Source organism: Ipomoea nil, unplaced genomic scaffold, assembly GCF_001879475.1.
Source record: "Ipomoea nil cultivar Tokyo-kokei standard unplaced genomic scaffold, Asagao_1.1 scaffold1303, whole genome shotgun sequence".
Classification (NCBI taxonomy): Eukaryota; Viridiplantae; Streptophyta; class Magnoliopsida; order Solanales; family Convolvulaceae; genus Ipomoea; species Ipomoea nil.
The window spans coordinates 271,654-340,000 of record NW_017617731.1 but is presented as its reverse complement, the minus strand read 5'-3'; the positions used below and the strand labels follow the sequence as shown (position 1 = coordinate 340,000).

The 68,347-nt window shown below is 38.6% G+C and overlaps 3 protein-coding genes and 1 long non-coding RNA gene across 6 annotated transcripts; 1 reads left to right on the top strand and 3 right to left on the bottom strand.

Moving 5' to 3' along the window:
* Positions 1-24,412: 24,412 nt before the first annotated feature.
* LOC109185020 (UDP-sulfoquinovose synthase, chloroplastic) lies at positions 24,413-27,926 on the bottom strand. Its single transcript, XM_019335019.1, has 3 exons — positions 27,701-27,926; positions 25,896-26,950; positions 24,413-25,078 (listed from the first exon to the last, which is right to left on the bottom strand). The coding sequence occupies exons 2-3, from the start codon at positions 26,916-26,918 to the stop codon at positions 24,677-24,679; spliced, it is 1,425 nt and encodes a 474-aa protein (XP_019190564.1). The 5' UTR covers positions 26,919-26,950; positions 27,701-27,926; the 3' UTR covers positions 24,413-24,676.
* Positions 27,927-32,594: 4,668 nt separating this feature from the next.
* Positions 32,595-34,414, bottom strand: LOC109185021 (LOB domain-containing protein 22-like). The gene is made up of 2 exons (XM_019335020.1): positions 33,639-34,414; positions 32,595-32,822 (listed from the first exon to the last, which is right to left on the bottom strand). The coding sequence occupies exons 1-2, from the start codon at positions 34,268-34,270 to the stop codon at positions 32,726-32,728; spliced, it is 729 nt and encodes a 242-aa protein (XP_019190565.1). The 5' UTR covers positions 34,271-34,414; the 3' UTR covers positions 32,595-32,725.
* Positions 34,415-40,580: 6,166 nt separating this feature from the next.
* Positions 40,581-56,205, top strand: LOC109184988. Of its 3 annotated transcripts, XR_002054914.1 has the most exons (4): positions 40,581-40,727; positions 55,260-55,347; positions 55,564-55,638; positions 55,748-56,205. It is a non-coding gene; the product is annotated as an uncharacterized LOC109184988 (long non-coding RNA). The 3 variants fall into 3 exon arrangements; XR_002054912.1 differs by lacking the exon at positions 55,564-55,638; XR_002054913.1 differs by lacking the exons at positions 40,581-40,727; positions 55,564-55,638 and adding an exon at positions 40,833-40,895.
* Positions 56,206-59,914: 3,709 nt separating this feature from the next.
* LOC109184987 (cytochrome P450 711A1-like) lies at positions 59,915-64,726 on the bottom strand. The gene is made up of 5 exons (XM_019334984.1): positions 64,452-64,726; positions 64,214-64,366; positions 61,830-62,577; positions 61,651-61,746; positions 59,915-60,344 (listed from the first exon to the last, which is right to left on the bottom strand). Exons 1-5 carry the CDS (start codon positions 64,667-64,669, stop codon positions 60,015-60,017), a joined length of 1,545 nt encoding a protein of 514 aa, XP_019190529.1. The 5' UTR covers positions 64,670-64,726; the 3' UTR covers positions 59,915-60,014.
* Between the last annotated feature and the right edge of the window lie 3,621 nt (positions 64,727-68,347).

Below are 68,347 nucleotides of genomic sequence, written 5' to 3'. Positions count from 1 at the left end.
TAAATTATAAATCTAAAGTTTTTAAATCATGTGGTTGAGTTAAAAGTGTGTTTGTTAAAGTTAGATGTAAATCAGTGGGGTATATATATATATATATATATATATATATATATATATATATATATATATATTATATATATATATATATATATATATATATATATATATATATATATATATATATATATATAGGGTCCGGATCAGGTGAGGACCTAATCTTAGGTGAGGACGTGAGGACTAATCTAGACCATTAAATCAGAATGATGTATGATTGAGATTAAAAGAAACAAATCACACGGATTAAGAAAACAAATCCCTTTAAAATATTAAAATATATAAATTTAGGGTAAATCAGTCTTATTAAAAGATGTGCATTCCTATACAAAATGTTGTGCATTCCTATACTGTGTGTTGTGCATCAATAACTTCATTGTTGTGCATTCAAACCCCGCCAAAAAATCACACTGAACATCCAATGTTCTACGATGCATTGAACTATGTGCTATAATGCACAACTCCCTAGCCTATAGTGCACAACTTACAACACTAGGTTGCACAATCAGCACACACGAATGCACAATCGTACTACCCAGGCATTTATACATATACACGACAATCCAAATATAGACAATATTATACTCAAAAGAACAAGGGAAAAAAAATAAAAAATACTGATTAGTTTGCATGGGCGAACACTCAATCAATGATGAAGAAATCGCGGCTCCAAATTGCAACGGTGATGATCCAAGAAAATAGGAAACCAATTTGGCCAAGGATTATACATGCGTTCACACTTAAAAAAAATAGAAAAAGACACTATTATCCCACTTTAACAAAAAAGATCAATCCATGTCATCTCAAGAACTCAAATCTGGACCATCCAAATAAAAAAAATAAACGCACAAGATTAGTCCTCACGTCCTCACCTAAGATTAGGTCCTCACCTGATTCGGATTATATATATATATATATATATATATATATATATATATATATATATATATATATATATATATATATATATATATATATTCTCAACTGTTCATCAAAGTTATCATACTCATGATTGCGAGTTTTAGTAAAAACACATATAGCTAGTCAATTTTATAATTATTCAAAAAAATTTAGTTAGTTTTCAAAACTTATAATAACAATCCACCAGTTTTCTCCTTATTTTCTAATAAATATTAACCGTTGATCTACTCAAATAGATAAATCATTTTAAATCTTACTTTTTACGTGGGAGTTACGTATAAACATATACACGCGTGTTTGTTAAATTAATTGGTGTATTTTATCTAAAAAATATATAACAAAAATTAAGTTTTAATAAGAGAGGGTTAAAGAGTGTCTCTTTTTTTTTTGTATTAAAAATGGCTATTAGTGAAAAAATAAATAAATAAAAGTCTATAACTTTTCTAGAAACCATAGAAAATAGCATTATTTCAAAATAATAGTATATTCTAAACTTCTATCTATAAAACATAACTAATAATTTATTTAAAGAAATGTTACCATGCTTTGTAAAAGTCAATGATTGTGTTGTAAAGTTTACTTTGTAATGGGTACAAAGTTACAAGGAATAAGTGTAACTAGATTTTGATGAGCCAAGCTGTAATATAGGAGTAGATTATATTTGAGACATCAAAACTTTAAATTTTATAGATTAAAATTTTAAATTTTAGTCGCTGCAAATAATAATAATAATAATAATAATAATAATAATAATAATAATAATAATAATAATAATAATCACTAGGCGTTAAAATCAAAGGGAATTTATCCTATCAATCAAGGATTTTGTGCTTACATCATGGTGAAGTCATTAGACATCAAGGGTTAATAACAGTATAAGTCTACCAAGCAACAAGACTATTCAACAGGTTCTCAATAGCTAATAAGGATTGAGACTACCAAGAGTTTGTATTAGTAAAAGCATAAGCAGCAAGGGTTTAAGCAACATAACTTCTATTGAGCAACAAGGCTTCTCAAGGACTAAGCAGCAAGGCTTTTATGATAAGCAGCGCAAATTATGCCGCGGAATCGTGTTCACCGAGAATGGTGAACACAAGTCAAAACGACGTCGTTTTTAGGCAAAAAAAAAAAAAAATCGCGGATGTGGAGTTAACGGCGCGTTACTGATCAAATTATGAATTTTCTGTTATGAGATTATGAATTTTCATAAAATTCATAATCTCATAACAGAAAATTCATAATCGCATAACAGAAAATTCATAATCTCACAACTGAAAATTCATAATCTCATAACAGAAAATTCATAATCTTATAACAGAAAATTCATAATCTCATGGTTCCAAAGTGAATGTGTAGGCATGGTTCCAAAGTGAATGTGCAGGCATGGATTCATAATTTATGAATGTCCGTGATTCCGGACGGGAATATGTAGGCATGGTTCCAAAATGAATGTGCATGCATGAATTCATAATTTATGAATGTCCGGAACTCCGAAATTATGAATGTAATGAAAATTCATAATCTCATAACAGAAAATTCATAATCGCATAACAGAAAATTCATAATCTCATAACAGAAAATTCATAATCTCATGGTTCCAAAGTGAATGTGTAGGCATGATTCCAAAGTGAATGTGCAGGCATGGATTCATAATTTATGAATGTCCGTGATTTCGGACGGGAATATATAGGCATGGTTCCAAAGTGAATGTGCAGGCATGAATTCATAATTTATGAATGTCCGAAATTATGAATGTAATGAAAATTCATAATCTCATAACAGAAAATTCATAATCGCATAACAGAAAATTCATAATCTCATAACTGAAAATTCATAATCTCATAACAGAAAATTCATAATCTTATAACAGTAAATTCATAATCTCATGGTTCCAAAGTGAATGTGTAGGCATGGTTCCAAAGTGAATGTGTAGCCATGGATTCATAATTTATGAATGTCCGTGATTTCGGACGGGAATGTGTAGGCATGGTTCCAAAGGGAATGTGCAAGCATAAATTCATAATTTATAAATGTCCGAAATCTTTGTTCACCTCAAATTAAAGTGAAACCGCAAAATGTGAAAATAAAGAAGGAAAGTCACGCAATTAATTAAAAAAAAAAAAAAAAAAAAAAAAAGAAGATAACGGTGTACTAACACCGTTAGAATCGTGTTCACCAAGAATGGTGAACACGGTTCCATGGCATAACCTCTGATAAGCAGCATACCTTTTTTACCAACATTCTATGCTTATTGTTTTTAATTTGGATCGTTGGCACACTATATATCCGAGATGTATACATGCATTATATTTTTAGGAAAAATCCTTGAAAGTTAAAAAAACAAAAAAAAAACAAAAAAAAAAAAGATTTTATGGACGAGTTGCAATCAACCATTTTGCGTTTTATTCACATGTCAAATATAAGTATATTATTTTAATGGCAAGAGGGCAATTTGAATTTTTTTTGAAAGTTACTGGCTCTATTACATTGTAGTATCTGTTCATATACTTTCTCAACCTACTGAAACACAAAGAACCAATAACGCCTCCACTGAGGCTTGAACTCATAATCTTCCAAATGGAAGTCCAACCCGGATACCATTAGATTTGAAATTACAAGTATAAATAGAAGGAATGGATGTATAAGAGACATAAGATATATTACTAAGACATCAAGCATTCAAACAAAGCTCACAACCGCAATTCATCAGAATCGAAGAGACTCAAAGGAGTCAAAGCTCAAAAGATTTATTCAGTGTTCTAAGTCTCTTTAGTTGAAGTTCTTTTCAACCTATGCGTTGAAAAAAGTTAATCTCTACAAATGGTAAATAGAGGAGTAGAAAGGGGTTGTCCTATGAAAACCTAACCAAATCAATGTTGACTTTGTGATCAAAGTACTTGATTTGTTTTATTCATTGTAATTGTGTTCGGAGAACGGATTATAGTGAATTATCTCATGAATGATAGGAGACGAGTAGAGTAAAAGGATTACATCACTTTCGAACCACTATAACTAACTTGTCTCATTTATTTATCTCGCACTTTAAAATTTACCATATATACTCTCTTAAAAATATTTTCTTGAAAATTCATTTTTTTCTGCTATGAAACTCTTTGCTCACAAACCTTTTTGGTTATATAGTTAAGTGGTCAATATCACCAATAATTTCTATAAGTGTTAAAAACTTAACTTGCTAGTCTTAAAAAAATTATTAAAAAAAAAAAAAAAAAAAGCTCTTATCATTTAAAAAAATTCTATTAAACTCCTCCCCTCCCCTCTAGACTTTTTTCTCTTTCGACTAGGACCACCAAGTAGTAACAGAGCAGCTGTCTAAACTGAGTCAACTTCTCTTGATTGCTAGATAGATCTCAAAGAAATTTTCAAGAAATAATATTTTTAAAATATTTTCCAAAAAATATTCTTTCAAAATGAATAGAGATATGATTCTTGCTCAAAACCTATTATTATCTTTGGACAAATTTGATGAATGGCGCATTTGTATGCAGCCACACTTGTCAACTTTGCATGATGAGATCGATATGCGAGGTGATCGCTAATTGTCCAATCAAAATCCTTAAAGTAAATGCAACCTCTCTACTATCAACTAATGCACCACCATATATACCAAAGCCTAAAACAAAAAGAACTCTAGACTAGGAAAAAGAATAATCTGGACAACATTACAAAGGATATACTTTTCAAAGACATAGACGAATCCATTTCCCCAAGAGTTAAAAAATGCAACACAACCAAAGAAATATGAGATGAAGTCATGAAAATCTAAGAGGTTGATGAACAATAGAATGATAACAAGCTCACTATTGCCATAAAAACGTTAATGATTTTAAAATATTATCAAATGAAACCATTGTAGTTATGGAGGCCAAATCTATCAAAATTATTGGAGAAATCAACAATTTAGGAAAGGAGATGAGCCAAAAAGAGATATGTTTCAAGGTTCTTCGTGGACTACCTTTAAGTTAGGACATGAAGGTAATAACAATGAGAGACCATGAAGATCTCAAAACATTACAAACTGATAAGCTCTTTAGTGATCTAAAAGTTTAAAAGTTTAAAAGTTTGAAATGAAAACCAGAGATGATGAAGAACAAGAATAAATGACCATAGGTCTTTTGGTAAAGCAACCTTAACATTAAAGTCAATAGAAAATAACTCAAATTTTTTTAACTGACGAACAATTTGCTATGTTTGCAAGGAAGTTCAAGAAGTTCATGAGGAAAACAATTGACGAGATGTAGTAAGCGGTGGATGGAAGAAGGTTGGGAATGAAGATTCCTGGGAATGTCGTTCTCAAAGGATGGACAATTAGAATTGAATATTGTGTGGTCAAACACAAGCACACATTTGCAATAGAAAGTTAGGAGAGTTCATTGTGCAAGGTGTAGAATGTAAGGTAAAGTAAATGAAAGCAAGTAAAGCAATGAAGTAAACAAAGATGATGTGGGGTGAATTGGATTTCCCTATCCCTTGAGTATGTGAAATGAATCAACTTAGGAGTGTGGTGAATGAGTCTATGTGAGATGACTTCCAATGTTGTTCACCTCTCGGTCTACTAGGTCTATCATAGGTATAGAAACACCTTTAAGTGACTATGCTCCTTATGAACATTTCATCAAACATGTTGTCTACATCTCATTCCAATCTTAGTTCTCTCGAAACTTTAAGAGGGGAATTGCAAGGGGGAAAAGTCTAGGATTAAGCCTCAATCTCTTGCAAGCATAATCCTACTCAAACCTTAATGCATGTGGTGCGCACTTCACACACAAGAGTCCATTCAAATTCCTCTTACAACAAGACATCAACACATAGCCACAACTACCTTGATCAATCCATACACAACATAAGGAAATAGGATCCAATTCACATAGAGATTCTAGCCAAGCATCATTGATCTAGATTGAGATACAAAAGCAATTGAGCAATCAATGGAGGATATTAGAAGAATTGAATACAATAAAGTTACCTACTCAATAGCAAATGCAATCAATCATCATTGAAGAAGACAATCCAAGATTACAAGAGAAGTTGTCAATTCCTCTTACAATTCTTGAAGATCCTCTTGGAGAATTGAAGATAGCTTGATCTTGGAGATGATCTAACCTAGAGAGAGAAATATCTAATCTACTTGGAAAGATGATTGTCAATCCCACCAACAAGTCACATTTAAAGTGCTGAAATTTGGCTTTAGTGCCATTTTCGTGGATATTTTCGTGGCACTTTCTGGTCCCGATCCACGACCTTACCACGATCGTGGATCGAGACACAGTCCGAATTAGCCTTTTTGATCTTCATGAAAGTTGTATCTCTTTAAGTTTCCGTTCCATTGCCACTTGAATCACCTCATCTGGACACTCCTAACTCTAGATATGCTCCAAATACCGAACTGTTGTCGGAATGCCTTGAAAATGGCAATGTTTTGCTATTCTCCACAGATGCAACCACAATTAGTCCTTGATCCTATCTTTTATCAAAATATGTTATTATAAGCATGTAATAGGCTCCAATGACTCTAATTATAGAACAATATGTCTCCCAAATACCCCACAAAAGGTAGCATCTTTGGCACTTATCAACAACTTCAAGAACAATAACACACCCTAAAAACAATAAGGAACATCTTCCAAGTGAACTAAAAAAGAAACAATTGAGGAAGCAGCAGATTTGTGCTACAATTGTAGAAAACTAGGACATTACAAAGTTACTATCCATATCTATTAGTAAGCAAACACCAAAGTAAAGACCTTCAATGCAGAAATCTTCACAAGAGAAAGAATGTACAAGATAAATCAAAGAAAAGCCTTAGCAACTTAAGATAAAGAAGCAAAAGTCATTGACAAATCATATGAGTCATCATCGAGTGAAAAGATCTAATTTTGTAACAATGACATAGCACTCTACTACATGGTGAGTAGAATAGTATAGAAAAATGCATAATGGTAAATCAACCTGAGTAGGAAGGGGTAAATTTTAACTCTTTATGTTCTAACAATTATTTTTTAAATCCTAATTAATCAGTGCTTAAGCTGCGGAATGATTGTCAAATTATTATTGCTACTCACTCTCAACTCAATGAGCAAAATAACGTTTTAATTTCAAAGAGATACAAAATGATACAAACCATTAAAAGATTGCAAACTTCACTTTTTGAGACAAAGACTTATAGCTTGAAGTAATTTGCCTCAAGGATGAGTGTAGAGCAAGAGATGTCAAAGAACATAATTTGTGTGAAACTATTGCTACATTTACACATTTATCCAAGATAATGGATCAAATGGTAAATATACAAAAGCCAACATGAGATAATGCCGATTTGGGCTATGATTCATCAAGTTCTTAATCACTAGATAATATGATGAAATCTACTACTACTTTAATTGATAAAGTTCTAGTAGTAAGATTTGTAAAAGTTAAGGATAGCGCAATGAAACCAAGGCTTAGTTACAACAATAAATTGGAACTAGTGACACAAACCCAATATCAAATGTTCAGAACAACAAAGGTCCTATACAGAAAGGGTTTGGACAGTACAAGTTCAAGCAGAAAAAGTTAAGATCCGAACAGTAAAGGTTTATACCTAAGCTAACCTCAGCAACAAGGTTTGGCCAAGCAATCGAGTGTCAGCCTTTCACAGACCAAGATTGGTTACTTAATTCTAAACTATGGATCAAGTTCAGGTTTACAACCTTTCATAGGCTCAAGCAACAATCATCTTCTCGGGTGCCATCACTCAAAAATTATTTTCAAAGCCAAACACCCAAACGATTTTCACATGTTCATTATGATTACAATGTTTTCAATGGATATGAGCCACCTATCGTTGGGTTAATGAGGACTAGGTGGGCTTGGATTCCAAAAAAAATCACTAAATTTTAAGGATCCAAACATATATGGGTAACTAACACAAATTAATTTTGCTTACAGAGGACATGGTACTTTGATATTGGATGCTCAAAACATATGACATGAAACAAATCATGTCTAATTAATTTCAAAGCTACCAAGGGACCTAAAGTGATATTTGGAGGAAATGAAAAACACAGCCAACCCAAAAGAGTTGGCACGTTACGACGTTGGAGATTGGAGCACAACTAATAAATTTATTTACCTTGTTACAAGTAGTTCAAAGTTTCAAAGTTGAGAATTAATTACCTCAACTTCAAAATCATTAACTGGCTTGCAAGGAAATAGCTAGATGAAGGTCTACCAAAGTCTGTATACACCAAATTTTTTATGCATGCCAACGAGAAAAACAAGTATAGTCATCGTTCGAATCAAAACCAAAAGAATCAACATCAAAGACACTAGGATTATTGCACATGAATTTATTTGGGCTAGTTGATTTGGTAAGTTTAAGTGGTACAATGTATAGTTGTATACTTTGGTATAGTAGTTTTTAATCATTTTTTTCAGGGACACTCAGCCAATTTTTCTTAAGAAGAAAAATGAAGTGGACCATAATTTGCTATATCTCATTAAATAAATTCAAAATGAGAAAGAAACCTCAATTGTAAGATCATGTCAGATAGAGGTATGTAATTTGTTAATAGTGTAATAATGACCTATAACACACATGGAATCCTACATTGAGTGTCAGCAACACGCACACATCAACAAAATGGAGTAGTTGAAAGAAGAAATAAGATGCTAAAGGAAGCAACAAGAGTCATGATATCAACCGTAGGACTTTCTAAAAGATTTTGGGCATAACCATTTAACACTATCTACTACACCCAAAATCGATGCATCCCTCACAAAAGCTATGTCAAAACACCATATGAATTATGAAAAGGTGAAAAGCCTAATATTAGCTATTTTCATAATTTTGGATGCAAATGTTGCATTCAAAATAATGGGAATAGTTATCTAAAGACTTTTGATGAGCGTGTAGATGAAGACATCATTCTAGGATTCATCAACTAGTTAATTAAGCATTCAGGATCCTCAATAAACGCATGATGGAGGTTGAAGAATTCATACATGTGTTTGGTGAACCTAGGTTTAACCAAGATGGAATAGAAGATATCATCAACAAAATAGATGGATTGCACATTGGTAATGATGTTTTTCAATAAATTGATACAACTAATTTGCTAATTGACACCAGGACTATGTGGTCTAATGGTACCCGGGTTGGACTTCCATTTGGAAAGTTATGAGTTCGAGCTTCAGTGGAGGCGTTATTGGTTCTTTGTGTTTCAGATACTACAATGTAATAGAACAAAATGATACCAAAAGAGAGATGGGGAGACGCAAGGTAGCCAGGGGTGGAAAGAGAATGTGGCTGTAAAAATCTAATGTACAAGAGGCACCAAACAAAAAGAAGTTTTGGTGGGAATTTAATTTTTTAGTAAAATATTTTTTAGACATCAATAGCGAGAGTAACTGCATCTTTCATACCAATAACTAGAGTATAATTGTAAAATAAATATAAAAATAAAATTTCGTCACTAAATCATAAACCTTTAGCTAGAGTAACTTTTAACCCTCACAAAAAATATGCAAATGATACATTTAGTGAGGGGTTTCTCTGCCTGTCACTAATTTTTTGTAACTAAAAGTTGTTTTTCTTGTAGTGTTATTGAAAAACATCATTACCAATGTGCAATCCATCTATTTTGTTCATGATAAGCTCTCAGAGGAGGAGTCAAGAAACTACTATGAAGACATCAAGATGAAGAATAGAAAAGTAGAAGACCCGGAAGGTAGCTATGACCGAAGAGTGGAAGGGTCAACCTTGCTGAGTAGTAATGTGTTGAATAGTAAGGACAACTATTCGAAGGAAAGGTCAAGAAAATTTTAAGGTTCAAAATACTAACTTGAATAGTAAGAGTTGACCATTCGAAAAAGATCTGTCCCAGACATTCTCTAAGAAAACAGTTCGAAACCTTAAATAACCAGTAACTTTATACGAAATGCTACTAAGGAAAAATGAGTTCTAGATAAACATTTCTATGTAGATTTTCCTTAAAAGCCTAGACAAAAGGTGCAAAGTAAAAAGTATATTATAGCAGGTAAAGGCGTGTGAACGACTGGAAAATCTAACGCAAAAAGTGTTAGGAACATCTTGTAATTAGATTTTGATGATACCAAACATGGAAGCTGGACCCCTCATTTTGATCTTGTAATTTTAGTTAGTATGCTAGGACGATTTATTTCAAAAGCACTAATTGTTTCATGCTTACTGTCTGTAACCCGAGCTAACATTCGTCATCAAAGATCAAGAAGAAGAAGGGAAGACAAGACAGAGAAAACTACAAAGACCGAAACATGGAAGGGTTTATCTCTCAGGCAAATTATTGACAAATGATAAAGAAAGATTCATTTGATGTGTGAAGAAAACGAATGATAAAGAAATCATTCGTTACTAGAGCTTATTGACATGAGTCATCTTCTGACTCGATTGGACAAGCCAACATGCGCACAGAAGCATAATTGTCCAAGTCTCAAAGTGCTGGGTAAATCATCCTAGACTAATGGTATCCTAGGAATGTGATTTCAAAATTCAAGGAGCATTAAATGATTGGTACCTTTTTGGCAGTGCTAAAAGACAAAAGGTAGTCTACTTTTTGGAGCCAACGGCTACACAGTACAAGCGCCTTAAATGCTCTTTACCCAACAGACAATACCCACTGGTCAATAGGTTTTGAAATTTCATCTCCCTCCAACGGATGAATTTTTCTCACCTATAAACACCCCTCTTCTACACTTGAAGAAGGTGTTGGTCATCACTCATTGTTAACAAAGCTTACAAGTTCTTTTACGACCAGTGCGTTTGTGAAGATTATTTCTAAAAGCTCTCAAAGCTCTCAAGTTTTCAAGTATCTTCACATCCTCAAGAAATCTTGCACAAGTTTTATACGAAGATCAAGCTTCATCAAGTCAAGATTTCATTTGGAGAAAAAAAAACATCTTTTTTCTCAAAACCACACTCAATTCGGAGAAGTTGATAGAGGCGGAGTAAACTCGGAGAAGTTGAAAAACCTGAGCAAGTTGCTATCCGACTTAGTGATCAAGGAAGCAAACTTGGGTACTAAGAAGTGATTAGTGCAAACCCCTTCATAAGTTGTGAAGGAAGAGTGGTGTAGGCTTAGTTAACAGCCGAACCACTATAAAAATATCCCTCCCTCACTCTCTCTTTTATTTTAACTCTTTAACTGCTTGCATTGCATTTCCATCAAACTTAACTATTTTGGTTAAAATCACGAAAAGTGCAAAGAAAATGTAAAAAGACTATAAAACTCTTTCTGTTGTGCATACTATATGCTTTTATCATTGCTTATAAGGCATCGATTCGGTTGAAAAGTTAGTTTTTATAAATCGTTAGTGAGTCTATTCACCCCCCCCCCCCCCCTCTCTAGACTCACTCCTCTCGTTATCGGGACCAACAAAAAGTAACCTTCAGAAGTATCCACTGGTCAATACCCAAAGTTTAAATGATGTTTGAAATTGATCTCCCTTCAACGGATTTATTTCAAACTGCGGTATAAATACCTTCAATCAAGACTAAAGAAGGTGATGGTCTTTCAAGATAAAAATTTACAAGTGTTCAAGCTTAATAAGTACTAAGAAATTCGTGAGTAGTGATAGAGAAAAGAACTACAAATTTCAAGATCAAGCTTCAAACGTCAAGTCTACGTGTTGGAGGATCAACGATCCTTTGTTGAAAACCTTTGTATCTCTACTTGTTGGTCCCAGTAGAGTTATGGAACAAGTCTAGAGGGGGGAGGGGGGTGAATAGACTTATTAAAATTTTGAAATCTTTTATGAAATGTTAAAGCTATTGAGAAGTGACTTTAACGACTCGAGAGTTATGCAACAGAAATATATTAACCCTTTTGAAATCTAGTTTGCACGTTTTTGCTTGATAAGATTTTAGTTTAAGCGTGAGCAGTATGCAATAGATAAGCAGTAAATAACTAAAGATAGAGAAATAGAAAGTTTTATAGTGGTTCAGCTAAACCTAGCCTACTCCACTCTTCTCCTTGAAACTCCAAAGGAGGTTTGCACTATATATCCACCAGTACAAAGAAGACCACCTAAGCCTTGAACACCAATCCAGCCTTGAGAATCTATGTTTTTCAACTCAACACAATTTTACTCTGCCTCTTTCTACTTCCACGAGTAAAGATTACAATGGTTGAAAAAATAGGTTTCTTCTTTCTCCAACTTGAGATATTCGCTTTGAGAATCTTGATCTTCACAATTGGGCAGCACAAGTCTCTAAAACTCTGGATGTAATCTGTTAAGCTTTGTCTCTCTTCACTGGTCAATAGTTGTGAGCTTTTATGCTTAGAACACTTGGACACTTAATGGGCTTTTTGAAATTGATTAGCGCCTTCTTCAGTTGTAGAATACGGTATGTATAGGCGAGTGAAAAAGGTCCGTTTGAGGGAGAACCAATTTCAAATAGCTATGGACCAACGCGTAGAGACCGGCGGTTAATCCGGAGAGTAGGCGAGTGTGATCAGCCGTTAAAGACTTAAATTGCGCTGAACATATCTTTTTGTTCTGCACAAAATGTTAAGGCTTTTAAAGAAATATCCTTCTTGGGATGTGTTCCTAGGACTCACTTTGCCTTGGACACATTCGCTCATTGTTTAAGGTTCCGCACTGTTTAGCTCAGATAATGTCTCGAGCAGTCCTTTCGAATGATTAACTAGGTTAACGCTTCGAGCTTTAAACCTCTCGGCTCCGAATGGTTGACTTTACAACTTGTCCCTTTTACTCCTCGAAAGGTAGGTCATTCCATCTCTTCGACATTTGTAACCTTTCAGTTACGAATGGTTGACCTTACCATTCGTCCTTTTAACACTTTGAAAGGTAAACCCTTCTACCTCTCAGCCTTTGCAACCTTTCGGTTTTGATGTCTTCTACTCTTTGAATCTTCAATCTTCTTCTCTTCTCTTCATCTAGGACCATTCGAGAGTTAAACACATGGATTACTCTTCAAATTGTTTGTTGAGACTAACCTCTCGAGTTAACATTCAGATAGCTAAATAAACTAAATTGTTACTACTCGATGTTCCATTCGGTTGGTTCAAATGTTGAGCAGAAATATTCCTAAGTCTAGAAAATAAAAATAATTGGGGTTTAAAATTCCTATCATTTGGTATCATCAAAATCTAAAACAGAATGTTCTTAACACTACTCGGTAAAAGTAAAAAGAGGCGGAGTAACAAGTTGAGGCTTGTGAAAAACCTAGACACTTAAGGTTGGCTTTGTGTTCAAGCCTTAAGTGGTCCTTTATTGTATTAAGGGATTTAGTGCAATCCTCCAAGGAGTTTTTGGAGAAAAATACAGTAGGCTGGTTGATAGTCGAACCACTAAAAAAATCTCTCTATCTTTATTTTTACAGCATTTACATTACAGTTTAAACAACCAAACTTAAAAATTTTTAAGATAAAAATTGTTCTTTAACATTAAAAAGGATTTATGTTTTTCCTCGGCCAAATACATTACTCAAAGTTATTCTAACTTAAGTTTATCTTAATTCTAACTTATACAAATGATTGTTTTGGAGAAGATAGTTTGCATGTTCCAAAAGCATTGCTATTAGATTCAGATGAAGAAACATGAAAAAATGATAGAACAACAAATTGATGGAACAAAAAGGATACAAATAGAACAACTTTCAAATGCAACACAAGTTCCACCTATAATTGTTTCTCAACTTGAAGATATTTCAAACAAATTTCCAATTCACATAACTATTGAACCGAACCTTAGTTGGCTAAGAAACCATCCACAAGACCCAGTTATTGGTAATCTTAAGGACAATATAATGACAAGGTCATCTACTAGGGACACACTATTTTCTTGCTTTTTATCTCAAGTTGAACATAAGGTGATCATAGAGGCTTTAAGTAATCCAAATTGGATTGAGGCAATGCAAGAAGAGCTCAATTAATTCAAGAGGAATGAAATATGAGAGCTAGTTCCAAGACCAACACATCAAAACATTATAGGAACAAAGTGTGTCTTTAGAAACAAAGCAAATGAATATGGCACCATTGTTAGGAATAAGGCAAGATTGGTGACCAAATATTACTCACAAGAAGAAGTAATATATTTTGATGAGACCTTTCCACATATGGCACGATTAGAAGCTATTTGAATCTTTCAAGTTTATGCCGCCTACAAGAACTTCATAGTATACCAAATGTATGTCAAAAGTGCATTTCTCAATGAATTTCTTGAAGAAGAAGTCTACGTCAAACAGCCACTGTGTTTTGTGGTAAAAGGTGAAGGTACTGAAAAATGCATTGTATAGGTTAAAACAAGCACCTAGAGCTTGGTATAATACTCTATCAATGTTTTTTATTAGTTGTGATTTTACCAAAGGTCTAGTAAATAAAACTTTATTTCAAATTTAAGAGGGAGATTTTAATTTGTTAGTACAAATTTATGGTGATAATATCATATCTGGTATTACTAATCATTCTTTATGTGAAAAGTTCTCTAAGTTTATGCAGAATATATTCGAAATCAGCCTGAAGGGTGAATTGAACTATTTCTTGGGACTTCAAGCTAAGTCAAACAATTGAAGAAAAAAATATTCATCAACCAGGCCAAATACACAAGAGATTTAATAATAATAATAATAATAATAATAATAATAATAATAATAATAATAATAATAATAATAATAATAATAATAATAACAACAACAACAACAACAACAACAACAACAACAATAACAACAACAACAATAATAATAATAATAATAATAATTATTATTATTATTATTGGCATGAATGGGAAATCATTAGTTAAGGTTCCCATGAGTGCATCACTTATAATGGATGAACATGAAGATGGAAAGGAAGTTGATCAAATCAAATATAGAGGAATCACTGGACCACTTCTTTATCTCATGGCCAACAAATATGATATTTTCGAATTGGTTGGTGTGTGCTAGATTTCAAGACAAACCAAAAGAAATTCATCTAACAACGACAAAGAAGATTATTCGATAACTAAAAGAAACTAAAAATATTGGACTATGGTATCTGAAAGACGGTAAGTTTGAGCTAACTGGATTTTCTAATCTTGATTCCGCATGACGTAAAATAAATAGGAAGGCTGGACATGTTAATTCCTAGGAGGGAGGCTTAATTTTTGGTTTAGCAAGAAACAAAATTTCATTGGTACCAACACAACAGAGGCTGATTATATAGCAGCTGGAAGTTGTTGTGCACAAATCTTATGGATGGAACAAGATAAAGATTATGGCATGGACTCTAAGGAGGTAAGCGTATTTTGAGATAACACAAGTGTCATTGCTATAACATGGAAGTCAGTATTGCATTCAAGAACGAAGCACATCAACATAAGACACCATTCATTTAAGACCATATGGAAAAGAATGATGTGAAGATTGAGTATGTGCCTATTGAAAATCTACTGGCAAACATCCTCACCAAACCATTGTGTGAATCAAGATTTTGCTACTTTAAGACATGAAATGGGTATCATTAAGTTGAGTTAAGTATTTGTTTTATTTCTTAACTTTTAGCTAAGAATCAAGAGTTGCTTACGTTTTCAAACAGCATGAGTTTAACATCATAAGTTTTGAAACATCATGAGTTTTCAAACAATATAGGTTTTCAACAACATGGGATTTTTTTAGTAGCACAAGTTACTAGTCAAAATATGGTGAGAATGTGAACAATAGAGCATGATAGAACTTGAAGCCCTCTGGACTGATAAGAAAAATTCCACATCACATCTTGCTGCTCGAAATATCGATGTCTAATTCCCACCATAGCCCCTAACGTAGCACTTTGATGAGGCCTCTTGGGGTAGCCCCTTGGCATAGTTTGTTGATGTGTCTGCTTGACATAGCCCCCTAACTTACTCCTAATGTACCCCCTAACATAGCCCATTGTTGGGCTTATATTCTAGCTCGTTATCTTTGTACTTATCATACGAATTAAAAGGGCTTTACTAATAGGTAAATTATTCCGTTTTTCGTGTCTACTGTTAACTTCTTTAAAAAAAAAATTTCATGTTTCAGATGTTTATAATTGTATAATAAAATGTACATAATTGTATAACATAATACACATAATCTTTTTTGAAAGGATAATACACATAATCTAACATAATACATAATACGCATAAACTCTTAACATAATACACATAAACTCTTAACTCTTAAAAAAAATTCATGTTTCGAATGTACATAATTGTATAACATAATACACATAAACTCCGTCGCTTCAACTAGAGCCGTCGAAACGATCTCGCGGGGCGGACGGGCCAAAACACACCAAAGCTCGTGGGCGGGCTAAAAAGTCCACCTCTTAGCGGGCTTGGAATGTGGCTGGCCTACCCCGCCATGCCAAAGCACGCTGGCGGGACGGGCCAGCCCGCTAGCCAATATTTTCCTATAATTAAAAAATTTCGTTGTATTGTAGGTAGTACTATGCAACTATGAGGTGCATACACTGATACACGATACAAACAAGTATTAAAAGTTCATGAAATCATCAGCATCATTCCTAGTGTCTCATTTTCATAGCAAGGCAGAAGATATTTTAAGCTATGAATTGGAACAGAAATACCCTTGAAGCATCATCAGTTTATTTCTTTTTAAAGCACCTATAGATGAATTAGTAGTTACACTACTATGTAAGTGTGTAAATTAAAAAAAAAAAAATGACATGCAAACTAAGTTACGCTAAATCCCTGATGGGAATTGTTCAAATGTTGGCGAATTTTTTTTGTTTTAAATATATATATTAGCATGTCGCGGGTTAAACCCGCGACCCGCCTGGGCCCGTGACCCAAACGGGGCGGGCTAAAAAGTCCACCTCCTGGCGGGTCAAATAATGAAGAACCCGCCCCCTACCTACGGCGGGACGGGCCGGACGGGACAACCGTGCAGGTAAAACTCATTTTTTACGGCTCTAGCGTCAATAGGGCCGATTTTTAGATTTTGGTGGCCCTGTTCTGGTAAATAAATGGGGCCCTACCAAAATCATAATGACATAATCTTTAAAATCAGTCATAATGACATAATCTTTAAAATCAATACCGTATTTTTTTAATAATAAGGTGATAAAATGTTGTCGTGCGCAAAGAAAAAAAAACATATTATGGAATAATAATAATAATAATAATAATAATAATAATAATAATAATAATAATAATAATAATAATAATAATAATAATAATAATAATAATAATAATAGTGTGCGCAACTCGGAATACAAAAAGATTTTTTTTAAAAAAAAGGGAAGATTAAAAAAAAATGTTCAAAGTTAAAGCAACACTCAAGTGTCGAACCTCTGACCTCTAAGTTAAAATACAATAAACACATGTTTCTACCATTCCTCCATAGAGCCTTTTAACTTTAATTGAAAACTTTTAATTTTTATTTCTAAACTAGTTAGATAAAAATTAAATATTGAATCCTCTAAAATTTGGGGGGCCCCTAAAATTTGGGGGCCCTGTACGGTAGTCCAGCTTGCACAGCCTAAAATCCGGCCCTGAGCGTCAACTCACCACACAACTTAACAAAACGACGTCGTTTTAGTCAGGGCGGAGCACACAAGTGCGCCCTGTGCACGATATAACGATGGTTACTAATAACCTAAATATCATTTATTTATTTTTCAGTGTCCATTACTCGACTCGTAACCCAGTTTATGGTGGACTTGGTCTAATAAGCATGTATATCTTTCTTTTGATCATGATGCATGGAGTAATTTTGTTAGTAAAGAGATAGTGTTAATTGTAATATTTTTATAACCTATTCCATTTTTTTAATATCTTACTCGCAAGTCGCAATGGTTGTTTGAAGCATTAGTGAAAAAGTTAAATTTGAAGAATCCTTACTGTGTGAATGAAATATACAAAATTTAGTTAAATATACTTTCTTAAATTGGAGATAGGGAAATGTTATAGACCTTGTAGATGAACATGTAGTAATAATTTAATGAACATGCAATTATGACTTAATTTAATTGTATTTAATTAATATATTTAAAAATATCAACATATGTATCATCTAAAAGATCTCAATTAAAGTTTTTTAATGATATATTTTTTATACACTAATTTTATTTGTACAACAAGATAAAGAGAAAAATAAATTTTAGTTAAAAATTTTTAGGGAAAAAGTATTACTTTATTAAAATTAAAATTCTAAATAGATTTTTCAACCAATCAAAATAGGTTTATAAAACTCATTTTCAACTAATCAAAATAGGTTTACAATTAAATGAAGAAACGTCATAATTTTTTTATTTTTTATTTTTGATATAGATGTGAATAATGGAACATTGCTCATTGTGCCAAGGACTTTGTAGTCTATGGCATCAAGCCCCTTCCTCTTAAGGGAGGTTGTGGTTTTGAGCCTTATATAATATGTTAACTGCATATACATAATATTAGGTTTTTTTCTCTCGCCGTATTCGCGAGCGTTTTCCTAGGGTTTCTGCAAGTTAACCATTGTGCGACCAACGACGACGACAATCACCTTTGCAAGTTACGACTGTGCAGATGGATGCTCAGGAGGTTACTGATCAGTGTGCAAGCCTGACGTTAGCAGATGTGGATGATGAGGAGGTTGCGGTACAAGTTCCTTTTGAGCCGGGTGAGTGTGAGGAGGCGGAGGAGATGTTCCATGCGGTGGGGAGGCTGTTAACGAATCGACCGGTACGGTTTGTATATTTTCAGGACACCATGGCGGGAGTGTGGCAGGCGGCCATGGGTGTGAATATGCGGGAGCTTCAGCCCCGGAGGTTTCTCTTTCGTTTCTACCACGAAGCTGATCTCCAGCGTATCCTTTCCGACAGACCTTGGGCGTATGAACAAAGCTTGTTAATTATGAAGAAGTTAGAACCTGGGGAGGATCCGGAAACAGTGCCTTTGGATTTTGCGGATTTTTGGGTTCAGATTCATGCTTTGCCGGTCGGTTTTCGCTCTGAATCGGTGATCAAGGCTGTGGGTTCGTTTCTGGGAGTTGTAGTACAGTCTGATGAGAGGAATTTCGATGGCTCAATGAGGGTGTTTTACCGTGTTCGGGTGTTTCTGGATATTACCAAACCTCTCAAGAAACAAATGAAGCTCAAGAAGGGTGGTGGGGGTTGGTCTATCATAGATTTTCGGTATGAACTGTTACCGACCTTCTGTTTCTTATGTGGGTTGATAGGGCATGGAGATAGACATTGTAGGCTCGCATTGCAGCGCACTGATCCAAAGGCGGAGAAGCCGTACGGAGCCTGGTTGCGTGCTACTACTCGCCGGGGACTGCCATCGACGAACCAAGGTTGGATTCCTCCTGAAACTGCTGCCGAGCGTAAGCTTTGGAGGTCACCTGCTATGGGTTTTGTTGAGGAATTTCGAAACAGTGGGGGAAGGGAGAAGGGCGGTGTGGTTGGGGCTGGTTTGGGCGAGGGGGGTACGGGCAGTGATGTTGGGGCGGTGCATGTAGAAGTTGGCAGTGTTGTGGGGGGAATGAATGGGGGTGTAGGCAGTACTGTTGTTCGTGGGGTTGTTATTGGGGAACAAAAAAGAAGGAGGGTAGAGGAGGGGGATGACGTGGGGGGTGAGGGTGTAGAGGGTGGTGGTGCGATGGATTGTGGAGAAATGGTGTCAAAAAACGAATTGGGGGCGGGTCTTGCGGAGCAAGCCCGCCGGGAATTATGAGTCCCATCTGACGGCAGTTCGTGTTTTAGCGGACCTAGTTCGCACAAAGAGGCCGACTGTGGTGTATTTGATTGAGACTTTCGTGGGTAAGCAACGTATGGAGGGTATCCGTGTGCAGCTGGGTTTTGATTGTGTGTTTACGGTGGAGGGGGATGGGCATAGCGGTGGTTTAGCTCTGTTGTGGATGAATAGTGTGGACTTGAGGGTTTCGGGTTATTCTGCGAATCATATTGATTGTGACCTGCGGTTGGATGTCGGAAGCCCATCCTGGCGTTTTACTGGTTTTTACGGGTACCCGGAGAGGCACCGTAGGTGGGAGGCATGGCAGTTGTTTCGCACCTTGTCATCTCGGTCTTCTCTTCCGTGGCTGCTGATGGGGGATTTTAACGAGCTACTAGATCAGTCTGAGAAGGTTGGTCGGGTCCCACATTCGTCTTGGTTAATTAATGGGTTTAGGGCGGTTATTGCTGACTGTGGTTTGCAGGATGTTCCTTTTGAGGGGCCCCAGTTCACTTGGGTGAAGTCGCGAGGAACGGGACATATGATTGAGGAGAAATTGGATCGTATTCTGGCATGCGACGATTGGTTGAATTTGTTAGAGGGAGCTCAGGCGCATTCGCTGGTTGTTCCATATAGTGACCATTTGCCCCTAATAATAACTCCGGTTTCACTCCCTCGGGTACAGAAGCGTGCCAGGTTTTGTTTTGACAATATGTGGCTGCGGGAGGAAACGTGCAGGGAAATTGTCTCCCACAGCTGGGACAGGACGGTGGGCCAAAACACGTTGGCACGGGTGGAGGCGTGTGCTCATGACATATGGAGATGGGGGCGGAGTTATAACAGGGAGTTCCAGAGAAAGATTGAGTTTAATAAGCGTCGCTTAGCCTGGCTAAGAGGGCGTCGTGATGTGCCAGGTATGCGTGAGTATGATGAGGTAGAAAGGGAGTTGCTTTTTTTGTTGGAGCAACAACATTATTTTTGGAAACAGCGGGCTAAGGAATTCTGGTATCAAGGTGGGGACATAAATAGCAAGTTTTTTCACAATTCTGTGAAAACTAGACGCCGTAAGAATACTATTAGAAGGCTCCGGGATGAGAACGGAACTTGGGTAGAGGATGAGGAGGGGTTGGACAATGTTATGCTGAATTATTACAATGGTCTTTTCACCCCGGACTATGGTGAGATGGAGGAGGTAATTGATGCTATATCGGGGAAGGTGACTGAGCATGATAATGCAATGTTATTGCGCCCACTGAGTATGGAGGAGGTTAGGGCAGCGGTGTTTCAGATGCATCCTGACAAGTCCCCGGGTCCTGATGGTTTTGGGCCGGGGTTTTTTCAGTTTTTCTGGGACATTGTGGGGGGTGAGGTTATGACTTTCTGCAGGGGCTTCTTGGATTCGGCTAAGATCCCGGATGGTGCTAATGATACCCTGGTTGTTCTGATTCCGAAGAAGGCTAGGCCGGAGTCTATGAAGGATCTGCGCCCGATAGCGTTGTGTAATGTCATCTATAAGATTGTGGCTAAGGTGTGTGCTAATCGTTTAAAACCTTTGTTGCAGAAGCTGATTTCGAATACGCAGAGTGCCTTTGTTCCGGGCCGCCTAATTACTGACAATATCATGCTTGCCTACGAGGTTCACCATTATTTGAAACGGAAAACCCAGGGCCGTGAGGGGGTGGTGGCTTTGAAGCTTGACATGTCCAAAGCCTATGATCGGGTGGAGTGGGAGTTCCTTCGGGCAGTGTTGCTTAAGTTGGGATTTGGTGAACGATGGGTCAATATTCTGCTTGAAACGGTAACTTCTGTACGGTATCATATCTTACATGACCAGCGGCGATTGGGACCGATTATACCTGGTAGGGGTCTTCGTCAGGGGGACCCTTTGTCCCCATATTTATTCCTCTTTGTCGCAGAAGGCTTGAGTTCCATGATTGAAAGAAGTATGGCTGCGGGCCGATTGCATGGTGTCTCGGTTGCGAGGGGTGCGCCTTCTGTCTCTCATCTTCTTTTTGCAGATGACTCATTCCTGTTCCTTCGGGCAAACGAGGAGGAAAGCGTTCAAATGAGGTATGTGCTGGACACTTACGCTAGGGCTTCTGGCCAGTATGTTAATTATGATAAATCTGCTGCATGCTTTAGTGCTAATGTGCCTCAGAATGTAAGGAATGAAGTGGTTGATGTTCTTGGCGTGGAGGAGGGGGAGACTAGTGGGAAGTACTTGGGTTTGCCGTCTCTAGTGGGAAAGAGGAAGAAACCTATTCTGGGGTTTCTGAAGGATCATATACTAACCAGGGTTCGTTCTTGGAATGCCAAGTACCTGTCAAGAGCTGGGAGGGAGGTTCTATTGAAAAATGTTTTGCAGGCAATGCCAGCATATGCTATGATGGTGTTTCTGCTCCCCTTGGGCCTTTGCCGGGAGATTGAGGTAGTATTGAATCAGTACTGGTGGTCTGGTGATGTGAGTAATGGTCGTGGAATACGATGGCGTTCTTGGGAGGGTTTGTCAAGGCCAAAAGCGTGTGGGGGAATGGGGTTTAGACGCCTTCATGAGATGAATAAAGCTCTTCTGGGAAAGCAGGCTTGGAGGTTGATTTCCAATCCCACGAGTTTAGTGGCACGTGTTTTTAAATCACGTTATTACCCTGATTGTGACTTTTTTTATGCCAGGGAGGGAAGCAATCCGTCCTACATATGGCGGGGTATGTTAGCAGTTAAAGAGTGCTTGAAGGAGGGGTGTAGGAGGGTGATTGGCGATGGTAATGGGACTATAATTGGCAGGGATCCTTGGCTACCAGTGGATGATAATCCTTATGTCGAAACGGAGTTGCATCAGACAGTATATCAGGCCCCGGTGTCCTCCTTAATGAATTTACATGGTAATGGTTGGGATGTGGAGTGTGTTAAGGATATCTTTAATACCCGTGATGCTAATTTGATTTTGAATATTCCTGTCAGTATTCGAAAGCCTTGTGATCGGTGGTTTTGGCATTGGGATCAGAAATGTGCGTATTCAGTTAAATCTTGTTATAAGCAGCTTACTTTGGTGCCTGCAAGTGATCGCCCTTGGGCAAGTATTTGGAGTTTGCATGTCCCTCCAAAGGTGAAGAGTTTTTGTTGGCAGTTAGCATCCCACTTCCTTCCAACACGTGATATTTTAATGACTAAGAATGTAGCTTGTTTGTTGAATTGTCATATGTGCAGACAAGTACAGGAGTCGGCCATGCACCTTTTTGTTCAGTGTGGGGAGGCAGTTCGGCTTTGGAATAAGCTGGAGATGTCGCATGTCAGTGCCTACGATGGTAATAATCTTGGAGACTGGTTTTTTTGGGCGTTGGGCACCTTAGATTTTTGTTCAAAACCAAAGTTTGTTATGGCTTGTTGGGGTGTGTGGACCAGTAGGAATGAGAGTGTGTGGAAGGGTATTGATTTTGACTTGTGTACTATGTTGCATAGGGCATTGCTGTTTCTGGATTGTTGGAAAAATGCGAATGAGAAGCTGTCAGTTGGCGTTGCCCATTTAGGTTCGCATGTTGGGGAAGGTTGGGCAAGGCCACCACATGGGAGGTTAAAGCTTAATTCGGATGCTGCACTAAATGTTGAGGAGAATGAGTATGAGCTTTGGATGGGTCTTACGTGATGATGTTGGGAATTTTCTGGCTGCCAAGAATATAAGAGTGCCCGGGTTATGTGCGGTACGGGAAGCAGAGGTGCTATCTATTCGGGATGCATTGAGTTGGTTAAAGGGTACAGGACTAGGTGCGGTGGATGTGGAAACAAATTGTCAGGTTGTTTTTAATGCAATTTCTTCAGCCTCTTTTATTTCAGTTTTTGGTTATTTAGTAGATGATGTAAAGAATTTGGCATCTGAGATTGATGATGTGAAATTCTGTCATGTTAAGCGATCTGCGAATTGTGCTGCCCACACTGTTGCTAGGGAGGCCTTTTCTGTGTCAGGTTGCGGTGAGTGGTGAGATGAACCACCTGCCTATCTTGTTAACATTCTTCTTTCCGATTTAATGAATTAAGTTATTCTTTTCAAAAAAAAAAAAAAAAAAAAATTAATTTTTAGTAGGTACATAATTTGAATGTCGTTTTAAATCAAGATCCACAATGCATGATGAACCTTAAATTATAATAATATATTACTCCGGTACACAATTTTGCCCATATTAATAAACCAAGCTCACAATGCTATTTGGAAACATAATATTAATAATCGCAATTTCATATTTTAAATAGGCGGTCCATTGACTATAGCGAAATTATCAATTTAATCCTTGACTATTTTTCTTGACCAATTAAGTTCTCAATTTTAAAAATCTTAACCAATGTTGTCCTCCGTTCGTTTTGCCGTTAGACATCCGTTAACTCGGGACCAAATGGATAATTTTGCATTTTGCTATAATGAAGGGACATTTCGGTCATCACATGTAAAATAATCTATTGATTATAACGAAATTATCAATTTGATCCCGAGTTAACGGATGTCTAACGGCAAAACAAATGGAAGACCAAATTGGTCAAAAATTTTAAAGTAGAAGGACTTAATTGGTCCAAAAAAAAAAAGTTAACTAGCCAAATTAGTAATTTCGCTATAGTCAATGAATCATTTCGGTAATTAACTCTTTTAAATATTAGTACAAACTTCTTTCTTCGATCTATATGGATTCAAAATCTACAAAATAATCAACAAAAAACTCACAAGAAATCAGCCTGTGCTGGAGAACAATTATGTGACTCTTTGCAAATGATCATTCAGACAATATTAGAGAAGTGATAATTGAAACAATAAATCAACCATAACACATACTACATTCACTAGGACCACTGGGCCACCAAAGGCCCAAAAAAGGAAGAGGTTTGCCAAAAGACCTGATTGTCCTAGAAAATTTTGCAGCTAAAGGAGCCAGATACAACAAATATATACTATAGATGACATAAATGCTTGAAAAGCATCTAAGTTTCAGTGAAAGTACAGTATATAATTTCTAATGTAAACGGTGAAAAACTCCCAACTTTATTAAGCTGCAACAGTCTTTGGCTTCACCCCAATTTTTCTCCAGGAAACACTTGGCATTATCTGCTTTGTGTCGATGCGATCTTTGAATTGGACGACAAAGTTTAAAAGCGAGTCAAGAAGGGAGTCCGATAGGAGGTGCGGTTCTAGTCCCAACTCGATAAGTTTAGTGTGTTTGGCATTGTAGTAATGTTCCTCTGCCTCTACTCTCGGGTTGGGAACGGATATGGTTTTCACCTCAAGCCCGAGTTTCTCTCCAGCCTTGGTTACAAGGGCTGCGAGCTCGTTCACAGAAAATTGCTCCGTGAATTGATTGAAAACCCGAAACTCTCCTCGCTTTGCTGGATTGGCAATTGCAAGCTCAACACACTGCACTGTGTCTCTAATATCCAGGTATCCTCTGGTCTGCATATAATTAAAAGAAAATCAAAACTACATGAGCATAGAAATAAAGAATAAAATAGGTCATGTCTTCATGAAGTAATAGAAACCCAAGTTTTAGTCCCTCCTAACTTATATAATAGGAGGATTTTTTTTTTTGGGTGTAATAAACGATTTCCACCGTTGGACACAGTGACTAATCCCCTCATTGAACTATAGGCCTCTAAGGGTGAGACAGCTGACCTGGAGACTTAAGGCTGCTCCATACCTAAAGTCAAGAATCAATCCCTTGACGTTTGAGCCCCTTCCACTCAACCACACCCCCCAGGTTATATATGATAGGATACTAAACACAAATAGGGGAAGCAAATAACCAGCTTGGATGGCGTGAGTGGCCGTGCACTCTCGTCCCTTAAGAGAGGTCGGGAGTTCAAAGTTCAAACCCCCTCTTGTATGGAAAAACCAATCTGGCCAACACTTTGCCTCTTAATTAGGCCGGCCCGGTGCGAACAGGGATTAGTCTGAATATGGTACGGGCTTAAAGGTGTCTCCTACAGTTAAGGCCTGCTCAGGACACCTCGTGGTCTGACCAAAATAGGGGAAGCAAATTGCAATTATATTATATATCGTTGTGTTTCACTAAGACTTACGGAATCCTCAACCAATTATCTTAATGTTCAAAAGATTTATTGGTAAAACTAAATTCAGCAAGATCGAGAATTCAAGATTATTTCACTTCACAAATGTCTCGTGGCAATGGTATGACTTCCCATCCAAAAAAATGAAGTTTATAATCGGTTAGCATATAACATAACAAAAATGGATTATAGAAAAATCCTACCTGCCCTCCTTTGCCGTAGACAGTGAGAGGATGGCCAACAGCTGCCTGAACACAGAAACGATTCAACGCAGTCCCAAATACTCCATCATAATCAAATCTGTTAACCAGCTCCTCGTGCATTGTGGTTTCATCAGTTCTCACCCCATAGACAACTCCCTGGTTCAGATCAGTGGCTCTGATCCCCCATGCCTTGCAAGTAAATGCGATGTTATGGGAATCATGGACCTTGCTCAAATGATAGAAGGAACTCGCTTGTTTGGGGTAGGGCAGAGTATCCGTTCTTCCATTGTGTGTAATTGTTATATAACCCTCCTCAATGTCTATGTTTGGGGTACCGTATTCTCCCATTGTCCCGAGTTTCACCAGATGGCAATCTTCTCTAAACTCCTTTATCGCAAACAGAACATTAAGTGTCCCTATCACATTATTATGCTGAGTGAATACAGCTCGGGACCTATCGATCATTGAATAAGGAGCAGACCTTTGTTCTCCGAAGTGGACAACAGCATCGGGTTCAAACGACATGAAGGCTTCCGCCAAGAACTCGAAATCACAAATGTCGCCAACAAAGAGTTGAATGTCCTTTCCGGTGAGAGATTTCCAGCGCCTTACGCGGTTGTGGATGGACGAAATGGGCGTGAGAGAGTCGAGACCAAGCTGGTGGTCAAAAAGGCGACGAACGAGGTTGTCAACAATGGCAACTTCGTAATTTTTGTTGGACAGGTGGAGAGCAGTAGCCCAGCCACAATAGCCATCACCGCCAATGACCATGACTTTCTTTCTCCTCGAGGCGGCATCACCCGTAGTTTGGTCGGTTTTGCTTTCTTGGCCCAAGGAAACAGCCTTAGCACGGATGGTGTACCTGTTTGACTGTTTCCCTCGCAAGACAATCTCTTTTGGTGAGCTTGAAATTTTCAGTCGAACGGATTTAGGCATAAGAACTGAGCCTCTGTTAAAGGGCTTGCAATGAAGCTTGTGGTTAACATAAATATCCAAACAAGAAGTAGAGAGCAAATGCGCCATGACAACTGCCGGTTACCCCGAATATTCAAACCCTGCAGATATAAAGGAGCAGTTAGATTAGTGTCCATAGAGTCATTGTTGTTGTCACCAGAGGCACAAAGGGCACGGGCCCTCGAAAATACAAGAATTACGACAGTGTCTGTGAAAATTGCTTTGCTATCTAAGTTTCAGTAAAATCAAAATATATTCAACCATCGGTTAAAGTATTACGTGACCAATTTGCAAATAAAGTTCGCCATCAAATTCCCAGGATTAGAAATATGAACTCAAGCTTCAATCAACATCAAAAAATGAAGGACTGCAAATTGCATATTTTTCTCTGAAACTAGAATCCTATATTCTCTTAACAATACTAGCATCAGTAGTCCACCAAGATTATTTAAATTAAAAAAAAAAAAAAAAAAAATTGGCATCAGAACATAATTTGAAAGCAATTAGGTCATCACAACCCATCAAGCTTCATTTTCTTAGGTTTATTTATATACTCTAAATAATAGTTCTAACCTCAACAAAACCCCCAATCAACATTCAAAAACTAGATAATACACAAAGATACAAACTTTAATAGTACAAAAACAATCATTTATCTGGTATTTCGGCTCTCAAGATCATATTTATAAGACATTTGTACCTTAATTCCACTACTTAGAAAATGGAATACTAAAACAAAGTAAAATTAAAATACCCAGTTCAACATAGAAGCTAATTTGAAGCTTGAAAGCAATAAAGGAAACAGAAACGAAAGCAAGAATCTTGAGGAAGTAAGAACCAAGGGATTATACCTTGTGAAGAAAGTGCAGAGAGAGATTCAAAGGCTCCTCAGTGGAGACTGGAGAGTGTGCTTCGTTTCAGTGAGAGAGAGAGTGGAAGAGATGGGAGCGGGGAGCCCACGACTTCCCTATTTCGTTCTTGAGGGAAACTGGGAAAGGATCAAATGAAGTAGGGAGGATATTCCCAAGATATGAAGCAAATTGCACATCTGCCCCTGATCCCTTTCTTCAATTTTGAACCCATTGGAGAATGCTCAAGAACAACTCATCTTTGTAATTTTCGTTTTTTTATATAAATATATTTAGGGGGTGTTTGGTTGGATGGAAAATGTTTTATAAGTGAAGGAAAAATAATGTTTTATGTTGTTTGGTGGGATGGAAAACATTTTTCATTGAAAAAAATTTTCTTTAAGAATGAGAAAAATTAATTTCTAGCTCATCCTAGGTATTTTGTTTTCTATGGTACTATTACCATTCTTTATTAATTACTCTTATTATTATTATTATTGTGTAGGGTTATATTTGTCATTATACTTATTATTCCTTACAAATTTCAAACTCAACCAAACAATGAAATTCATATTTCCAGTAATTTCTTCTCCACCAACCAAACAATGGAATCTATTTTCTTGGAATTTACTTTCCATGGAATTTCATTTCCATTTCCCTTCAAATATTTTCTAGCGAACCAAACGAGTTGTTAAGAGTTAATTCAAGCAATAGTCCTCTAATTATTGTGATTTGTAAATTTGGTCCTCGTCTTTTAATTTAGACGAAATAAACTCTTGACTATCGAAATTGTTCCACCATTAATCCTTTCATGAACATGCATGGCGTTGGATAGACATTAAGTTAAGGGGTAAAAAGGTCCTTCCATAGGTCTCTTCTTCTCCTTCCTGTTCGACGAGTTAACTCTATCGAGATAGAACTAACCCTTTAACAATATAATTAGAAATTAAAATTCAAACCTCAAATCTATAATGCCTAACATCTAAATTCTTAAATCCCTAATTAATTTCCCTATTATATGATATGTCGCTCTTCCAAACTCAACCAAATCCAACGGTCAACGACGAAGCCAAGCCCATGGCTGACAAGTCGACAACAACGCTGCCCTCCCCTGCGAATCTGCAAAGAAGACGACAACCGACGACGAAGCTAGATGTCGACGACGCCTCCCGCCCTCCCCTGCGAATGCGAATCTAGGTATGTCTCTTCATTGAATTTATTCACTGATTCTACATCGTGAAGGCACCCATTCTTGATTTTTCGACTGAAATCTATGGTATTTAGAATTTTAGATTGTGAAGGCTTCAATTTGTTCCATCTTAAATCCATGTGAGGTGTAGCACTTAGCAGTGAGTGTGAATTTGGAATTTTTTTTATTGAGAATTTGAGATATAGTTTAAGAATTGAATTGTTAAAAATGTAGGAATTATGATATAGTTATAGAATTCACTAGTTACTACGCGCTTGTTGCACGAATAGTCTGGTGGTTAATGTATATTTTTAAATTAGTGTTTCAGAATTTATCAAAATATCATTCGGTATTCTGGCGCATATCAATGCAAAAATATCAAATATTTCATAAAAGTAAATATTTCGAGAATGCATAACTATGACCTGTGGCAGAAATGTTGGATTAACTGGTGCAATAACAATTTTAGAGGGAAGCCTAGGCGGCCTAGTCGGTGCCTAGGAGGCGCCTAGAAAGTCTAGGTGGTTAGTGCCTATGCACCCTAGGTGACGGTTAGCCGGCCAGCCGCCCGCAAATTATGCTGTGGAAAAGTGTTCACCATGCGCATAGTGAACATAGGGGTAGATCCATAATTTTTATGCTGTAGATTTATAATTTTGTTTTTCATTTGTTGTTAACGACGTTTCTCTCTTCGCAATCGCATTATTTCGTCTTCGCAGTACAAATATTATGAATCTACAGTAAAGAAATTATGAATCTACAGTATAGAAATTATGAATCTACAGTATAGCAATTATGAATTGATGTTCATATATCCCAATTGTTGAACTCTGTATTCACAAATCACATAACTATATTATGAATTTACGGTATAGAAGTTATGAATCTACAGGATAGATGTTATGAATCTACACTCTACAGTATAGAAATTATGAATCTACAGCTTAGAAATTATGAATATATCTCGTGTTCACCATACACATGGTGAACACGGTTCCACAGTCTAACTATTACCAGCCGCCTAAACCACCAATTATAATGATACGATAGGCGGCCGACCAACGCTAATTGGTGCCTAGATATTTCAAATCCCTGTAGTATGTTTGTTATTGTACACGTTTTCCTCCATCTTTTCAATGCATTTTGAGGCTTTATTTAAAAAAACCTCACCATTACTGCCCTTTCTTCCCATTAGTCAGTATATACCTTATTTGCGAGTTTATCGCACTTTTGGTCTTACGATTATAATGGCATTATTAGGATTGATTCACGACTTTCAAATTTTGCAATCTCAATCTATGATTATTGTTTTTTTTTTTTACAAAAATGATCATTATGGCCGATTTTCCGTTAATTTCTCAACGGAGTAAAAACTATTTCCGACAAATTTGGGCTGAAAAATTGACGAAAAATATGTCGGAAGGACCTTTTTTACAACCCAAAAAAAAAATAGTCGTGGACCGAAATTAGGGATGGCAACGGGGCGGGGCGGGGGCGAGGACTATAGTCCCTATCCCCGTCCATGTCCCATCCTCGACGGGAAATTGAAAATAGTCCCCATCCCCGTCCCCGCGAGGAATTTGGCGGGAACGGGAATTTCCCGTCCCCGATCAACTTTTAGTCAACTGAGAATAAGTCTTCCCGTGCGGTCAGTGCGGCATACACCATTAGGTATGCATAAATGCACTACACAGTGTTCGAAAATACATCATTATGTGTAGTGTATTTTTTGTTTTTTTGTGTGGTGCATTTTTTGGCATTTCATTCTGGTGTATTCTCGAATACTGTATGGTGGATTTATGCATACCTAATGTCTTAATGGTATATGTTGCACTACCCGTACAAGAAGATCTGTGAGAACAGGTCTTCTTGTACGGACAGTGCAACATATACCATTAAGTCAGGGCTGGCCCTGGCCCTGGGCAAGTCTGCCCAGGGCCTTTGCACATATGTATGTATTACTACTGTACAGTTGCATTATGTAATATATATAAAACTTGTTTATTTATTTATTTATTTTAATTATAATAATTATTTTCGTCTCCGTCGGGAAAGGGTGTTCTCGTCTCCGTCGAAGAATTTTAAAAATTTCCCGTCCTCGATCCCTGAATTTTTTCTTCGTCCCTGTCCTCATTCCCTACAGAGACGGGGATCCCTAGCGAGAACGGGATACATTGCTATCCCTAACTGAAATTGCAAGATTTAAAAGTCATAAATCAATTCTAATAATGTTATTATAATCGTGGGATCAAAAGTGCGATAAACTCCTTTATTTGCTTTAATAACTGAGCCCAGCTATTCTTTTTTGGTGTTTTTATTTGCTTTTCAGAAGACATTCTCTTTGTCATTATACTCCATTCTTCTTTATTTTACATGGATAAATTCTTCCATGATTGCATGTAATTAATCTTTTAATTTAATTTGTTTCGTCTTTTCTAAAGGTTCTATATACCGTAAAAGTCTGTATTAATGACTCTTCTATTTAGATATCTCTTTTAGATAAATAACTTTTCTTGCTAAAACTACTCTTTTAAAACAAGAGCTATTCTAACTAATTTTCCTGTTTTGAAACCTCTTTTAAAAAGTAACTATTTGAAAACACTTACAGGGCGTTTGGTTGGAGGGAGGGAATTATGTGGGAAATGAATTGTAATTCCATGGGAGTTGAATTAATGGGAATAAAGTGGGAATTTAAATTCCAGTGTTTGGTTGACAGGAATAAAATTACTGGGAATTTCAATTCCAATGTTTGGTATACATGGGAATTGAAAGGCAATAAGTAGTATAAAGTAAAAAATGTCCATTATTGTTGTTAGACATTAATTTTAGGTTAAAAAATGAAGGGGTAATTTTGACTCATCACTATATTTTTTTCCCAGGAATTAAAATACCAGGGGGGACATGGGATTTTAATTCCATGAAAATGGGGGAATTGCAATTCCATGGAATTGCAATTCCCTCCAACCAAACTACGGAATTTAATAGTCTTTGGAATTAGGTGGGAATTAAGTGGGAAGGGAATTTAAAATTCCTCCAACCAAACGCCCTGTTAGAGCCAAAAATTTAATCAAAATTCCTTGTCTTAACAATTTTCTAGAAGTAAAAAATCCATCTAAATTGGTAAATCTTATTTTTCTAATTTCTAATAATTGAACAATAGCAACATATTCAAAAAAAAATTACGTTTTGATCAAATGACTCACTGATTTCATCCTTAGAATATAAAAAATATACATAACAATACTTGGAATACTCATCAATAAATTAATGTGACGTGTGTACTTTCAATTTGGCAACTTTGAACTGCGGATAATGGTCCACACAATAATTTGTGTACTTTATATACCCAGATTATAGTGGATCCAGTTCCAAACAATCACCCATAATTAAAAACCCGTTATCTAATTTAAATGAGGTATTATTCTATTAATTCAGTCTTACTCTCCTCATTTCATCACATTCTCATAAACATATTTCAATTACACTTTATATATTTTCCATGATCAATGCCACCGCTTACTACGTTTATCATCCATTTGCTTTTTTCCGATTGATGATTGGGATTCATTTTTATTTTTTTACATGATTTTTTTTCCATACAAACACACAATGAATATTAAATTAAAAAAAAAAAAAACTAAAAATAAAACATGTCATTTAATTTACGTAATTATATCCAGTCTAGCTACTAGCTAGCCTAGTTTAATATATAAAATTAGTAGTTGTACATACTCTAAAAACATGACACACATAGAACCTCTATATCTTTGAGTGAAATGTAGGGTGAAGTGTATTAACATAAAAAATACAGTCTTATACGATTATATATATAATATATCTCACTTTCTAAGTGAAAACTTGGATGCTGCATTCTTCAAATCCTCCTCCCCCTCTTCCTTTGCCTTGATTGAGTTGTCTATCAACCCAATCCCATCACTGCATACATAACAAATCATATCATATCCAACCCTCATAAACCATAAATAATGTTTCAACATAATACAATAATAACTTTTAAATAGAAAAAGAATTCTAAATAGTAAATGGAAAATGATATATGTACTCCCATGGAGTATAAAAATGAATGAATAAAAACATAGCCCACTTTGTTATCTAAATTAATCAAAGAATGACACCTCAGCAAAGAGTAAAAAAGTGGAATAGAAAGTGGGAATACATGTTTTATTACTTATAGAGGTGGGTTCATGTTCTATTGAGTTACCATGATTTACATCCTCCCAGATGCTCTGTCGGGCCGGGGTGTGGGGGACCTTAGGGTTGGGGTTCAACCTTTTGGAAAGAATGTGTCCAAAATAATATATTCTCTAACCAAGAGGCAGAAAAGGAAGTTTACATTAGGGTGAAATGTTGGTGGGTTAAATGAAATTAAACATGGAATTTTTTTGTCATAACTGATGAATGTATTAAATGAGTCAGCTTCTAAGGAATTTTGAAAATGTGGCCTAAAACTATTACTAACCAATTGAAGGCTAATCAAAGCTAATTTATTACCATATTCAAATATGGTCATTTCCACATAGAACCATACCTTTCACTCTGATATGGTCATAGCCTAATTCTAACATGCCTAACAAAATTCCTTTCATGCATTGTTGACACTCTCATATAAACAAACAATATCTTTACCTATAAATTGTCATCCAAGGCACAATTTAACACTAAATCTAATACAGTAATACAGATATTTCAATCTCAAAATGTAATCAATCAGGCAAAAAGTTCATAACAAACCTCAATTTTACTGATGATCCTGCAAATGAAACTTCTCCATTATCAAATTGTTGTTTCTCCGGAAATCTATGAAATCGATGATCGGTGATGTGTTGTTTATCATTTCTAACGAAATCTGGAGTATTGCTACTGGATCCGAGTTGACTCGATGGATCGAAGGCCGCCGCAGCCATTTGTCTGGAACGGTAGAAGGCGAGTTGTTGGTTTACGATATCCAACTCCACCGTGCTATACTTCAACTGCTGGTTGAGATTGTGGATCAAACCTAAGCAGCCGCCGACCGGATCCGCCGCCCGGGCGTTCGCTTCGTAGATCACGGACACCATGAAATCGTGCGATTTCCGTTTATCGATGGCGGCGAGAGCTCGGGTCAAGTTTCTCACGCCGAAGAGTTTGTGTACGTTCAGAAAGTCTCGCTGCTTATAAGCTGGGAAATGAGGGGCAAGAGGACAATCTGGAGGACATTTCCTCCTCTGGTGCTTGCAAACCGCGCACGCTCCGCCGCCTCCGCCGGCGGCGGAGGCGTGTGTTTCGGCAGTGTGTTTGAAAGAGAGAGTATAGGGAGGGGGAGGGGGAGAGGGAACGCTAGCTTTTGGGTAGGTGTTTGTGGGATTATTAGCCGTATTAACCATTGTTTGCGGCTATGAGGATGGATTTGGGCGGTGTTTTCTCGTCGAAAATGTCGAGAGAATCCGAAAAGCAACTGAAATATAGGGACGTGAGGGAGAGAATCGCGGGACAGTGGGATTGTGGGTTTCCGGTTTCGTACAAGCGTACAAGTCTCCTCTTTTCCTTGTGAAAAAACCTTCCATTATTATCTTTTTCATCAACATTTTATTTATTTTTTATTTGTCTTTACATATATATATATCAATCAATTTGATCTAAACATGAGGTTTATTGGTATACAAATTATTATTTAAATCTTTGCACCTTATGGCACATTTTTATTTAAATTTTTTAAGAGACTTAATTCCATTTGTTTTCTAAAATTACTAGGTGTTATTCTATTTATGATTTTTTTTTTTTATTTATAGTATCTCATGTTGGTCCTAGTATTATTGTGGTATGATCATCTTTTGTCTGCCATCAACAAACATGTTTAAATGACCTTAAATACGGGGACATTTCAATTTCATTATACAAAGTACGTTAACTCGTTATATTTTTATTTTGGAAAAAATTCATAATTCACAGTTGGAGTCCCTTGTCTTCTTCAATTGCAATCTGCGCCTCTGGAGCATAGCCTCCCCAACCTTTTATTTTTTTATTTTTTTTTATTTTTTATGTAGCCTCCCCAACCTGAGCCTCTATAGCAATGGAATAATACATACTCTCTCTATTTCATTTTATCTGTCCTACTTACTTTTCATTGGTCAAACCAACTCTTTCTTCTTTGTTTATATCCATTAGCATTTCTTATGATTTTTAAATTTGATTTTTTGTGTTTAATAGTACTTTTAATGTAGTTTTAATTTACTTTTATTGGAGTACATTTTCATTTATAATTGCAACATTACACATAAGAGAAAATATAATACTTTTGCTAAAAAAAAGTAATACTTTTATGACAAAATACAAAAGTATTATGTTTTTCCTTTATAAATAACAAACATTTTATTCATGATTTAGTATTAAATTTGCTACCATAAATATTACATTTACATATTTTACTCAACCCGACCGACTCGTTAATCTATGAGACGGTCTCACACAAGTGTAACATTTGAAAATTAATAATACAATATCAATTCAAAAATTAAAATAGCGATGCAACTTAAGCAATTTAAAATATTTATTCAACTTTTTTTTTTTTGGAAAGGAACCATCATGGTATATTAGAGATACTCTGAAATAGAGTTAGGAGGGACAGAGTCCCAGTACATAGCAATAGTCTGATCGAAAGTAGTAGAAGCTAAAATGTTATCCGATCTAGGAATAAATTTTACTGAACAGAAATCAAAAGATGACATAGAAGATCTGCAACCATCAATAGCATAACCAATATATGAACGAACCGGTGCAGCCGTGGAAGATAGATAATCCTGAAGCGTCTGACAATCCATGTAGAGCTCTATAGACCGTTTTCCACGATTCCTTAGCCAAGACAAGACTTCGTTGCACGCAAATGCTTCGGCCATTAGTGGAGAGAAACAATTTGGAAGCGTAGTACTGTATGTCGAAATATATCGACCCCTTCCATCTAGAAGAACCGCCCCCATTACGGCCATGTTGGACGCATGATGATAGCCGGCATCTACACGGCAGATCCTTGGCAGTTGGGCAGAATTGTTTGTAGCAGCCGGCGGTGGTTCTGGGGGCAAAGCAGCAACAACGACGTCGGAAGTCACGGCAGTCTCGGCTGGCAGCAGTGAGACGGCAGGCTTGTGTACCTTGCGCCAAGCGTGCATGGTGGCCGTAGCGGAGGCTAGGAGTTTCCTCGGCATCGGAAGATAAGCATCCCAAACCGCACCATTTCTTGGTCTCCAAATATGATAAAGAATTGCAGGTGCGTACATAACTCCATTAGTGTCTAGAATATTCAAGAGCTCACTAAACCAATCATGAAAAACATTTGTTACAATATTGGGGATGGGATGGTTGGATTGATTCCAAATGGAACTTGCATAGTCACACGTAACCAATGAGTGCATAGTATCCTCATGAAGAACTCCACACATGGCACAAATAGGATTAACCTCTACCCTCGTTATAAGCAAGTTTTTTTATAATGAGAAGAATATCACTTATAACTCTCCATAGGAAGGTTTTTCATTTGGGGATTTTAAGCCTCCATAGGGTGAGCCATTTATCAAAATATTTATTCAACTTTATTATTGAATTTCCAATTTAGCACATGTTATGCAATGCCTCGTGACTAACAATTGAATTAGTTTCCTTATATCAAACTAATCATATTCAAAACTACCAACATATTAACTCGTACCTAAATGTGCGATAATATTAACGTAACAACTCGTAACTAAATGTGCATGTTATTACACAGAATAAGATTTACCAATTAAAAATTGACCTTATTATTTACAAAAAAAAAAAAAAAAATCATGAAAGAAACATGAGACAAATAAATAATTGGCTGTCGAATAGGGTGTGGTCGTCTTATTTTAGATGCCATAACTTATTTACATTTTCTTTTTCATCTTTTGACAGTATTTATACACAATTTGGTCCAATCTACAAAATATAAAATCTATTTTGTGTTAATGAAAATATGTTGACTACATAATAAAATATATGAAAACTAAAGAAATAATAGTTAAATAGGTCATCAAACTACACACCAAATTGCAATTAGATCACGTACTCAAAAAGTTATAATCAGGTCCCTAGTCCCTACCAACGCAATTTCAAGCAATTAAACTTAAAAGTGATTTGTTGTTCGGATAATTAGATGGTGATTGCCAAATTATTTTTAAAAAAAATATTTTAAAATTTTTAAATAAATATTTTTTAAAAAAAAAACATGCCGGCCACGGGCCACCCCCTCTTCCGTCTCCGGTCGGGATACAAAGAAATGGTGTTTGTCTCCAACCTGGAGATGAAGAGAGACTTTTTGTCTCTGACCAGAGACGAAGACATGTCATTAATCTTTGGCAGAGACAAAGGAGGGGGAAGGGGTGGTCGGCAGGTTTTTCATTTTTATTTTTTTAAAAAGTGTTTTGTTTTAAAAATTATTAAAATATTTTTTAAAATAAATAAAAATTAATTTGGTAATCGCCACGTCATCTAATTACCCGCCCAACAAATCACTTTAAGTTTAACTGTTTGAATTTGCACTGTTCAAAGATCTGATTGTAGCTTTTTTGAGTTCGATGACCTAATTGCAGTTTAGTGTGTAATTCGATTACCTATTTGACCCTTATTTTTATACTAGTTTTTTACGCGCATTGTGCGATTGGGATAATGCCCAATGCATTTTTTTTTTTAAATAAGTACTTTAAAGTATATTAAGGTATGATTATATTGAAATTGTTCATGCATAGATAATTGAAGGTTGAATTTGCGTATTTAAATAGGTAATTCTTCTCCCAAAGGTTGAGTCCCCAACCCCAAGAGCCCCCCACACTCCGACCCGACAGAGCATTGTAGAAAGTTGTAAATCTCCGACCCGACAGAGCATTGTAGGAAGTTGTAAATCACGGTGACTCAATGGTTTAGCAGACAGGGACAAATGCTGATACGCACAAGGAATCTGCCCACTTTAGACATAATTCCCGCACTGCCGCTGTCGAGGTTCAAACCTTGGTCTCTTCTCCCAAATACTACCCACTAAACCATTGAGCTAAGCCCGTGCGAGTTAAATAGGTAATTCTAAGTTTACAAATGCAAGATAATATAGTCAAGATTGATTATAATTGTCAATAAAATAATTGTATAGGTATGGTTGAAACTAAATACGGGACATAAAGGAAAACAAATAAAAATTAGGGCATAAAATATTAAATATATACTAATATTGTTTGAGGAGATTCCGACATTAGGATTTGTGGTTAAGTTCTATTAAGACTTAGCTTTAATATTAGAATTAGATTAATGGTGTAGTTATAATTCTATATTAGACTTTAATATTAGAATTAGACTAACGGTGAATTAACGGAAAAGTTAAATGGATAATCATATAATTAAGGATAAATTATAAAATCTTAAAAGAAAAAAATTAAAACCTGAACAATATGAACCATTCATTTGATTTAATAATTCGGCGGTCATTTTTTCTACCTAATGTTAATAATTAAATAAATTCGCTGGTCAAATCCGCTAGTATAATCCGCTAACGCTAACCGCTAACTGCTGATTGTCAAACAAGGACATTGCGAGGTAGTTCTCACTTCAGTTTGTTGTGTGATTTGAATACTCTCTTTGTCACAAAATCTCTCAAAGTAGTTAATATGGTTGGCTTTATTAATTATATTTTTTTAATTTTTTCATGGTATTAATAAAATACTTGGTAAATAAATATATAACATTGTTTTGTATTATAACTTTGATATTTAATTAGAAAAATAGTGCACAAAAAAAGATAATAGATAATGTAGTGAATATAATCAATTGATGTATTTGAATGTAAAAATTTTTACATTTGAGAAAAATAAAGAAAATATAACTAATGAAAATATTTCTTTTAATTAATTTATTGATAATTAATAATTTTTTTTCACTAAATAAAGACATTGTAAGGATAATGTAGCGAATATAATCAATTAATAAATTTGAATATAAAGAATTTTTATATTGAAGAAAAATTAAGACAATATAACTAATAAAATTATTTCTCTTATTTAATTTATTGATAATGAATAATTTTTTTTTTTGAATAAAGACATTGTGGACACATAATTCTAAATTAAAGAAATGCATATGTATTATTTTTCGGTGTAACTACTAAATTATTATTTATATAATTTAATAAGAGTAAAATATAGTACTAATTATGCCAACTTTGATTGGGATGAGGTTCGAACCTAAGACCTTTTTTTTTATTGAAATCAATGAGTAAGTTAACGGTGAACTAACGGCAATTCTTAAAATTTTAACGGAATTAGTAACGGTGTGTGGGTATTTTAGGAAATTTTAGTGTAAAATTTAAATCTGATCAATCTTTTAATTAATCTGAGCCATACATTTAATTAAAATCTGTGACCGCCAATTTTTTCTACCCATTATAGGCCTAGCTCTCTTGGGCTCTTATTAGTATACTAGTTTTTTACGCGCATTGCGCGATTGGGATAATGCCCAATTTATTTTGTTTAAATAAGTACTTTAAAGTATATATCAAGGCAAGATTATATTGGAATTGTTCATGCATAGATAATTTTATGTTGAATTTACGTATTTAAATAGGTAATTCTAAGTTTACAAATGCAAGATAATATAGTCAAGATTGATTATAATTGTCAATAAAATAATTGTACAGGTATGGTTGAAACCAAATACGGGACATAAAGGGAGAGCAAATAAAAATTAGGACATAAAATATTAAATATATAATAATATTGAAGAGTTAAATGCTGATTGCGAAACAAGGACATTGCGAGGTAGTTTCCTACCTCAAATTGTTGTGTGATTTGAATACTGTTTTTTATCAATAAATCCCCCAAGTAGTTAATATGATTGGCTTAATTATATATATATATTTTTTATTTTTTAAAACAATTATTATTATTATTATTGTTGTTGTTGTTGTTGTTGTTGTTGTTGTTGTTGTTGTTGTTATTATTATTATTTTTTTAATTATTATTATTATTATTATTATTATTATTATTATTATTATTATTATTATTATTATTATTATTATTATTATTATTATTATACCCTTATGTCATTTTACATGTTAATCTAAACAGCTAATTTTTCAAATATCTTTTTACCAACTGTTGATATAATTCGTTGGTCAAATCAACTCACGCTAACCGCTAACTGCTGATTGTCAAACAAGGACATTGCGAGATAGTTCTCACTTCAATTTGTTGTGTGATTTGAATACTCTCTTTGTCAACAAATCCCTTATATAATGAAATTATTTCTCTTATTTAATTTATTGATAATGAATAATTTTTTTTTGAATAAAGACATTGTAGACACATAATTCTAAATTAAAGAAATGCATATGTATTATTTTTTTTGTTGTAGCTACTAAATTATTATTTCTACAATTTTAATAAGAGCGAATATTGTTAGACCCTTAACGGGAATAAAAAAAAATGTCGGTACACCATACGCTTTAAAAGATTGTACTTTGAGCTCTTCTAATTGTACAATGCCAAATTAAAATTCTAATATAGGCTTATTCTTCTTATTTTTACCAAACTAATAATGTTAAATTAAATAGATTCTGTTAAATAAAAGAGGCGGTGGCAAATTTGTAGTTTAAGTGAAATTGAATGGCAGTTAACATGTGGTCTTCTTCAAACACAAGCGGCAGAAAGCCAAGAAGCACAGCAAACAAATTAGGGCAGCAACTCACAGCTAAAGCGAAATTCGAAACGAGAAGCACAAGCGGAGAAGCACAACTGAATTTGGTCTCTGCCGATTACCGAAAGGAAAGCCAACGGAGAAGCATTGCGTCTGGTATGCAATTTGAGCTATTTTAGTACAGATTAATTACAGATATTTGAGAATTTACATCTTTTTGAGAATTTACCTTTTTTTTTAGGGGGGAGGTGGTGTGAGTTACACAACTGAATTTGGTCTCTGCCGATTACCGAAAGGAAAGCCGACGGAGAAGCATTGCGTCTGGTATGCAATTTGAGCTATTTTAGTACAGATTAATTACAGATATTTGAGAATTTACATCTATTTGAGAATTTACCTTTTTTTAGGGGGGAGGTGGTGTGAGTTACACAATTAGATTTTTAAAGAATTTACCTATTTGAGTCGATTTAATATTCTGAGATTTAGTATTTGTGTTTATTGGTTGTTATTTAGATTCTGAAAATTAATGGGTCTCTCTAACTTGAAACTATCTCAATCACCATCTAATTGGATAGGATTCCTTAATATTCATACTGGCCAGCGATGATACATGCGACTTACTTTGTCTTTTCTTTTCTCTGTTTTTGACTTTTTGGGCGATCGAGATGATTACCGGTTAAATTCTGGTTTATAAAGTTTTTTTACGGAGCACAATTGGATTTTTAAAGAATTTACGTATTTGAGATTCAATTCTTTAGCCTTCACGCCTCCATATCCGGTTAGCAATCAACTTCCATAGTTTCTCACTTACCAGTTTTGCATCTTCAATTCCCAAGTCTTTTGATCTTTTACTTTCATAATTTGTGAATTAATTTGACTTTGTATATCTGCTATGATAATTTTAAATTTATTTACATGCACACACAATGTAGAGGTGTGAAGGAGAAGCATTGCATCTGGTATGCAATTTGAGCTATTTGAGTACAGATTAATTATAGATTATGTAAAGGTGTAAAGGAGAAGCATAGGGGTCGTTTACTAACTTGGAAGAATGGAGGATTTTTCAAAAAAAGGGAGAATTAGAGAAGTGGAAAAATGGAGAATGGAAAACTTGTTTACTAAAATCTTTCCTCCAAATTTACATTCTATCTCCATTCTTCACTTTTTCACTAAATTTGGAGAATAGATAAACAAAGTTCTCCAAATGGAAGAATGGAAGAAGGTGTGCGCGCGTGAACAGTGCCATCCTTAAGGTCCACGGATCGATTCCTACAAATATATACACATTAGTGTATATTCATGCATTTTCCATTTTTCCCCTTCCCTGCGCACAGCCGCCCACAACTGATTATTTACCATTTTCGTTTTAATTACTCATTATTATTATTACAGTTTTTACTTCCCATTTTGTGCTTTTCACATTCAAAATTATTTTTATTATTATTTATTTTTAGCGTTTTTTCCTTTAATTACTATTATTATTATTATTATTATTATTTTGAGTATTACGGAGTATTATTATTATTATTTATGTACTAAAATGATTGAAATAGTTATAATTATCTAGAAATATGTTTTTATCAATTTTTGTTACCTTTTATACATTTAGTATTAGTGTATTGGAATTTTTTTATTTGATGGGGTGAGAACCCCGGCCCAAGAAAAGAGGCCCAGATAGAATGCATGGGCCGAGTCCAGGACTCGGCCCAGGTCCAAAGAGGGAGGCCCAGTTCAGAGACCGGAAGGACGGCCCAATGCCAAACGAGGACGAGGAGTCGGCCCAGGCCCGGCCCAGGAGAGGACTCGGTCCAGAGAGCCGTTGAGGGAGCCTTCAAAGCAGTTAAGACAAGGAGCCGTTGAGGCATTAAAGGCCGGACTCGGTCCGCCAGTTACTAGCCAAAGAGAGCCGTTGGCAGAGTCCGTAACGTCGCCCAACGGCTCGGCACATTGAATGTAATCTTTAAGTCGGCCATCATGAGCCTTTAAGTCAGTAGAGGAGGAGCCACTATAAAGAGGGCTCCTCCACCCTTGTGTGAGGCAGATTCAAGAACCCGGAGAGGGAATAGACAAGTACTATTAAGCATCATATTTTACTAAGACTCAAACCCTTTTGTGAAAGGTGTATCCTCCAGCTTAAGGTTGTGTTGGACCTCCTTGGGCCCGAAAACCCAAAAACCATCACTGGCGCCGTCTGTGGGGATCGAAACGAAGAGTCACGTGTCCTCTTGGGTGAGGCGAGTCCGAGAAACAATAGTTGAATCAGGCAAACTCCAGACATGGCTGGAAGCGGGGAACAGTCGAGCCGTCAAGACAACGGACGAGAGGCCGACTTGAGAAACCAGCTGAATAGAAGAAATGCCCGAAGCCATGAAAACGAGACGACACCGCCGCCGACGCCGCTGAGAAACCCGCAATTACCTCAAGTGCGGCTCACCCCGGAGCAGTTGCGTGCAATCGGACGCGCCTGCGCGGAAGCGAGCCTAGGAGTGAGAGAACAGTCCATCACTCGCCAGTCGCAACGCGAGTTGCAACCGCCTCAGAGGCCAGACAATCGGCAATTGAGCCGACGGGCTGAAAGCCAACCGGTGCAATCCGTTCATTCCCGGCTGGGTCCCAGCGTCGGACGTCGGTCGGCAAGGGAGCGATTAGGCCGAAAGGAGCCCAGTCGTGCCCCATTAGTCGCCCGCGACCGACAAGCTGCACGAGAGAAGAGCCGAACCAAAAGAGCCAGGACTGAGACTCGTCGTGTGGAGCAACCTCCCCGCAACCCCGTCCAACCGGCTGAATCTGAGGTCGGTGAAAGCACGGAATCCACGGGAAATCGCACCCGGGAGAGGATCGAAGTGGCTAACCTAGTACAGGAGGTACGAAGCCTGAAAGAGCGGATGGAAGGAAAAACCAAATCCCCAGGACGTACGTTGCTGACCGCCTTACCCTTCTCAGACGAGGTTATGGCCTTTAAGATACCGAGCGACTTTAAGTTCCCGGAGCAAGCCACATTCGACGGATCAGGCGACCCGCGAGAACATCTATTGAGTTACCAAGCTAAGATGCAAGTCCTAGGAGTGCGGGATCCGGTCATGTGCCGTGCCTTCTTACCTACGCTGAAGGGGCCCGCCCAAAGATGGCTTGTAAGTCAGCCCCCAGGGTCGATCCACAGCTTTGAAGAACTGGCAGACCGCTTCATGAGCCACTATGCCGCTAACATCAAGCCACAGAAGGATCTGACGCACTTAGGCGACATCCATCAGGATGAAGGCGAGTCCTTGAAAGCCTATCTTGCTCGCTGGCAGAAGGAGATCCAGTCGATAGAAGAGGTGGAGGACCAAACAGCGCTCACCTTCTTCATTGAATCTTTGCGATCCGGACAGCTGTATCGAGACCTAAGGGACAACCGCCCGGCGACATACGCGGAGGCTATCCAGATGGCCAATAAGAGGGCCAACACAGAGCAGGCCATGAAGCATAAACGGCAGCGCGAGGTCGGTGGGTCCGCCAGCAGAAAAAGGACGCGGGTGGAAACGAGAGAAAGGCGTTCGGATGCCGCCCGGCGACCCGAGGTCAGGCGACCGTATGATCGACCCGTCGTTCACACCTATCGACCGGTTCCAGAGCGACCAGTCCGCGAAGTACAGGCGGTCGCCCCGCCTCCGCCTCTGCCGATGGACGACCGAGCAGCGGACGAGGATACGGGTAAGACTTCTAAATATTGTCGCTATCACAAATCTTATACTCACAGCACAGAAGAATGCTACTATCTAAAGAAGATTATGGAGGGGATCATCCAGCAAGGGATACCGCCCCCTAACCAATGGAAGCGAAGGTCGACCGGTCGAGGAGGTGAGGGACCCGTCGCCGACTCAGAAAACAGCCGAGGCAAGCAGCCGGCTTCCGAAGAGAACGAAGCCCAATGGCGCCAGAAGCCGGTCATTAACATGATAGTCGGTGGGCCAAAAGGCGGCGATTCCGCGAACACCCGAAAAGCCTGGGCTCGGCAGCTATATGTCGGAACAGTCTATGGTCGAGAAGAGAGCTCCAAAAAGATATGCCGGGAGCCCATCGTGTTCACCGATAAAGACCTGCCAGCCGGGGAAACCCCGCATCGAGACGCGTTGGTCATCGCCATGGACATCAACGGTGTGGTCGTTCGCCGAATCCTGGTCGACACCGGGAGCAGCGTCAACGTACTGTACCTGGAAACCTTTACCAAGATGGGGCTGACCCGAGAACAGCTCAGGCCCGTGAACACCCCTCTCGCCGGATTCACCGGGGACTCGGTGGAGGCGGAAGGGTCCATCACTCTTCCTGTGGAAATCGGCAGCTATCCGAACGTACAGCAGTTGAGCATGAAGTTCATCGTGGTCGATCTAGCCTGCTCACACAACGCCATACTCGGCCGCCCGGGTTTGGAAGACCTCGGGGCTCTGATCTCAATCGAACATTTGTGCCTGAAATTCCGCACGCCGAACGGAATAGGAACGGTGCGTTGTGACCGCAAGGTCGCCCGCGACTGCTATCTGCAGGCATGTAGAGGTATGGGCAAGCGTGGGATGCAGGTCCATGAGATCACCGAGAGGCCCCCTAAGAAAACAGTGATACCACGCCCGGAGCCGGCCGTCGAGCTAGAGGAAGTTGAAGTGGACCCAGCGCAGCCAAGCAGGCGAGTGAGAATCGGAGTCGGCCTTTCGGAGAAGTTAAAGGGGGAAATCACGAGAGTACTCCAAGAGCACCGGCTGGTCTTCGCCTGGGGCCCAGAAGATATGCCCGGCGTAGATCGATCGGTCATATCGCATCGACTCGCCGTAGACCCGGAGCACCGGCCGGTCGTGCAAAAGAAACGATACTTGGCCAACGATCGGAGGGAGTTTGTGAAGAAAGAAGTCAGCACGCTGTTAGCAGCCGGACACGTCTGTGAGGTCAAGTACCCGGAATGGTTGGCTAACGTGGTCATTGTGCCCAAGCCCCCGACGTGGCGAATGTGTGTAGACTACACGGATCTTAACAAAGCATGCCCAAAGGATCCGTTTCCTCTGCCCCGAATCGACCAGCTAGTCGACGAGACGGCCGGGTCGGCGTTGCTCAGTTTTATGGATGCCTTCAGAGGGTACCATCAGATATTCATGCACCCGGCAGACGAGGAGAAGACCGCCTTCCTAACTCCGGACGGAGTGTATTGCTATCAAGTCATGCCATTCGGACTCAAAAATGCCGGGGCTACGTACACCCGAATGGTCGCCCGGTTATTCCACCACCTGCTAGGAAAGTCGATGGCCGCGTACGTCGACGACATGCTCGTCAAGAGTCGAGAGGAGGACAAGCACGCGGAAGATTTAGCCGACTGCTTTAAAGTAATGATAAAGTATAACCTCCGACTGAACCCCAAGAAGTGTGCGTTCGCCGTCCAGGGCGGTAAGTTCTTAGGCTACATGGTCACCAAACGAGGCATTGAGCCAAACCCAGAGAAAGTACAAGCCATCCTCGACATGCAGCCTCCTACTACTATCAAGGACCTACAACGCTTGACCGGGCGACTGGCCGCTCTCAGCCGTTTTCTGAGCAAATCGGCGGATAAGACTGTGCCTTTCTTCGAAGCCATGAAGAAGAAAGAGGGATTCGCTTGGACTGCGGAATGCCAAAAGTCGTTCGAGGAATTAAAACGATATCTGTCGACTCCCCCAGTACTGTCTACCCCCCAGGAGGGCGAGCCCTTACTGTTGTACCTCGCCGCCTCGGCCAAAGCGGTAAGTTCGGTGTTGGTTCGAGAGGAGGACCGAGTCCAGCACCCGGTTTACTATGTAAGCCGCTCACTGAAAGCTGCCGAGACACGGTACACTGCCCTGGAAAAGATCGTGTATGCCTTGGTGGTCACCGTTCGCAAGTTGGCGCCTTATTTCCAAGCCCATACCGTCCGGGTCCTGACGGATCAACCACTCGGGAGTGTACTACGGAACCCCTTGTCTTCCGGCCGGCTAGTGAAGTGGGCCGTCGAGCTGACTCAATACGGGATCGAGTACCAACCCAGGCCCTCCATCAAAGGCCAAGCTTTGGCCGACTTCCTGGTCGAGTGTACGGCGAGCGAGGAGGAGAAGGAAAGTGCCTCGGAAAGCACCCCGGGCGAGTGGTGGGAGATGCATGCGGACGGAGCATCAAGTCGACAGCACTGCGGAGGCGGCATTGTGCTCATCACCCCGGAGGGATTTCGGCTGTATTACGCCCTAAGGTACCTGTTCTCTGTATCAAATAACGAGGCCGAGTACGAAGCAGTATTGAACGGCCTCCGACTCGCCAAGGGTCTAGGAATCGAACGGCTACGAGTCAAAACCGACTCCCGACTAGTAGTCGGGCAGATCTCGGGTACGTGCGAAGCTAAGAACGCGAGGATGGCGTTGTACAAAGAATGTGCCACCAAGATGTTGAAGGGGTTCGAAGCTTACGAAATAGAATACATATCCCGGGCGGACAACGTAGAGGCCGATATCTTGTCTAAAATCGCCCTGGAAGGGGTGCCGGACTGCTTAATAAAGATTTGCCAGAAGGAGGAGCTAAGTCGGCCGAGTGTCGAAGAGGCGCCGCTAGATGTCCAGCAAGTAAGCATCGAAGGGTGGGATCGAGAGAAAAACCCGGAGATGTTCTGGATAGATGACATCCGGCGATTCAAGGAAACGGGCGAGTTGCCAGCTGATCCATCAGTTGTTGCGAGGGTTCGACGGAGAGCCCCCTCCTTCCGGATCGTGGACGGAGACCTGTATAAACAGTCGTTCGGAGGACCCCTGTTGAAATGCCTACTTAAGCCTGAGGCCGAGAAGGTAATGGATGAAGCCCACAGAGGCATTTGCGCTGCGCACCAGGGTGCTCACACGCTCGCCCGAAAATTGGTCATTCAAGGGTATTACTGGCCGACCATGATGCGAGATTGTGTTGAACGGATGTCCAAATGTGGCGTTTGTCAGGCATTCGCCAGGAAAGACACTCGGCCCGCCACCTTCTATACGCCGGTCACCACTGCCATTCCCTTTGCCAAATTGGGAATAGACCTGTTGGGACCATTACCCGTCGCCCCGGGAGGATTGAAGTTTTGCGTCGTGGCCATCGATTACTTCACCAAGTGGGCCGAGGCGGAACCCTTGGCTACCATCACCGAGTACCAGTGTCGACGTTTTCTGTGGAAAAAGGTGATTTGTCGCTTCGGTTTGCCCGAGCACATCGTCAGCGATAATGGGCGACAGTTTGATTGCCAGGCATTCGACGAATTCTGCCGCCGACACGGCATTAAGCATACCAAGGTGTCGGTGGCCTACCCCCAAGCAAATGGGCAGGTTGAGAATGTGAACCGAACTTTGGTAGATGGGATCCGGAAGAAACTCGAAGACGTCCGAGGAAACTGGGCGGACGAGCTTGATCAAGTCCTTTGGGCCTATCGCACTACCCAGCGGCGAGTGACGGGAGAGAGTCCGTTCTCGCTCGCATACGGCTTTGAGGCCAAAGTTCCCGTCGAAGTGGTCGAACCCACCCACCGGGTTCGCACCTACTCGGACGCAGCAAATGAGGAGAGCCTACGGATTGAGAAAAATTTCCTAGAAGAAAGAAGGGAAGCCGCGAGTGCGCGAATGGCCGAGTATCAGCAAGCAGTGAAAAGATACCGCGACCGCAGAACTCGCCCGCGAACCTTCCAGGTTGGCGACCTAGTGCTGCGGGATCGACAAGCCAGCCAGCCCACCGAAGGAGGCAAGCTCGCGGTCAAGTGGGAAGGACCGTACCGCATCGCGGCCGTAGTTCAGGCCGGAACTTACAAGTTAGAGACCATGGAAGGCAAGCTTATAGATCGAATATGGAATGCTACGCATTTGAAAAGATTTTATCAGTAGCCAATGACAAGTCATGTATGAGATCGAGGATTCCAAGAAATCTGAATAAAAGTGCGTGGGTTGCAGCCAATCGTCCCCGGGGACTCGGCAAGTATATATAGAAACCACGGGGCACTGACCCTAAACCGTTTCTGAGAACAGAAAAAGCCTAAAGGAGTCGCCTCGACTGAGGGACTCGGCGAGAGAAAGATAGGAAACAAGGGCCCAGACCCTTAGACGTTTCCGTGAAAAAGCCAAAAGGAGTCGCCTCGACTGAGAGACTCGGCAAGTATATATAGAAACCACGGGGCACTGACCCTAAACCGTTTCTGAGAACAGAAAAAGCCTAAAGGAGTCGCCTCGACTGAGGGACTCGGCGAGAGAAAGATAGGAAACAAGGGCCCAGACCCTTAGACGTTTCCGTGAAAAAGCCAAAAGGAGTCGCCTCGACTGAGAGACTCGGCAAGTATATATAGAAACAACGGGGCACTGACCCTAAACCGTTTCTGAGAACAGAAAAAGCCTAAAGGAGTCGCCTCGACTGAGGGACTCGGCGAGAGAAAGATAGGAAACAAGGGCCCAGACCCTTAGACGTTTCCGTGAAAAAGCCAAAAGGAGTCGCCTCGACTGAGAGACTCGGCGAGAAAGAGCTGGGAGACAAGAGCCCGGGCCCTTAGTCGTTTCTCGGAGGAAGCATGAAAGAGTCGCCTTGACTGAGGAGCTCGGCGAGGAAACAGTAAAGTTCAAAGCCTTAGAAGAATGCCAATATTAAAAGAGCCCAAGGACAAATTCCGTGAAAAGAGATGGAAAAGCTGTTTCTTTATTAAAATACGGCCGATAAGGAGGCCAGCCCTTACAAAAAGAGGGTCTATTCTAAAAAGACCCTAGGCTACAGCAGAGGGGGTATCGACGGCGACCCCTTCAACTTGCGCCCCCGCCGATGGTCCAGCAAGGGGAACAGAGGAAGGGTCCTCTGCCTGAGGAAGGGACTCGGCAAGCTCTGGAGGCGTCGCCGCAGGAAGAGTCGCCGGCTCAGTAGGCGCAGTCGGCGCATCAGCGTCCAGCACCGGCTTGAGGCCCCAGCTCTCGGGAGTGAACGAAGGGTCGCGGGCCAACAAGGTGGCGTGAATCTCCATCTGCGCCTCGCGGAAGCCGAGGCGGTAATCTCGCTCGCCCAGGTCGAGGAGGAAATCATCGCCCTCCGGGGTCGCCAGCCACTCCTTGGCCACCTCTCTCCTTCGAGCTGCCACCGCCGCCTGCACATCCGCCTCGAAGGCCGCCGACTTCTTATAATCTGCGACGGAAGTCGCGGCGATCGTGGCCACTTTGCCCTTCTCCTCCTCCCATTGACGGGTGACCCTCAGCAGCTCGGCGTTGTGCACCTCCACCATCTTGAGTTGCTTCGCCTGCTCTTCCAGAAGAGCTTCCTCTGTCTGGCGCTGCTTGGCGGTCATGGCCCGCATATCGTTCCTAAAGCCCTGGAACCGATTGCCCAGTTCCATCTGGAGGGCAAGGTCCTGCGCACCCAGCCGTCAGTCGAACAGAAAAGAAAAAAGAGAGTAAACAGAGGGAAAGGCCGAAGGAGTAACACTTACGCGATATGACTGCCGGAGCAAAGCCTCGATGATGAACCCGTCGCCAAGAGCACGGGTCGACTCCACATCCTTTGGCAAAAGGACATCCTTGCACCACTTGCGAACGGAGGTGTTGCCCATCCAGATTTGGGCATCCTCGTCCACCTCGTGGCACAGCCTGATCCTCTTTGGAGCCGGCCCCTCCGTAGGCTCAGCAGGCCGCTTAGAACTCGGACTCTCAGTAGAGGGAGGAGGCGGCTGCCGACTGGGCGATACCACGGGCGAAGGTGTGAGGTCGACCACGTTGTGGGAAGGTGGAGGAGTCGGCCGGACCGCCGGCGATGGCTGAGAAGAGGACGCAGCGGCCGTACCCGTGGAGCGTTGCGTCAGGCGACGCCTCATCTTTTCCGCTCTATTTGCCATCTCAAGAGTCGGTGCGATTGCTTCGCCGGAGCTGGAGGTATCGGAGTCGTACGGACCTGTAAAAGAAATACACTCACTTGTGAGTGTTCCCGCAGAAAACAAAAAGCAAGACGAGAAAGAAGAGGAAAGAGACGCTACCTATGGTGGCGGCGCCCTCCGGCAGAAGGCCATGCTTGGCCATGGCCCGGACTCGAGACCAGTACTTAACGGAGTACGGCCCGAAGCCCTTCAAGAAGTCGCCGCCCATGACAGCATCCTCCGTAAAAACGGCGCGCCGAGAGCAGGGCTTGAAGAGAGTCGCCGGCCAGAGGGTCGGAAAGGTGAAGGAAGAGGAGCGAGGTCGGACGAAGAAATAAAGGGGCTTCCACTCTTTTATCGAGTCGGACAACCCCTCAAAAAGTTGTCGCCCCGGACGGGCGGCGACTTGGATGAAGCCGGGCGAGTGAGAGCCGACCTTGTTCACGGTAAAGAGGTACCGGAATAGGTCCAAATCTGGCTCGCACTGCCACCAATGGCAGAGATTGATGAAGCTGGTCAGGAGTCGGTGAGAGTTAGGCACTAACTGGCCCGGGACTAAGTTATAATGCCGAAAGAGAAGCGAAAGAAATGGGTGTGGGGGCACTCGGAAGCCGAATGCAACCGAGTGCAAATGGATACCCACAAAACCCTCCGGCGGGTCGTGGATAGGCCGGCTCTCCGCCGCGACGACCATGGCCGAAGGGCCAAGCAGAAAGCGGGCCATATCCAGGTCCGCCGCTGTGGCCGACGACGGAAGACCGGACGGCCGGACAACCGAGTTAAACTTGCCTCGCGGCCGTACAACCCCGCCCGGCAAAGCCGCCACCATAGTTAACGGGGCTGGGCTCATCGGAGTGGCCGCCCCAGAAGAAGAAGGGGCTAAGAGGGAAGAAGAAGACACCGCCTGGAAGCCCGCCGGCATTTCCAGGCGGCGGACGACGGAAGAAGAAGAAGAGGATGATGGAGAAGTCCCCGCCGGATTGTCAAAAGACGGCCGATGGGAGGAAGAAGAAGAATGAGAAGAGGAAGGCATTACTTACAGGTTGGAGTTGAGGCTGAGAAGACGATGAAAGAGCAGAAGCTTGGTGAGAGAATTGAAGAAGAAGAATCACGGAAGGAAAAGGCCTTTTAAAGGGAGAAGGAAGTCCAAGAGGCTGCCACGCGGCACCTCCGTAGTGGAGGAATCGGAGGCGACAAGACGTCGAAGGGACGCCGCATTTAATGCCTCGATGGGCGGAACGATGGTTCAGGCCTAGGGCTAGCCTGCAAGCGGCGCGTCTACCCTAGGCCAAGGCTGAGTGACGACGACCCGGCCTGCCAGACCAAAGGCCCATCACGGCAAAGACTATGGGGGCCCATCCAGATCCCGCTGGAAGTTTCTAGAAGTGACCCGGCCGGGTCCGGCCAAATAGAGAGGCCCGGACGAGCTTCAGGTTGCTAGGTCGGCCGACAAATTTGCCGAGTCCTATACCCACGGGACTTAGTCGGACAGAGTTTACAAGTCGGTCATAACGACCAAGAGACGGCCAAAGGAACACGCAAAAACCAGGGACCGAAAAGTAAAAACGAGATTTTATTCCATAAAGACAGGGGTACAAGGCCGAGGACTCGGCTATAGGCATTATACAGAAAAGACAGGCCTAGGGCTTAACTTCCTCCTCCTCCGCGTGACGCACCGGCTCCGGACCCTCCAAATAGTAGTGGGGGCGGAAAGGCAACGGACTCGGCTCAGGCTCGGGCTCGGGCAGTTCATCCAGATACACAGCAGGCTTCCCATCTACGACCATCTGCAGGGGCCTCTCCAGAACACTCGGTGACATGGCCACGCCAAAAAGCGGAGGAGCCTCCCAGTCTAGGTCCCCCTCTGGCTCTGGATCTTCTACCATGGGCACCATCTCGTCCTCCTCCGGTTCCACGACCATCGGATCAAGCATGTCAGGAGGCACCACGATGGGATCAGAAGCGGAGTCGCCCACCAGGTACCCTCCGCTAGCCGCCCTCTTCCGCCGGAGCTCCTCCTGCCGGGCATGCTCCTTATTACGAATGGACCAACGGCGATCACCGTCCCTGAAACTCATAGCTTGAGGTTTTGAGGTGTAAAATGATGAGAAAGCACAGAGCTACCAAAAACCCTTATATAGAGCCTCGAGAGAGCAACGACCGAGGCGCAAATCACGGAGGGAATCGTAACTGACATAACTGAGCCGGATTGGATGGGCGGCGTGAATCTCTGTCAGAGATTAATCCCATCCAATTAGCTCGGGAAGGGTGAGATTCGCACGCTAAACTGAAAAAAAGCCTGGCTCGCCCTGGGAAGCGAGATTTACAGGTGTCAAGCGGAAGGAGGACTCGACATCGCAGCTGCCTCCTCGACAATTGAGACGGACGAGTGCACTAAATATACGGAAAAAGATGAAAACGGAAGGCCGAAAATATTTTATTATAAAATAAAGAAGGTGCAGGTTACAAGGAGCTTATTACAGAGTAAGCGAGTGCTCCTAACAGAACTACCCCTCTAGAGAATCCGGCCGACCCCAGTTCACAAAGATCACTCACTCGGCGAGGAGGAGCCGCTTCCAAAGAACCCTCCCGATGGACCAGGAGAGGGTGGGCAAAGCGAGTCCCAGAACGCCGGCATGAGTGGCGGCACAACCAGCTCTTCATCGTCCGGGTACATCTCCTGATAACGAGCAAAGTCTTCCTCATTCATTAGCCCGGTAACCGGACCGTCCAAGTCATCCAGAGGAATAGAAAAGGTCATACGAAAGGTCAGCTGCTCTGGGACAGGCACGTCAACAACGGTCCCGCCTGGGGAAGTTACTCGAGCAGACCCCGGAGGAGGAGAAGGGCGAAAAGTCGGAGCGACTTCACGACGAGCAGGAGTCGGCGGATGAAGAGCCATGGAGGCAGCACCAGCAGGTGATCTCTGTGGAGTCGGACGGGGAGCCTTCCTTTTAGGCTCCCTCTCAGGCCGAGTCCGTTTCGAAGGCAAAGGGCGTCGGGGCGACCCAAAATCAATCTGCTTCCCTTTCAGTGGTGAGCGACCCATGAGGAATTAGTAAGTTAAGAGAAGAACGGCCAAGGTCATTTATAGGTGCCAGGCCGGGCCGAGGAGATCAGAACGGTCCCGCGAGATCCGGGAGATAGCGAATAATCTGGGCCAATCCTGAGTCATTCAAGGCACGGATTCGGTGAGCAGGAGATGGTTACTACTTTTCCAAACCCAGGTTGGTAGACCGGGTATGGAAAAGTGAGGGACTAGTTGATGGGGTGAGAACCCCGGCCCAAGAAAAGAGGCCCAGATAGAATGCATGGGCCGAGTCCAGGACTCGGCCCAGGTCCAAAGAGGGAGGCCCAGTTCAGAGACCGGAAGGACGGCCCAATGCCAAACGAGGACGAGGAGTCGGCCCAGGCCCGGCCCAGGAGAGGACTCGGTCCAGAGAGCCGTTGAGGGAGCCTTCAAAGCAGTTAAGACAAGGAGCCGTTGAGGCATTAAAGGCCGGACTCGGTCCGCCAGTTACTAGCCAAAGAGAGCCGTTGGCAGAGTCCGTAACGTCGCCCAACGGCTCGGCACATTGAATGTAATCTTTAAGTCGGCCATCATGAGCCTTTAAGTCAGTAGAGGAGGAGCCACTATAAAGAGGGCTCCTCCACCCTTGTGTGAGGCAGATTCAAGAACCCGGAGAGGGAATAGACAAGTACTATTAAGCATCATATTTTACTAAGACTCAAACCCTTTTGTGAAAGGTGTATCCTCCAGCTTAAGGTTGTGTTGGACCTCCTTGGGCCCGAAAACCCAAAAACCATCATTATTAAAAAATTAAATTTGTAAAATAAATTATTATTATTATTATTATTATTATTATTATTATTATTATTATTATTATCTTTTTCATTTTCCTCTTACTTATATACACGAATTTGTTGTTGTTATTATTAAATTATTACTATTATTATTATTAAATTATTACTATTCTTATTATTATTATCATTATTACTATTATTATTATTAAATTATTATATTATTATTATTATATTATTATTATTATTATTATCTTTGTTGTAGAAATATACAAATACTATATGGATGATTGTTTTTAATAGAATAGAAAATCAGAAAAATAAAAAATTAGAGGAATGGAAAAATGAAAAACTGGAAGAATGGAGAAAGAAAACTGGAGAAATGGAAGAATGGAAAACTGGAAATGGAAAAATAGAGAAATGAAGTAAACGACCCCATAATTTTTAGGAAAAATTGTAAAAAATGCCCCTCTATAATATGCCAATTATCAATGTCATCTCTGGATTATGAGTGGTGTAAATGTTACCCTTCGATTATCAAAATGGTGCACATATAGCCCCTCCCGTAATGGACCTGTGGTTCCCCACCGCTATCCATCGTTGGTACTTCGAATCGAGGGAGGGAAAAAACAACTAAATTACATATTTACTTCGACTTAACAGTGTCGTACACTAACAGAGAACCACATGTCCGTTACGAGAGGGGCTATATGTGCACCGTTTTGATAATTGAGGGGCAACATTTACACCACTCATAATTCAGGGGTGACATTGATAATTGGCATATTATAGAGGGGCATTTTTTACAATTTTCCCTAATTTTTACATCTATTTGTTATATTTATTTTTTGTTAATGTAGAAAGATCAAAATTCACAATTGTATTCTCATTTATGATAATTTTTTGCATATCCAAATTATTGTGTATAAGGATAATTGCAACCTTAAATTGTAGTTACTTCCATATTTGTTATGTTCACATAATTTGATTGGGCTTGAATGGGGTTTGCTCTTCTTCAATGACCATAGGTTAAATGAACATGAACCATGGCTGTATAGAGGATGTATTTAAGAAAATAGTGTATAAAGAAGATATGGCATTCACTGCGCAATTGATGTAAGGCAAATTCTATGTTTTGCACCTTTGCTTAGTTTTGCAGACTGCATGTGATGTTAAAATGGCTAATTTAGCTTTGAATGAGCTCTTCAAATTAAATCCAGATAGTCGGGGGCGTATGTGTTAAATCCAATGCTTTGGGAAAGGTTGATAGATGATTTACTTTAAGCTAAATGGGTAATTACTGTTCGATAAGAGGAATACTGAAATGTTCAGGATTTAGGTGGCTTGGAAGTGAAGGAGTTCATGAAGCTTTTCAATTCACATGCTAGACAACAGATTTAAAGAAAGGTAATGCCTTCTTAAGCTTTTGATCTTGTTCCATATCGTAAATTTCCTGAAACCTCAATTATTTGAAATGCTAAGTTGCCTTGAATCTGGTTTTCATCTTTGAACCCAGCATTGGTTGAAGAAATGATCTCATGATGATGATGAGGATCGCCTTGAAAACTGTATTTTCCCAAGAGTTGATGATCTGTAGGTTCTTGCTTGACATGGTCTGCAATTTTTGATCTCTCATAGTTGATTTGGCTGCAACTCCCATCAAATGATGAGGACCCACTGACCTCACTTCCCCCAAATATCAGCAAATTATGATTACCCTTATTCATAGCTGCTGGGTGGTGATGATATTGTTGCATTAGTGCAGGGGGTTCAGCAAGGCCTGCTGGTCTTGATAGCTCATTTGAAAGTTGAAACAAGGATAGAGAGACTTGTTACAGTGATCATACCCGAACTCTGGATTAGCAAAAGCGCATTAAGAAAATTTAATTCCTATCTTGTCAGATTAGTACTCTTTATCCAACTCTTTTCTCCCAAGTTGGTCATGATAGACAATCAACTTTAGTCAGTGGTTTATTTATTTTTGTTATTTCCAATTTCTTTATCTTTTATTTTTTATTAAAATATATAAAAGATTTTAACATTTTTTTCTCTCTCATTATTATATGAGTACTTTTACGAATTAAGAAACACTAATTTAAAAATATACATTGGGCATTGGTTTAATCGCGCATTGCGCGTGTGATTACTAGTAATTTAATAAGAGTAAAATAGAGTACTAATTATGCCAACTTTGATTGGGATGGGGTTCGAACTTAAGACCTTTCTTATTGAAATCAATGAGTAACTTAACGGTGAACTAACAGAAATTAACGAAAAAGATAATATTTAACGGAAAAGTTAACGGATAATTATATTCATTAAGGATGAATTAGTAAATCTTAAAGGAAAAATTAAAATCTGATCAATCTGAACCATTCATTTGATTAAAAGAATTGACTGCCATTTTTTCTATCCATTATAGGCCTAACTCTCTTGGGCTCTTATTAGTATAGTAGATAGTAGATGAAAATATAGCATTTATATACAATTATTTGATCATACACTAAATAACGTCATGTCATTAAAATAAAGTTTGACTTATAATTAACTTCTTTTTGTTGTAATCACTAATAATTTAATTATAATATTTACATATTAATAAACTAAATAAATATTATTTAATTAAAAAATACTAACCCGATCCTTTTACATTATTATTAGGGAAAATGACACTTTTTTCCCCTAAGTTATATACTTATAGCACTTTTTCTCCCTCAATTATTTATGTAAGCACATTAGCCCCCTCAATTATTTTAAAAGTGGTGATTTTTCCCCCTGATATATTAAATTGACATTTCTACCCATAAAGTAAACATTTTATTTATTTTACTTCTCCAACAAATTATTGTGTATATGTAGCAATGACCACGGTTCGGTTCGAACTGAACCGGACACTATAGCAATCGAATTAAAAGTTTTCGGTTATGATTCAGATCTAGAATCCAATATTTAGATTTCAATTTATTAAATTTATGAACCAAAAAAACTGGATCATGAACCGTGAACCGGCGGTTCTGGATCCGGTTCGCGATTTTGAACCGTCTTTATTTTAAATTTTATTTTATTTTTTATTTTAAAATAATCTAAATTCAACAATAAATGTATTTTATTTTTTCAGTTCGGAACATGAATCAGCCATTTCGATTTGCGATTTTAATAAACTCTAAATATCGCGTTTTGATTCTAAATTGTAATTGGAATATTTTGGTTTGGTTGCTATAGTATCTGTTTGGTTTGAACCAAATTATAGTAATAATTTGTTGGAGAAGAAAAATAAATGAAATATTTATTTTAATTATTTATTTTAAGGGTAAATATGTCAATTTAACATTTTAGGGGAGAAAAGAGCCACTTAAATAATTCAGGGGGGAAAAGTGCTATAAGTATATAACTCAGGGGGAAAAATGTCATTTTCCCTTATTATTATTATTATTATTATTATTATTATTATTATTATTATTATTATTGTTGTTGTTGTTGTCGTTGTTGTTGTTGTTACTGTTATTGAAAGTCCTTATTTAACCTAAGAGGTTTGGGAGGGGGTGGTTGAATTAGGCTATAAAATTTTTGTGATGATTTATTCTAAGTGGTGATATATATCCCTTAAGTATATGTGATTATTATGTAAATATACATAATTGAATGCGTTCGGAAGATAAAGAGTAACGAAAGAAATACACCAATTTTATAGTGGTTCGGTCGAGCCTACTCCACTACTTAAGGGCACCTCCTTTAGAATTTACAATTCCACTCTCCAGGTCGCTTTAAAATCTTGGTGGGCACCGGCACCGTCGCACTCATCACTCACAAGTGATAGCACGTACTACTTCTACAAACACAAACCCTTCTCGTAGCTAAGGGTGAGACAAGATACTGACTCCTAGTCTCTAGGTCCCTTTCATGCTCATCACTCGCAAGTGATAGCAATTCAAATCTACGACATTCACCCCTTTGTAGCATAGAGTACAACATATTCATCACCCTTTTTGTTTCCAAGGTTGCCGCTATAAACCATAGCTACATTTAGTGTTGCGACAATCAGCCTCTTACACATCCAAATGTTTACACTTTTTTACTTTGTCACTCATCTAGACTAGTAGTGTATACTAATTAACCACTTACTAGAAGATTGAGAATGTGTATATAACATTTTGAGCTCAAATAAGACTCAATCAAAACTTAGAAAGGTAGTGGATAATAAGTTTAATTTGTAGGAAAATATTATTAAGTTTGTATACTTGCAGCTTATAAATTTTGGTCCTTCGATCATTAAGTATTACGTAATTTAGTCCCAGACTTTGTAAATTATCCAATTTACTTCTCTAACTTGTAAAATCGACTCAATTTGATACTCCGTTACAAAAACCATCCAATTATCATTACTTTGAGGGGCAAAAATGTCAATCAGCATTCTAATACCTCTCCATCAGGCTTTTGTCGCGTAAACACCCCTTTTTTATTAGAGAAAGATCCCAAGAACACCACGCCGTAAACTCTCCAGCCTATTAATTTTCCGGAAAGTCGTGCGGAACGCCGTGGCAGTCTTGTAGAGTGCACTCAAAGATTGAGATAAAATCAAAATGACACCGCATTTTTTCTTAATCCAAAGCCATTCATCTTTCTAGATCATCTTCCCAAATCCACAGATAAGGTTGGTTCGAGATATAGGATTCGTTCTCAGTTCTCTCCTAGACGTTAGTTCTCACTTAAATGTGCATGGTACACTTTCAAAGCTTAAAATATTTATAAAAATGTCATCACATTTTTTTTTTCAAATTCTATTAATTAATGGCGTTGATCTTCTCTAGATGAACAACTAAAACCAATTCACATTTTTTACTTTTTAATTACCTGCAGTTGTTCTCACAAGATTTCATGCTAATTATAATGCATTCTTACCGGCTACATAGATTTCAAAAAAACACTGCTTTCTCTCCTTTTTTCATCTGTAAAGACCCTGCAACTCCATCCTCCGGCTAACGCTCTAATGGAGGGTTGAGCCGGCGGTGCCATTAGTAGACTCCATCCTCTGGTTGTTTTAGGAATAAGCGTTAGATCTTAGATTATCTCCAATTGTTTTTTCAAAGAAGGCGTCAGAGACTCTCCAGATCTGACAGGTTTTCTATCATCTTTTCCATTTATTTTGTTATCGTTTGGTTCTATGTTATCCCTTTGTTCCTTTGACTAGTTTGTTTTCTCTCGTCTTTCTGGCGAGTGTTTCCCTCTCGTTTCTTTGACGAGTTTTCCTCTCGTTTCTTTGGCGAGTTCTTATCATAAGCGTGGAATGATAAAATGGTCACATCAAAGTCATACTTGGCTATGTTTGACCAGATCTGTGAAGAAGCACCGAGTTCATTCAACAAATTCGACTTCAAATTTATAAAACAGCCCGCGATCCAAGTTTTCTATAACGTTTTTAGGAAATTTGTTTCTATGTCTGACTGTAAAGAATGCACTGTCATTCTAATGATCTGTATTGTAAACATTTCTGTTTATGATTAATGAATTAACCTTTTATTTTCAAAAAAAAAAAGTTCGGAATTTCAATTCTAAGTTTTAAATGAAGTGTGAAACAAAAATTTAGCTACAATAATTAAATTCTTATGAATGCATCTTTCATAAATAATCATAATTAGACTGAAACAACCTAAATTGCATTTTATTTTAACACGAGAAAGAAAAACACAAATCACATAAATTTAAGTGAGAAAATTTAAAAGCAAAAATATATTCATTGAACAAAAGTAGCACAAACATATTGGAGGTGGAAGCTAAGTGTGGGTTCATGAACGTGGGATGGCTTGAATCTTGACACCATGCTTGAAGTTGAGAATTATGCCATACTCAATCTCCGGAGGATTCTCCATTAGAGGGGAGTGTCGAAATGTGTAGTTCCTATATAAATGTATTAGTGTGAGTTTGGTTTCCTGCAGGGAAAACTTCTCTCCTATGCATGCTCTAGGCCCTATTCCGAAAGGAATGTGTGCATAAGGATGCCTCCGTTTTTGTTCTTCGCAGTTTGGATCAAACCTCTCTGGTCTGAACTTTTCCGGTTCAGGAAAGTTGATCGGATCTTTAGCCAAAACTCCATTAGCTAGCCAAACCCATGTCCCCTGCTCATTCGTAAATGTAACAACCCTTTTAATTTGTAATGCTAAATGTGCATCAATATAAACTACACATTCTGATGGAATTAATAAACTCGGGAGACGGATTAACTAAATTCGATTAATTAAAGATAAGTGGAATATAGAGGCAATGTAACACTCGAAAGGGACAAAGTATCCTTGCATTATCGTATTGCTTGTGTAATGAGAGCACAAGAGATGTAATGTTAAGACAAGTTGTGTCTAATGGGAACAAAAGAGCTTGTTTTGTACTTGGCCTCCCCCGCAGGGCCGGTCCTAACCATTTGCGGCCCGAGCGACAGCATAGGGTCCTTAATTTTTTTTTAAAAATATTTTATATATAATACATTATTTTTATACTTGATAATTATTATTATTATTATTTTGAATTCATAGATCGGTCTTAATTGTAATTGAAAATAAAATGTTAGAAGGAATTGACATCGAAATTTTGGTGAATAATTTTGAATTTAAATATGCACAAAAAAATGTCACTTTTAAATTAATTTTGAATTGTATTTTTCCTTTGGTGATTTTTAATGCATTATATTTAGATAAAAAAAAATTATTACATTTTTATTTGTCATAGATCCAATAACTTGGAGTCCAAATGGATTTGGACTCAACTATCTCAGTTATATAGAGATTTTCTAGATCTTCTAGACTTCTATCTTTAGATCTGTTGGGACTCGGGATTATGTTATTTACCTTTATAAATAGAGATCTTTATGTATCATAATAACAAAATCTAAATGTTACAGAATCTATCTATTATTGTCTTTGTCTTTTCGTTTTACTCTATTATATTATATATTGGAGTTTTTCTCTATTATATTTAGATTGCATCTCGAAACAAAATTCATGAAGGTCCAAATTAATCTATTAGACATGACCCATATTTTTAATGGAACGACCCTGCTCTCTTGTAACCTCCATGTGAATCGAGTGCCCCCGCTCGGAGCGGGTGGTTGTGGTCCCGCTTGACCAGGCCCTCGATTGCCTCGGCCTAGCCCATGGACCCTGCTCGACCCAACCTCTTGGGCTCGGGTCGAATTATCCGAGGCCGACATCGTGATCGGCTTTGGAGCCCCAAAACGGACTATGGGGTCGGCTTTGGGACCCCGGGGCCGACTACGGGTTGGCTTTGGAGCACCAGAGGTGACTATGAGGTTTGCCTATCCCGGGTCGACTTTGCCAGCCTCCTCGGGTCGATTTGTTCTGGGCCCATCTCCAATATATGTATCACAAATTCACAATCATATTTCAAATGTTATATATGCTAAATATCTACCTTTGGGAGGCTGTATCCTCCAATCTCCACCGGAGCTGATGTTTCTCTAGCAATCAATGGGGCAAGTGTGTAAACTCTCATTGCTTCTTTGATTACCTGCAGCCGAGGAAGAGTTTTAAAACATAAACACTTGTAATTTACTAAAATAGTTGCAGAAAATGGGAGAAGATTCAATTTGCCTGATCAGTATAGGGAAATTTTGTTTGAAGATCATGGGCACTGGGAACCAAATCATCAGGGCCAAACCCATCTATCTCTTCAACCAACTTCTTTTCGACTCGCGGGTGGCTAGCAACCAGATAGATAATGGAAGAGAGTGTGAAGGATGTTGTTGCTGATCCAGCCAGCAAATGCTCAAAAGTTAGAGCACTAATGTAGTCCATGGTAAATATATTCTTTGACACTCTCTTAGACTCCAGTGCACTGAGAATAAGGGTCAAGAAGTCTTTAGAGCCACTCTCCTTTTCTTCCATTCTCTTCGCTACAATATCGTCCAGGCGTCTGCTCAAATTCTTGTTGGTTCTCTCTATTTTCCAGTCCATCGTGCCGGGTATCCTCTTGAGTATTTGGCGAAACGGTTCCATCAAGATTGGAACAAGCCAGCCCAAGATGATGGAGAAGGAGCCTGATGTGTCCATTTTGAGCTGTGTTGTGGAGTAGATGTGTTGATTGATGAATTCTTCAACTCCACTGTCAAGTTTGTGCACTTTGGGTTTAGACAGCCCAAAGTCAACCCCAAAAGCAGCCTGCCCAATAACATCTGTGGCTAATTTGAGGGAAAGATCAGAGAAGTTCAAGTCCCCTTTGGAATCAAGATTCCTAGTTGCAGATTCTATAAGGGATTGCATTGTAGGAAGCTGCTCAGCCAGGTGAGATGGCTGGTAGAATGACACTATACTGTTTCTCATCGTTGACCATCTTCCATCCCTGCAAAGTCATTCCCAAATGTAAGTACAAATGATGTTAGGATCAAGCACTTATCGGACTCGTCCTAGCTCCCAAACCCATAATCTGGTCCTTCACCGGTCTTTGCCCTAGCCTAGCCCCTGAATCCATGACCTAGACTTGCCATGGCCTTAAATTTTTCACAAGAGGCCAAGGATACAATGTGGAAGCAACCTCTCGATCAGAATGAGTGAGGCTCTTTGTGTGCAGTGAACAAAATTTAGCCTCTGTTGGTCGGAATGTAGGGGCATGGGATAGCGATTCCACCTTATGTCACGAGCAGGCCCGGTCCTATCATTTTGTAGGCCGGGTAGCAACAAAGATGGGTCCTACATGAAATTAATATATATTTTCATAACTAAAATTAAATTAAATAATGAAAAAAATTGCTAATGCCAAATAACTTGAAATAAGATTTACAAGTTTTTAATAATTTTAAATACAAAATAATAATCATGAAAATAATTTTAGATGCTTTTATAAATTCAAAATAATCAATAATTGAATCAATGTCTTTATTATAAATAAAGAATTATAGTTTATAAAAACGAATAAACAATATAATATAAAACCATATAAACTTATAGACATTTACATTGTTATTAAAATAAATAATAAATTAGTTATTAATAAAAATTATAAAACAAAACTTACAATTAATAGTAGAGCATGAAATATTAATTATTGAGAGCAATAAAGCAAAACACTTTAAAATGTGATGAATATATTCATAAAAAAAATATGAAACATAATTAATTAGATAAAATAGTTCGAATAGAAAACATATTTTACATCATACATCTTCTCTATTGATCTCATAAATATATTTTCTTCTAGTTAGATCAATTTCTATATACGATGACGCACCAATAGAACTTCTAAACTACATTGACTAAATAATTCATAAAAAAAAAAAAAAAAAAAAAAAAAAAAAAAAAAAAAAAACTATCTTCAAAACATTTTTCATAACTAAATCATCACAAAATATATACAAGTATTACATATGCATAACTCATTATAAAGTTCATAAAATAACACATGTTCTAAGTATAAGTAGTAAATTACTCGAATAGTAATTAATATATTCAAAATTTGATATGAATCATAAATAATCTATATTATAAATCTCACTAAAATTATAAAAAGGTAAAAAAAAAAAATCACAAAGTTATAAATTAAATCAAAAAATACAATTAGAAATAGAAATAAATTCCATAAGTTAGAATTTTAATATTATATAATACTATCACTAAATTCATCTTCTTAAAAGTAGGGAGGAAAAACATAATGTAAATGTATACATGAGAGTTTGACTTAGTGATCTTTCACATAAGTTCCATAACACCTTTCAACCAAGCTAACTCATACTTTAAAATTCTAAATATAATGTATATTATTAAATACTTATACCAATGATCGATCTATAGTATATATAAAAGGTGGGGTGGGGTGGTGGGCTCCTTGCTATGTGTGCCCTGGTGCACGGTATACGATTGGCTTCCGCCTAATAATCCCTTAGTCACCAATTATTGGACTTGACCTTTCACGGGCCTCCCCTAACGTATTAACAAAAAAAAAAAAAAAAAGTTGAAGATGAGAGTTTACTGGTTGACCTGACCTTGTCCAGAACAGGCCTTTGAGATGCAGAGGGGATGCAGAGACAGGTGATGGAGTGCTTCTGTTACGAAAATCTTTGAATTTCTTGATCCCAACTTCTCTACAAAGCTCTGCGTTTGCTATGATCACCAGTGGTTGCCTCCCCATATGAAACCTTATCCGATCACACAAATATATATATAAACTTCAGCACTTACAAGTGTATATACACACTCAAATATTGAGATTATTAGCATTACCTGAAGACAGGGCCGTATCGTTTGGCGAGGACAGTGAAAACGTCAGGGCCATACTTAGCCAGCAAGGGAAGGTGTCCTACAAGGGGCAGAACTGGAGGGCCAGGGACTTTTCTCACAACCCAGTATGGTCTATACAAATACACCAGACCTCCAACCAATATACCCAAAATGGTATAAATAATCTTGAATTCTTCAACTCTTATTCCTAACAACTCCATCTTCTTCTTCTTCTTCTTCTTCTTCCCAGACCTTATCTCTGCAGAATCAACTGTTTATTTGGGGCTGGTTGGGATAAACTCAAGCCCAGCCTCCGGCTCTTATTATATAGTTTTTCAAAGCATCCATTTTTTGACTTTGGTTATAGACTTACCACACATCTCAATAATTCAAAATTTCTAGAATAAGTATGCACTATAATGTTTAAACGTCATTTTTATATACTTAATTTTTTCATTTTTTTGTGGAGTTTAGTTTGGAATATTTTTTGGGGTATACCCCGGGTTTTCACCATCACACAGTGACTAATTCCCTTTCTGAATTGTAGGCACCTCTTTTGGGTGAAACAGCTGGCCTGAAGATTTAAAGCTGCTCCATTCCCAAAGCCCATGATCGAACCATTAACCTTTGGTTAGTTTGGAAATTTTTTGTTGTATGAAATAGATATCTTAATTTATTATGTTTTACAAATTAATTTTAGTGTCACACTTGTGTGAAATCTATAAAAAAAAAATGTAATATTTATATTAAAAAGAGGTATAAGTGTCGAATAGGTCCATTTACTACTATGAAATGGTAAATTCTCACCACGAACTAAATTAAGTGTCAAATAAGTCCATCTACCAGCTAAATTTGTTTGGTTGACTTTTTTGCAGGTTGCTAACAGGTTACCAATTCAATTATTAAAAAGTCAATCGAACAAATTTAGCAACCTGTTACCAAACATAATTGACACCTCCCAAACATATTTATTAATGTGCGACCAAATTTAAGAAAAAAAATGATAACCTGAAAAACAATTATGATGAAATTAAAAGTTAAAGGATGTTTTCAAAAAAAAAAAAAAAGTTAAAGGATAAAAGGTAAAAATTATCAAATAATTTCCAGAATTAACTCTAAATTAAATAAAGAGTTAATTACTTTCAAAAAAAAAATAAAGAGTTAATTACCAAAATGGTCCCTTGACTATAGCAAAATTACTAATTTGATCCTTGACTATTTTTTTTAACTAATTAAGTCCCTCAACTTTAAAATTTTTAACCAAATTGGTCCTCCGTTAGTTTGACCGTGAGTCAACCATTAACTTGGGACCAAATTAGTAATTTCGCTATAGTCAAGAGATCATTTTGGTAATTACCTTTAGGGGTGGGCAATTCGGTTTAGTTTTCTCAAATCGAATCGTACCGAACTAAACTAGTTTGGTTCGGTAATATACCAAACAACCGAACGGTATTGGATTCTTGTATACCGAACGGTTCGATAAAAAACCAATCCCGAATTGTTCGGTAAAAAGTTGAACTGAACCGAATACCGTTTGATTTTTTTTAAAAATATAATAATAATAATAATAAATAAATAAATAAAAAGTAAATCCAAGTCCCTTGCTGCTTGCTCTGCCGTTCAGCTCATATTCTCACGGGTATCTCTCGTAAATGTTTTATTTGATTTCTTTATGGTTTGTTATCAAAAGTTCTATATTATGTGTTATGGTGTTTACATAGTCAATATCAAAGTCTAATATATAACAAAATAGCAATACAAAGTTCAAACGGTATTCAGTTCGATTCGGTTTTTACCAAACAATTCAGTTCGGTTTGAGTTTTTACCGAACCATTCGGTACGGTATACAAAATCTATTACCGTTCGGTTGTTCGGTATATTACCGAATCTAACTAGTTTGGTACGGTACGGTTCGAGAAAACTGAACCGAATTGCCGACCCTTAAAGTTAATTACCAAAATGGTCCCTTGACTATAGCGAATTACCAATTTGGTCCCAAGTCAACGGTTGACTAACGGTCAAACAAATGGAGAACCAAATTGGTTAAGATTTTTAAAGTTGAGGGACTTAATTGGTTAAAAAAAATAGTCAAGGATCAAATTGGTAATTTCACTATAATCAAGGGACCATTTCGATAATTAACTCTTAAATAGACTACTTTGTTGCCTTTTTGGCTTTATGTGGAGGATCTTTTTGGTTTTTTACTGATCAAATTTTCAGGATGCATGTGCAGAGCATTATGCTGCATGGTGCATACAGATGCAAATACGACGTCGTTTTGGCGTCTAACTTTAAAAAAAAAAAAATCAGAATTGCATAACTACACATCCAGAATTGCATAACTATAATTCCAGAATTGCATAGCTACACATCCATAACTTTATAACTACACATCCAGAATTGCATAACTCCACTTCCAGAATTGCATAACTACACTTCCAGAATTTCATAACTAAAAAATCCAAAATGAATGAACTAAAAATGAATAACATAATGTTGTTGCTGAGAATCGAAACTAATTTTTTTTTTTTTTAAGTAGGGCGCGCGTTTTATGCAAAACGACGTCGTTTTTGCATCCGTATGCACCATGCAAGGTGCATACGGATGCACATCATAATTTGCCTGCATGTGCTCTTGATGCTATGATTCTTTATTGAGTCTTGAAAAGTTATTGGTATGTTAGAGAAGTCCTATGAGGCACTAAGGGTGTGTTTGGAAACTTGAAAATTTTTAAGTTTTCAGTGTTTGGATGTGCTTGAAAAATTAAGTTAACGGAATTTATTTTTGTTGATTTTGAAAAATAGGCTTGTTTTGGAGGAAAATGACTTCCTTTTATTTGGGAAGTCATTTTTAACTTTTACACCAGCATCACACCACCTCCATTACCACCATCAACACCATACCACCATCACCTCACTACCACCACCACCACCACAAGACCACACTACTACCACCACCACCACCACCATATTGTCCCAAGTTGGTCATGTCCCAATCACCCTATTATTATTATTATTATTATTATTATTATTATTATTATTATTATTATTATTATTATTATTATTATTATTATTATTATATTTTTTTAAAAAAATCAAACAGTATTCGGTTCGGTTCAATTTTTTACCGAACCGTTCGATATACAAGAATCCATTACCGTTCGGTTGTTCGGTATATTACCAAACCGAATTGACACCCTTAAAGTTAATTACTAAAATGGTCGGTCCCTTGACTATAACGAAATTACCAATTTGGTCCCAAGTTAATAAATGTCTAACGGCAAAATAAACGGAGGACTAAATTAGTTAAGATTTTTAAATTAAAGTTGAGGGACTTAATTGGTAAAAAAAAATAGTTAATAACCAAATTGGTAATTTTTGCTATAGTCAATGAAAGATTTCGGTGATTAACTCTTATTATTGTTATATACAAACTTCAGTTATCTATCTATTCATATAATTGACCCAACCACCTATCTATATATATTCACCTCCATGATTACATATAATATTTTATATTTTTACTCCACCTATGTTGTCATAAACGACAATAGGTAGACACTTGCCTATTTAGTTATTTTCAAGCATAAACAAATATTACTTGTACCCATTCCAAGTCCGTTTGACACTACCAATATTGTATTCGAAATCACCTTGAAACCTATTTAATGCACGCGCATGCTCATATACACACACAATCGAGTATCAAACATGTGAATTTTTCTACTACTTGAACTCGTTTCAAACTCGACAATAAAATATTCAAACCAATTTTATTAGAGTCCAAGAGGTTAGATAGCCAATATTATTTTACACATTGTCATCTAAGGATATTATCTTATTGTCAAAATTAAAACTCAAAAAATAACACTCAAGCTTTTGGATATTCAAACTGATCCG

What these genes read in the sequence shown, in the direction of transcription:
- LOC109185020 (XM_019335019.1), bottom strand. Translation starts at nt 26,918, where the DNA reads ATGGCGCATTTGCTCTCTACTTCTTGTTTGGATATTTATGTTAACCAC. An exon ending in TCTACGGCAAAGGAGGGCAG is followed by an intron (nt 25,079 to 25,895) that starts GTAGGATTTTTC and finishes AATTATATGCAG; the next exon opens with ACCAGAGGATACCTGGATAT.
- LOC109185021 (XM_019335020.1), bottom strand. Translation starts at nt 34,270, where the DNA reads ATGGTTAATACGGCTAATAATCCCACAAACACCTACCCAAAAGCTAGC. An exon ending in GGATCATCAGTAAAATTGAG is followed by an intron (nt 32,823 to 33,638) that starts GTTTGTTATGAA and finishes TTATGTATGCAG; the next exon opens with TGATGGGATTGGGTTGATAG.
- LOC109184987 (XM_019334984.1), bottom strand. Translation starts at nt 64,669, where the DNA reads ATGGAGTTGTTAGGAATAAGAGTTGAAGAATTCAAGATTATTTATACC. An exon ending in CGATACGGCCCTGTCTTCAG is followed by an intron (nt 64,367 to 64,451) that starts GTAATGCTAATA and finishes TGATCGGATAAG; the next exon opens with GTTTCATATGGGGAGGCAAC. An exon ending in GAGGATACAGCCTCCCAAAG is followed by an intron (nt 60,345 to 61,650) that starts GTAGATATTTAG and finishes ACGAATGAGCAG; the next exon opens with GGGACATGGGTTTGGCTAGC.